Source organism: Cygnus atratus, chromosome Z (assembly GCF_013377495.2).
Source record: "Cygnus atratus isolate AKBS03 ecotype Queensland, Australia chromosome Z, CAtr_DNAZoo_HiC_assembly, whole genome shotgun sequence".
Lineage (NCBI taxonomy): Eukaryota > Metazoa > Chordata > Aves > Anseriformes > Anatidae > Cygnus > Cygnus atratus.
This window is the reverse complement of record NC_066396.1, coordinates 62,900,865-62,972,953: the sequence shown is the minus strand read 5'-3', so window position 1 is coordinate 62,972,953 and position 72,089 is coordinate 62,900,865. Positions and strand designations below refer to the sequence as shown.

At 39.8% G+C, this 72,089-nt stretch overlaps 2 protein-coding genes across 2 annotated transcripts; both read left to right on the top strand.

Annotated features, from left to right (window-relative positions):
- The first annotated feature begins 16,901 nt into the window (after positions 1–16,901).
- On the top strand, positions 16,902–26,723 carry CCDC112 (coiled-coil domain containing 112). The gene is made up of 9 exons (XM_035562583.2): positions 16,902–17,013; positions 17,644–17,759; positions 19,590–19,711; positions 21,467–21,556; positions 22,934–23,009; positions 23,589–23,979; positions 24,830–25,246; positions 25,953–26,048; positions 26,232–26,723. The coding sequence occupies exons 1-9, from the start codon at positions 16,963–16,965 to the stop codon at positions 26,397–26,399; spliced, it is 1,527 nt and encodes a 508-aa protein (XP_035418476.2). The 5' UTR covers positions 16,902–16,962; the 3' UTR covers positions 26,400–26,723.
- On the top strand, positions 26,590–64,979 carry PGGT1B (protein geranylgeranyltransferase type I subunit beta). The gene is given in 10 exon segments (XM_035562585.2): positions 26,590–26,723; positions 32,123–32,241; positions 40,407–40,474; positions 47,887–48,038; positions 50,832–50,964; positions 56,858–56,903; positions 58,445–58,629; positions 58,911–59,019; positions 64,258–64,389; positions 64,392–64,979. Coding segments are annotated over 10 exon segments (1,119 nt in total). The 5' UTR covers positions 26,590–26,595; the 3' UTR covers positions 64,439–64,979.
- Positions 64,980–72,089: the final 7,110 nt, after the last annotated feature.

The window sequence follows — 72,089 nt, the reverse complement described above, 5'->3', positions numbered from 1 at the left end:
GTGCTGATTAAATCAGACAAGCCCACTGAGTGCCCAGGAAATGCATGCTGTGAGACTAGGGAAGTGTCATATATACCTAAAAGTTAAAACTCTGTTATTGGCTCTTCGGTCAAGCTAGAGGAAGATACTCAGCGCATTTACAGCCTCCTAAGCCAGCAGAAAAATTGAGCTGAAGTGTATCATTATACACATGCCACAAACTGCATTCAGTTTTGAGGGAATCAAAACAGCCCATATTCAAGTATTTAGCCTAAGTAATTTTTTTGTTTTACTAAGGAAAGCTAGGTTTGGCCTCCAACTTCTTGCTCTGCTGGAGCTCAAGTTCTGAGCTTAAAGAGATGTCTTAGGCTGTTCCCTGTAGCAGTCAATAGAACCTGTCTATAGAGGTTCACCTTGATATAGAAATTCATTTCCCAGCCATTTTTCTTCAGAAATTGAATTGCTTCTTGATTTAATTTTTTTTTTTTTTTTAGAGAAGAAAGACAGGATGTCTGTCCCCTCTTTTCCTTTTCTCCCAGCAATTTGAAAAAGCCAACAAGTTGTCACAAATTCAGGCTTTCATTGTTCCTTTGGAAATTATGTAAGTTGCATAGAAACGAGAGAAACAAGTGTTCCTGTTGCTGCCATTATAACCGTTTGAAATTCAGCAGACCTCTTGCTCCTGTGGAGGTGCCACAAGCCGCTTATTAGCCACTTCATTAAACCCTTATAGAAACTGAGAACAAAAATTCTTTGCTGTTTGGTGTAGAGTAGAGAAAGATAAATATTTTAAAAAAATAATAATTTCCCACAGAAACACTGGCAAACTGAACATTCTTGCAAGTCCAAAGTGTTTATTCTGGGAAGCTCTGCTCTCTTTAAAATTTCAGAGCTCCAGTTTCCCTCGGGGAACTTTTGCAGATTAATTGACCTAATGGTAAAGGACTGGCATACATTATCTACAAGCTCAATTCAACCCTCATTGGAGTTAATGGATTTATTACTGATGTTAAAGAATGCAGGATGGAGTCTGCAAGGCCACCTCTCATGGCACACAGGACTACAGACAGCGCCATGGGACACAGCTGCCTGGGCTGGAGTCAGGTGAGAACTGCCTGAACATCTACCTGGGCTTTCTGCTGTGTTTCTTGAGAGCCCTACCCGCCCATCGTGCCTAACTTCCAGGTTACTTCATGTTCGACCTAAGCTCTGAAAGCCGAAAATGTACCCTCGCTTGGTCCGTGCCTGTGCCTTGTCTGTCTCAGGAAACATTACCATCCAAATGTTTGCTGGTCTACAAGCCCAAGCCAGAAAAAGCATACTTCTGCTGGCAAGACTTCCAGTGTAGACCAGCTCTAACAAATAGTGCCCCGATCTTTGCCAGGGCCTCTGCTCATTGCTGCAGTGCTGACAAAAGCAAGAGGAAGAACGTGGAGCTAAAACTGCTGACATTTGTCTCTCCCCTCATTTGCCCAGCTGAAGAGGGCTGACAACACCTCATCAGCAAAAATCCTCTGAACAGTTGAGGATAATTCGAATAGGGTCTTGTTTGAAGAACGCCTATTATAACTACACATCTGACTACTTTTATTATTTTGTGCCCAGAAAATGAAATGCTGAAAGGATATGAGGGCATTGACATGTTTACCCATTTGGAAGAAAATATCTCCCAGAAGGAAAAAAGCTTAAAGGGCTCCAGATGGTAAAATAAAAGCTTTTTCTTTTTTTTTTTTTTTTTTCCCTGTTAAAGAGATCAATAAGTGAAATTAACAGATGCCATTCATAGCAGAAGTTACGTGATGGAGCGGACAAGAGTGGAGCCCTTTTCTGCAAACATCTGCTAGATGTATAGGCCAGTAAGAAGGAGATACCTGGCACATGTGTGTACTTAGCATGTTTTCAGTCCGTTCCTCTGGTCTTGTCCTGGTGCAAGCTTCCAGGCAAAGACAGGCACTGTCCTGTATGGTGGTCATTTTCCTGTCAGCTCTGACTGTGTTTTACCAGCTACCCTTCCCTTTCCTATTTCCCTCTCTGCTTTTCCCTTCAGAGGCTCAGTCAGTACCTGTAAAGGATTTGCAACATGCAAGGGCAGAGGGTGAGTCTTGTCTCCTACAACTGCCTCACATGACATAAATATTATCATCTTACTGGGACAATAACTTCTGTAATTGACTAATTTAGCACATTTACTATTTTAGTGTATATTTAAATTTATGGTAGTGTATTTTTAAACTGCATCAGTAAAAACAAATAAAAAGTAAGAAAGCAAAGGCCCATGTATTTATTTAGACAATATAAGCAGCTGTTTAAGCATTGTAATATTTGATGTATTTTAGAGCAGATATTGTAGCTTCACTTTGATTTTGTTTAGATATCATGGAAGAACAATTAAGTATCCTAATATTCTTCTTTAATAAAAATTTCTGGAAGACATTTAATATATTCACAAAAGCCAAGAAAATGATAACGCTTCCAAGACTAATGAAACATATTATTTGGACTGAAGATTTTAATTTTCCTCTTCCTGACCCACATCAATACTAATTTAAGGTGTTATATTCTTACTTTTATACAGCCAGAACTTTAAAAAGTATCCAGAAACCAATCTTTTGCTAGTACCAGTGAGACTTAGAGGCCTGTACATTTCAGGACTGGGCATAAAATTTTCATTAGGCAAAAATGCAAGCTATCATTCCCAGTCAAATTAGATAATTTAATTAAATGTTGTATCAATATCAGATTATTTCTTACTTTTATTTTCCAAAAGAGAACTAAGATTTTTTGCAGCTTTAATTTTTTTATATTGATCTTTATATTGGTTGGTATTTTATTGAAAATATAAATACTGTTATGCTCTAGTCTGTTTAGAATCTAGGCAATTACAATGACAACAGCAGTTAAACTCCCTAATTCTGTGTGCACCAAGTGTTTTTGGTCTGGTTTATTTAGACTAGCTGGGATATGGCTATGTCATTAATATTTTTGGAGTGCACAGTGTTCTGGAGAAGTTCTGCAAGCAATGCATAAAATCTGTAATACTGATCCATCCCTGGCTTTTCAACAACTGGCTTTTGCTCAGTCATTTCAAATTAAAATGTAACATTAACTGCTTAAAATCAACTTTTCAACTATATTCACTACTAGTAGTGGTGCAGATGTAGGGAAATACACAATTATTCCTGTTACTAGTCTTGGTAATCAGGGGAAGATTTATTTTAGTTTAAGCAAGAAGCAATTGAATTTGGAGCACGAGAGGCCAAGTTGGTTATACCACCCACAGTGCAGATTTGAATAGGAATAGGAACACAGCCCTTTAGAAGTCTTGTGCACAATAACATGCCCAAACTCATTTTTAAAGTGTATTTTTCTACTTGTTACAGATATTAAAAAATGTGATCCTCATATGCTCTTAGCACAGGCATCTGAGACTCAGTGGGTGTTGCCTATATTTTTAAGTAAAAAGTCAACAATTCTTTTGACATAAAGTCCACAATTGTATTTCCCAAATAGATCTTACACACAATAAAAGGTGCTTTAATTATATCTTGCTTCCCATAGCAGACCAGTTCTACAAAATTATGTAACACACTGAAATGCATTGGGCATAATACACTCCCAGGTTTCTAAGGAAAGATGTTGCTTCCATTATATAGGTTCCCATACAAAGCTCTCCCTGCATGAGGAAGGCTTAGGTGACTGCATGTGTCACATAAGGCAGCTATGACACAGGTCATCTAACACAATTTTGTATAACATTTACTTGCAGACCACCTTTTGGGTCAGATGGAGGCTATTTCAGAAGAACTGTGTGTTGCGAAGGATCATCTGATTCACTGGGAAGCACATTATGACTGAAACTTTCATAATTTTGCTGCTGTGGATGAAAAGCACTGAGAAGAACCGGATGTTCATGTTTTGGATTACTGTTAGTTCCTTTGCATTGTGACTCAGGAGATGCACTGGGGAGGCACACAAGCATCTGTAGATTACCTTACCATTGTTCTTTCTTCTTTGCTGATCATCACCCAAGCAAATGTCTTTTTTTTTTTCTTTTTTTTTTTCTTTTTTTTTTTTTTTCCCCTTTCTCCTTTGGAATCATTTTTGAGAGGATTTCAATTTTTCCTTCCTGCAGAAGGTAAGTCTAAGTCTGTAAGAAGACTAAATGCATATCTGAACTTCTAATTCATATTCCTGATATACAAAAATAAAACTGAAATATTCTAATCACTCTTTAAAAATAGATTTACAAATACAATTCTCCCTTCTGACTGGACTCTCAAAGTTCAGTAGCAGGTTAGGTATGTAAGAAGAAAGAAAAGGTAGACCACAGCTTTCTTGAATTTATTCTTGCACACTAGATATAGCAACACAAGGAAAGAACCTTGATATTGCACAACAAAGAGAGATAAGATAGAGCTGTTAGATAAGGAATGATAGGCAAGGTTATTTTCAGGAGTGTTTGAAACCATATTTATGTATCAGTAGGCTCCTGAAAGAATATGTCTTGAGGATAGCTATCAGCCCTGGGATAGGGATTGTGTAACATTCTCCTCAATATCTTGCAGTCTGAGACTACAAATATTTGCTTTATGGGGGACCTGCTCAACCTTGTCAAGTTATCTATGCGTGTACTTGGTTATGGGATTTGGCACTTGGACTAGGATTTACTTCTGAGACAGATTGCCTGTGACATGATACAGCAGACAGGAACAGGCTCAGTCTGAGCAGCTCTCTCCATGGCCATCAAGCAGTTCTTCTCACACAAGTGGTCCAGCAGCAGTGGTAGGACGTCGTTAGCATCTGCTGCTTCATCTACAAAGTAAAATCTCATCTGATAAAAGCAAAGCAATATAAAAGCTGTACAAAATGAAAGGGTTAAAATAAATTTTGATAACTTATTATTTGGATATTTCTAAGACTAACTTCTGAGGTGACAATTAAAGACAGATTTGAAAGGCCTAGCATTTCATTTTGACTTTATGGCTGTGGACACAGCACTCTGCCTGTCCCTTTAGGCTTGCAGGAATCTGAGCTAGTGTAAACATGACAGGAGCAATTGGCATGTGAAAAATAACTGAGCATCTAGACATACATATCACATTCAGCGCACCCAAAAAGAGACTGAAGGCAGAATAGAAAGGAAAACCACAGATGCTGAGCTGTAGATAAACCATGCTCCCCAAGGGGGTAACTCATCAAGCCAGATCCCCATCAAACTCAGCTGTTCCCAGGTGCCTGGACTCCTACACTTCCACACATCCTTCTCCCACAGCCACGTGCCCTACGCCCGCAGCTGGGGAACGTGATACATAACTGATACAGATACAAAAACTGATACATAGAGAAAGTCCTTCAGGGTAATTTTAGCCAGCTTTGGGAGAAGACACAAGGTGACCTCATGCATAGTAAGATCTAATGCTGCAGACAAAAAGTAGAGTGTTAGAAGGATTGCTTTTGTACTGAAGGAGGTACTGGAATGCTAATATGTACATGTAGATGTGTTAATATGTGCCTCCAACATAAAATCAGAAATAAGCATAAAGTAATGTGACTTTCTGCCCCACTATGTGTCCTTTGAGCCACTCAGGGCATACAGAGATAATGGAGAAGCCATGCATCTCTGGGCAGTAGTGTTCTCCAGGTGGGTGAACTTCTACTATTACCTCACACCAGCATCGTCAGAGAGCCCATGTGCCTAATGACATGCTCTTTTGCCACACGAGTTATCCCTGGGTACTATCAAATGGTGCACTCATTTGAATGCTTACTGTATTGCTCTCACAGAAAAACAAACAAACAAACAAGCAAACAAAAGGTTAATAGAGGGACTATAATCTAAAAAAAATTAAAAAGGGGGATGAGGGTGGGGATTAAACAACTCCTAGTACTCTGTCAAGTACATTAACTATGATCAACACTTCAATTAGGATACTAAAGGTTCTCAGTAGGGTGGCACACCTTAATAAATCGTATGATGCACCTGACTTAGAGGAATAGTCAGGATCCAGATTTTCTCTCCCTGAAAGAAAACATCATTAATGGGAATACCTCTTGAAAGATGTCAGAGGTAAGATGATGGAAAAGAGGGAGCATATCAGTCCTATTGGAGTTCTACAATAAAATAGCAAAATGACACTAGGAAAACAATAAATACCTTAGCTTGGAAATGGAGAAGGTTGCCTGAGAAGGTCTCTCAGCGCATATAACAGTTTGTTTAGTGGTGTGGTTGCACAGTGAAATTATTTCCAAGGAGAATATTGATCTTGAGGGATGTGTTCCAGCCTTACCACAGGCCAATCCGGAACACATTACCAAATAGACTTTTCTATCCTCTGTGGTTTAATGCCTCTCTCTGCATAGATTCAGCTAAACATCTGAAAAGGCTGACAATCTGCATTTTGTTTTGCCTGACTAATAACTACTATTTATTTATTTATAGGACACTGACAGTGTGTGTTCATTGCCATACAGACATATGCCTTCTGACAAGAGCAAATCCCTGGAGTGCTGCAGCTTACTGTGGGTTCCCTCTCTGGTGGGTATGGAAGAGATCAGCCAGGAAGCAAGGAAGAGAGCAGCATGGGCAAAAACAGCTTTAAGCAATCTTCAGTGCTCCCTCAGCGCTGGGGATTGCTGATGTGAATGGAGTTCAGAAGTATCACGTAAATATTTATGTGTGAAGTGGATGCTGCTTGGAACTGGTACCCATGGGAAATACACCAAAAAAGTAGAAAGCTGTGGTTGTTATTAGCAGCAGCAGCGCTACGGAACAGCCTGCACTGTCACACATCTGTTTGGCAGCTGGCTTTGTGAACATATTACTCTCACCACATTTAAACCACTTATAACATGGCCTTGACCTTTACATTTTAGTCTGTATTCATACACAGCTAAAAACATATAATTGTCCTGGGCTGTCTCGTCATGAATCATCCTTGCAAATTTCACTATTAACAGTCCCACCTGCTTGTATTATTCTGAAACTTTGCAGTTTACTGCTCAATGTAGTTTTTTCCCCAGACTGCCAGAGAGCTCTGTAAGTTATGACCAGGCTTCTCCCCTTCCTCACACCTCTCATTTACGAAGAGTATGTAAGGCAGATTAATTTGTGTCACACGTGTAATCAACAATGTTACCCTTACTTACACATTTCACTGAGGAAAAAAGCCCATTTTATGGATTCCTGCATTTCCTTATCAGTTGCCCAAAGTGTGCTTCAGCCTGGTACAAGATACTGTTTGTGAGGGCTAAGAACACCTCAGTTTCTCTATTCTACCCCACAGTATTTGTTTGTTTTTCAGCCGAACATATTTCTGCTGATCGTCTAACTAAGGACTGCTGTGACCTCCAGGCTTGCAGTCTATGTTACCTAGCAAGGACAGGGTACTTATACGTGAACTCTACATATGTTTGTGTATTTTTTTTCTAAATCACATATTTTATAGGTGTGATTAACAGCAGTTCATACACAAATACAGATGTGACTACTTACTCAACCTGTGTGCTGCAAAGTGAGTGGTTAGCGGAATGCTGACTCTCAACTCTGTCACTCCTATGGCACTCAGCAATTACCCGGCACTACCCACCCAACCTCTCCAAGCACTGCGCACACACGATGAGTGTATGTTCCCAGTGCAGGGAAGGGAAATGCCTTTGTGACTTACCACAGGTCCCCCAGCAAATCGATGGCTGTGCTGGAGGCAGCAGTGACGTCCTCTGAACCCCCACTGCAGTTCCAGGTCTGCTGCATTGTCCTGCCTCCACCATGAGCTATTCCAGTTAGGCCACCTCCAGTGCCTTGCATATTTGATACCACATTATGCATATATATATATATTTGATACCACATTATGCATATATAAGCATTCTGCACCTACATGTAAGTGACTGTGTTTCATACATCCTGATAGCCCATCCCATTTCACTGAAAATAACAGCTTGATATTTCACTGTTCTGCCAATGTGCAGGAACTAATCAAAAGTGCTCTGCATTCATTTTCTGCTTTGAAAGGGACAAGACTGATATCTCAAAAAAAAGCAAGCAAGAAAACAAACAAACCCTACAAATTATCAATCCCAGTTTGACCCTGGGATACTTGCTGATATGGCCTTCACAACTCCAGTTGGCACAATGTTCCTTGGATTCAGTTTCACTTTTGGCTACTTCCAAACTTTGTCTGCTTTCTTTCTACTGCATGTAGAAATCAATAATGCCCATGCTCATACTACTAAGGTAGTTAACAATCTAAGAAAAAGAAATTCTTCTCACTTTATGTTCCTTGTTGGCCAAATATGGAAGCAGTGTCTTCAAACAGACCTGCAAATCATCTATGCAGAGTATTTTTCAGGTTCCCATCACAGTCTCAGCTGCTGGGAACAACAAAACCAGTGTCTTGGAGGCCAAAAGGTACTGCTACAGGCACAGCTTTTTAGGAATGCCAAGCAGGCTGTCAGATCAGTCCCTGCAAATATCAACCAGCAGTATCTCTTTGCCCTGTTGTCTCATCTGCTTCTGCTTGTAAGGTTTTTCCACTGAGGTTCTTCTGGCTCCAGGTATTGCTTTAAAACCCAGGAAAATTAAAAATGAAGCCAATTGTGTAAATGATGGGCTTTGCATCCTCCTGAACTCTCTCTTTCTTCTTGTGGCTTGTGAATTCTGCTTCTGCAGTATTTGTGGTTGAGACCTGACCACAAGTAGTCCTAAAGCCCAGAGGTAGTGTTACAAGCCTGAAAAACCTGTCAAAAACCTAAGTAAAATGCACCATGTTAGACAGAAATGGTGTTTGTGTCAACTTGTTCAGTGACTTCAACTAGTTCTTATCCCAGTGTCACACAACTTAGTACACTCGACATGAGATACCAGGAGAGATCAGTGGAAACATGGCAATGTGTTGAGCATCTCCACCATATCCTTTCCTCTAAAATTGTATCAAGATCACACCTTGCACCCACAAAAACCTACTGTTTATTCTGGCAGAACACTTATTTGAGATGATATGTGTACAGACAGGTACGTTCTTGCACAGATACTGTCATGTGTTAGAGTAAACTGTTCTGAGGCCAGGCGTGAAAATAGACACAATGTTTAATACAGTCTGGAAAGTGTTTCACAAATCAGTACTGATCAAAGAATACTCACTAAATGTGAGTAAAACCTGCTAGTAAACCATTTGTTTTCATTGCAAGAGCAGATCTGTAAAACCCTCAATGTTTCTGTTTTAACTCTGTGTTACTAAAATTTGGAATAATCTGTGAGATTGGCATGGCTTTATGGTGGGCATGCTATATTAACTGTTGTCCCCATTCAAGCAAAAATTGTGGCTGGGATTGGCCTCTGTATGTTGCTGTACTGGTTTGTGTAGTTACAGTCCCAGTTCACACACATGCCCAGCTAGCTGCTTAAGCATGAGGAATTACAAATGAAACAAATATTAGAAATGTAGCTTTTTAACTCTGGTCTCTACTGCTATAATCACTTAACTCCTACAGCTACTGCAGCAAGCTGTAAGGACTAGAAGTGAGAAAAATTAAAGACATCATAACAATTTAGAGCTTTATTGCGTCTGTTATGAAATCAGTGCAAAACTCTAAAAAACTTTGTTGTATCTATGTCGGGCCATAAATTTGTGACAGACTGAGTGATTATCTTTATGGGGGAACATCAGTTTTGCTTTTATACACAAATATCCTGGCACTTGCTCAAGGATATTTGAGCTCAGTGCTGCCAGCCAGCCATTTTCCTTATGCACTCAGGAAACTTTCTCTTTCTGCAGGGCACACTTCCCTAGAGAACCTTCATTATAATGTTAATGCTTTCTCCTTTATCTGCCTCTGACTTATCTGAGGTTTTTGGAGTGCTGCTGACACTGGCTGGAGTTAGTGGATGCTTAGCCTTTATGTGACAGGAGGAAGTAAAGCCCATGACAGCCCAAAGTGCGCAGAGTTTTTCACAGAAGCTGCAGAAAAGGCCAATGAAAGGGAATGCCTAGGAAAATGCATCACAATTGACTGCATTAATAACCGATTACAGAAAAGTAACATAGGAGCCGATAATTTAAAAACTCACGATGAAACAGAAGTGGCAGAGACAGCTGCTGAGTAAGGTCTTGAAGCCCCAGCGTGACTGATGCTGTCAGCAGTGTGACCTATGCAGTGTGCCAGTTTCAAATAGAAGCAGCTGCTAAGGTTGTTGATTGAATATACAAATGTGTACCAGGGAGAGCATTCAATCTCAACATTGCTGTGTTGAGGTTTGGCCAAGCCTAAAACTGTCTGTAATTTTGGCAGAGCACACTTCTATCCTCTGCTTTCCAGATCTAGGATGGAAGATGTTTTGGAAGATGGAGCTGAACTTAGAACTATCAGCTTAATCATGTTCAGAAAGTTTTTAAAAAAGTCTTTGAGAGTAAGAAACAGATTAGGAAGTGCTGCATTTTACTGGCCTGCCTGCTATTTCTTGTTGTGTGTTTGCTTCAAGTATGGTTGTGGGAAACATTTTCTTCTTCCTTTCATAACAAGTGAGGGAGAAGTACAATGAAAGAATCACAGAAGAGTGGGGAACTGAGAGAAGATGTGAAAATACATGAGTAAATTCTAAAGAATGGAAAAAAAAAAAAAACACATGAAAGAATTGGAGGGGAAAAAAGGAAAGAATAAGATGAATTATTAAGGGGTCAGTACTCCTGTTCATTTGGGAACCTTGCATTTGCCAAGTTTATTTGTTCGGTTTTTCATTTCCCTTTTGATCTTCCATTTTTACTGTGAAGTCTAGACTATAATCAGGGTTCAAGTAAAGGTTTATTTTCTTAAAAGATAAAGTCTATATTTCACAGAAGGTAAAGGAAATGGTAGTTTAGATGAGCACATATTAATGGGGATGAAATGAAGACGGCTCTTTTATCTTTCCTTTCCTTTCCTTTCCTTTCCTTTCCTTTCCTTTCCTTTCCTTTCCTTTCCTTTCCTTTCCTTTCCTTTCCTTTCCCTTCCTTTCCCTTCCTTCCCTTTCCCTTCCTTTCCCTTCCTTTCCTTTCCTTTCCTTTCCTTTCCTTTCCTTTCCTTTCCTTTCCTTTCCTTTCCTTTCCTTTCCTTTCCTTTCCTTTCCTTTCCTTTCCTTTCCTTTCCTTTCCTTTCCTTTCCTTTCCTTTCCTTTCCTTTCCTTTCCTTTCCTTTCCTTTCCTTTCCTTTCCTTTCCTTTCCTTTCCTTTCCTTTCCTTCCCTTCCCTTCCCTTCCCTTCCCTTCCCTTCCCTTCCCTTCCCTTCCCTTCCCTTCCCTTCCCTTCCCTTTCCTTTCCTTTCCTTTCCTTTCCTTTCCTTTCCTTTCCTTTCCTTTCCTTTCCTTTCCTTTCCTTTCCTTTCCTTTCCTTTCCTTTCCTTTCCTTTCCTTTCCTTTCCTTTCCTTTCCTTTCCTTTCCTTTCCTTTCCTTTCCTTTCCTTTCCTTTCCTTTCATCCCTACCATCTATATTCTATATCTAGAAACATTTACTAAAACTAACCTATTGACCAGGCCCCTCTCTGCATCCTGTTCTCTTTGGAGAGTCCTTCTGCACAGAATGAAATGTGAAAGCCAAGCTACCACTGCTTACCGTTGTGCTACCACACAAAGTCTCTTCTACCTAAAACACAGATTTACACAAAAATGAGTTAGGATGAGTAGAATATGTACTTGTCTGGGGATCAAAAATGGGGATCTTCTATACAGCTGTATCTGTACAACTGTCCAGCCTGGTGCTCCTCCACTTCTGGCAGGAGAAGGCAAGCTTGGATGGGGCCTTGAGCAACATGGTCCAGTGGGACATGTCCCTGCCCATGGCAGGGGTGTTGGAATTTGATGTCTTGAAGATCCTTTCCAACCCAAGCCATGCTATGAGTCTATGATTCTACGGTACTACAGGACAGCAACACTGAGCTGCAGCTACAGAGCAGCAAGCACCTGTGTGCCTGGGCCGCCTTGCTGCTAGCACTCCAGAACAGCTCTCAAAAGGAGAGATGATGACTGCTCTGTGCCCAACAGATGAAGGGGAGCGGATGGCACCAGTACAGGGACAGGTCAGATCATTCTGTTAAAAGGGATACAGACAGCCACAGGGCTGTCTATGTTACAGACACTGAAGAGTTGCTGTTGGTTTCTGGAAAGAAAATACTACGGCCATGCCTTTAGCAGCTATCAGGTGCTTCTCACATGACACCTGGTGGACAAAAGCAAAAGCGATGAAACGCAGCCTGAAAGCAGACTGTACTGTGCAGAACTGCACCATCCTAGCTGATATCTGCACTGTTACACTTACTGCTGGTGTCCTCGGTACCCTGGTTATCCCCTCACAGGCAGCATTATTACAGCCCCTCAGAATAAGCGAATATGCACATATCGTCTCTGTAACTGCATCTGCTTTCTTTTATTCATGTTTGCATTTTTTCATATTTTGTCTGATGCTTAGAGTTGCTTTAATTCTGACCACTGAGTACGAGGGTATGCTATCAGATTAGGCTAGAATGAACATGTTGTTTTTATGAATAAAAATACAATGAAAGCCCATGCTGTTACCAGTGACTTGGTGCTTTTCTAGTTCAGGACACCTAGACAATTTTATGGACACTTATACAAGTGGATATTTGTACCCACAAGGCTAGAGGCTTTCATTTCCTCTGATCATTAATGTACTCTTTCCTTTTTAAATTACTTCCAGTTTTGCTATTACTTGTCTAAAAAAACTGTCTTTTCTGCTTGGTGCTTTACAACTGCCCTACAGCATTCTTGTTGAGGACCTGGGGGAACCAATAAAATAAGATAAAATAAAAACAGTCTGAGTTCACCTGGAAAGAAACATCTGCACAGGCAAGTCTTTTTTTCCGGGGGTCCACACCTAGTGAGTGCATGTTGATGCCTCCTGGTAAGACAGGTGGTTTCCCCAAGGATCGCATAGATGGGAATATACTGTTATTGTGCTCTCCTTTTTCTCTATTTGGTTTGAAGGATTTCAGGGAAATAGGAGATATTGGTCAATTAACACTGTGAGAGATGAAGCTCCTTCCACACACCCATGGGGCTGTGATCAATGCTTTGATGGCCAGCACTGCATCTTCCAGATTAACATGTGTTTTTTTCAGTTGTTTGGACTTTTTTTGTTCTATGTGTAGCCAGTTCCTTTAAATGTTAACAGTTATATTTTTTCTCTGTGTACTTCCATGTCCTCCCTCACTAAATCAAGTGTCCGTTCTGGGGGCTGCAGCAAGTTAAAAGTCCCCTCAGATGCTCTCAGGTCTCATGACACCAACGTCAGAGACCGTGTAGTTAGTGATATCAAAGTTGTCACCAGTGCTAGAAATAACTGAGGGTGAAGTGGGGTCTGTCTGTGAAAGGGAAGATTGCAGCCCTTTTCAGACCAAATCCAGGCCAGGATACCTCTACTTTTTGAAGTGGCAAGGTAGCAAGGCCTGTTATGGCCTTTTTTTTTCTTTTTCTCAGAACATGCCTGCCCAAGCTCACACAGGAAATATGTGGCAAAGCGAGGAAGCGAACCCAATTCTCTGAAATCCTAATCTCAGTTCAGATGCCTTCTGCTTACAGTTATGAGAGTGACAGCATTCAAGCTCTCTCTGCAGACTTTTCTGTATGCGAGAGTGAGGTCTGTCACTGCTATCCACAGCTGCCAGAGCAATGCAAACATTTTCTGCTAACAGGATGTTGTATGTCCAAATTCAGAAACAGTTATGTGGTTTTCAATCAGATTTTGCCCAGAGAGAGGCCGTGTGAAAAATCTCAGGATGTGGCCTATTCTGCTGAGATGTGAAATGTTATCGTATTGTGTACACTAAGAGATGTACATTCCAGCATATACAGAGGATTCAGATAACCACATTAAAACACTGGCAGCTGCATAAACCCTGTTTACACTTGTGTTTCAGCCTCTACAACAGTTGCATCAGTGACAGAAACTCTGCACTGGACAGATAACCAAAGCAGCTTGTAATTTCATGAGAATTCTTCTCGGCTGAACACAATTTATTACTTACTGGTAGAAAGTATGGTTTTCAGTACTGTTTAACTCCTATGCATTTACTAAGAGAATTGTCTGGGTTCAAAGTAGTTTTATTTTCTATTAATTTTTACTAGATTTTTACCTTAATCAGCTGCCAGTCCCGCCTAAGCAGTTCCTGACTTTTCTAAAGATCCCTTCACCAGATTTGCCATCAGGTTTAGCTGGGCACAGACAAGGTTTGGAAGAGACAGAAACAATGCACAGCTTGCTTTGGATTCCCTCGATCTGACCATTGCCTTGCCCAGACCCTAACCCTCTGTCAAGTGTAGGCCAGCCAAAAGTTCTTCAGAAGTGCTGAGCATGTACAGCTTTGCGGGATTTCAGCAAGAGAAACAATTGCTTAGCCACACGGAAAAGTACAAGCAAGGCATCTCATGCCAGCAGCCACAACACTGAAGCATTGTACATCCAAAAGTTTTGGCCCGAATACCTCCACCACTCAAATCTTCTTCTCCACTGCAGGTATTGCATCTCACTCACCCTTAAGAGAGAGCATGAAACTGCACTATTCCTTCCATGTATTTTTCCTGCTTAATAACTAATAGGAGGGCAGTAAACAAAACTATTTGCCTCCTTCTTGTCAAAAAGGGGCTGGAGGGGTGTGCAAAATCTTGAAAGCTTTTATCAAGCAAAGCTGTCACAGAAATCAAGGGTTTCCCATAGTACTTCAAACACCAAACTAAGTGGAGAAATAGAGAATGTGAAAGAGATCAGGATATAATTACATCATGTAATTGCCTAGCAGTTTTCTTTTGGATACAGATTAATAGTTAACAAAAAGTACACAGATGTCACCCTCTGTTGTGCCACATTTTGACTTGGATGAGTCCTGTCCCAAACAGGGAATGAAGTAAGGTCCTGGTTCAGCTGAAAGCCAGGGTTTATCCCTATACCAGCTTCACAGCTTGAGGCCTGACACCTCCAATGCTTAGAGAGAGAACCAGCAAAGTCTAGCTCTGTTCAGACACCTAAAATACCTCTGTACAGGCATCTCCTACAAAGTCCTCAGGATTCTGAGTTACTCATGAGTAGTATGTGTGGCAAACAGTAATAATATGGATTCACATCTTGGAAACTGGTAATCTACTGAAGTTGTTGAATTACACTACGACTAAAGCCATTTTAACAAAACTGCTTGCAGAATACTGTAGCATAATCCCTAAGCAGTTATCAGTTTGCTGATCCTAATATCAGATACTTTAATAGGATTCACCAAAGAAAAACAAATACAAACAAGTTCTAGAAGATACGCTTCCTTCTCTTACATCAGATAATAGAGGGCAAGACAAAGAAGAGTTTGAAACACTGCTGTGGAAAGAAGAGTTCTGTAAGCCATTTCAGGTAGCAATCTGTGAGAACAATCCTCTTTAATTTATGCTGATGAATATTTTCAGGTTTTGAAATGTTCTACATTACTTGCTAATTTCTATTCATCAAATACAAAGTCAAATGTAAGCACGGTCATAAAATATAAAAAGGAAAAATATATCAGGAAAGTGCTTTTAAAAACATCAATTAGGCAATAAAATGTCTTCAGCTTAGGCCATTTGGTTAGCATCTGTGAATGCTTTTGTGTTCTACAGCTGGGAAAACACCAGATCATAAAATCTTTTTAGCTAGCAAAGCCACTGCATGAATAGATTATTTCTGTTCTGCAGAAATGTTAATTAGCAACTCCTTAAAAGTTTGATTGGTATATGTGTGTGAAAAACAAAATCTTGAGATTTCAAAAATGTATTGAATAATATGAAGCTCTTTATTTCCTGTCAGGATAATGAGGATGTAGTCTGGTCTTCCTGAAGGAAGTAATCAATACAAAACCCTAAATCCTGACATAAATAAAACCTGAGCCAGTCATAAGCATGCTCCATGAGTTTGAAAGAGTAAGAAAGAGACTGTGTTTAATCAAACATCCAAGACGGTGAATCAGTCGTAGCCAAACTGCAACCACACACAGCTCTTCCCAGTTAAAACCAGCCCTTGAGGGAAAAGCAGGATATGGTGACACCATACAGCAAGCATCACTTGCTGCTCTGCATTTGATAGATCTGCATCCACACATCCATAGATGTGTACACACCTCAGGTCAGCTTTGGCTACTGGAGTACATTGCTCTGAAGAGACTTCTGCTTGTGACATTAGGTCTGTGGCTTCAGCTCTTCAAACGCGCTCAGGGGAGTTAAATGGCATTGGTCAGATAGTCTGGAGCCTTTGGAGCCTGTTATCTTTTCCACATGGTCATCACCTTGAGTACATGCCTGCAAGCCTTGGAAGGTCATGGGCACTCTGGATTACAACTTTCTCACCCAAAAGCAAGGGTGGCTGGGAGCCTAACGTAGTCACTGTCTGCCTCTCACAAGGTGGTGAAAGCCTTTTGAACATACCCCACCTGCTTCTTTTGAAATGCCAGGATTTCAGGACTCGGGCTTATTTTTCAGGTCAGATTTCCCTTGCAGATCACTGTAGGCTTTGGGGCTTTGTGTGACCACCGTTCCCTAAGGAGCCAGCAGGTCTTTGTCAGAACCACTGAGTCCTTTGTCCTGTTATACCGCTTCCTATAAAGCAACAGAGAAGTGGCCAAGCTTGAAAGATGGCCACTGTAGAACCGTGTAAACAGACCAGGGGGTTCTGGTCCAAATTATTATTATTTATTGTTGTTGTTGCTGTTATTGTTTTGAGTTAACTGAACTCCTTTCACTGTCCCCTCAGGCAGCGTGGGTAGAAACGACTCCAGGGACGCCCTGCCGCGGCCAGCGTTTATTACTACGGTAACTAGCAACGCCAGGCACTCCTATCCCGGCGGAGCCCGGACAGAGGGACACACACCCTCGCAAACAGACAGACAGACAGTCAGACAGACAGATATACGCGGGAGCTCCGGGCCTCCCCGCCCGCCTCCATCTCCCGGCGGGGCGGGGCGGGTGGCGGCGGCTGCCCGCGGCCAAGATGGCTGCGCTGGCAACGGCCGTAGCGGCGGCGGCCGGCCGGCGGGAGCAGGTAAAGGCCTGGCCGCGGAGCCGGCCTCGCCGGGCGGCCCTGGGGAGAGGGCTGAAGCAGGAACTGCTGGTTTGCTGGGCTGACCTGAGATAGTAGGCTCACAACATCCAGTTTCATAGCCCGTGTTTGTCAGTAGTCCCAGCATGTGGTGTCTTCAGACTGCTTGGGTTTGCTGTGAGTAAGAGTTAACAGTTTGCAGGGCATTTTGAGCAGATTTCACAAGTTAAGCGAGTGCTTTCCTTTAACGAGATGAAATGGGGTAATCTGCCTAATGTAGATAACATAAGATTATATAGTCAGGTAGCGAGTTACCTCCAAATCTTCAGATACTGACTATCTTGATGTAGGGTGGTATGTAGTGTGATCAGCAGCATCTGTGAAAGCATGTTGACATTGCATTCTTTCCGTTTTTCCTTTGAAGAATGGATTTTTATATACACTCATCAGCTTATCATCACTTCAATTTTATGCCTGTGTTACTTAAAATTATTTGAATTACTGTAGTGTAAAACAGAAGTAGTGCTTTTATTTGTTATCTCTGCACTGTGGTATTGTCTGCTTAGAAATAACCTATGAGTATTTAAAAATAAAATACTGTTTTTGAATAATACTCCATTTTGTTATGTACAGAATGACAGCTGTTTCAGTACTGCAGGTTCTGGTCAACAGTGTCAGAATTGGAAGATGAAAGCAGAACAAACTAAGAAAGCAGAATTCATAAGAACAGCAGAAAAGTTAAGAACTCAGTAAGTAAAAGACAATCATAACTGTATTTTCATGCTGTTCTGGAGATAATATAACTCAAAGTTCCAGGTAAGAATTCACGGTAATGAAATTTTAGACAAAGTTTTCATTTTTTTCAGGACTTCAGGAAGATTATTACAGTTGTAGTTGTTTAGCATAGGGTCATGAGCTTCAAGATGACTTGTTTTTCTAATTGCTACCAGGACTTGAGTCAGTTATTTTCTTTAGTTCACTGTTGCACCATGTTGATAACCCAAGAATGAAAGTGTGTGTGGCATTACTTAGTTCCCAGTTTTCCTACTCAGCTGTGCAGTGCATGTGGCATTATTGAGTTCTTAGTTTTCCTACTCAGCTGTGCTTACCTTTCTAAAGAACTAAAGCCTATAAAAGATATCAACAAAATGAAAATTGTGGCAGCATTACAACAGCTTCCTTAGAGCAGACTGAGAGCACTTCTAGATTATCTAGGCCATTGCTTTGGAATATGGGAGTTCAAGACAGCTCAAGCACAGTGTGTGTTAAATGTGTTTCCCCACATCTTGAGTAATGGCTTTAATAACTATACAGGTAGTTGAAAGAACAGTGAGGTTTCTGCATGCACAAATGAGCTTTCAGAGGAAGAGCTGGCTTAGCCAGCGGGCTCAAGGAGACAGGTTTGTAGTTATGAATCCTGAATGAACTGTGATACTGAAGTCTCATAGCAGCATTTTACTCTGACTGAATTAGCTCCTCTTAGTTGTTCTGGATCCTGTGTAATGGCTCAAAAGTCGACTGCTGGGTAATGTAGAGATTCCTGAGCTTTAAATGAGGCAGTTTGGATGCCATTTAACTATGGCAAATTGTCCTTCTGTAGTTGTGCTCTTAAGGCTTCTAGTGCACTGTCTGAGATTTTGTTACTCAGGTTGGTTCTGTGATCTCCAGTGAACAGCAAAGCATTTAAGTTATGAAGGCATCTTCATGTAGAGGATTGAACTATATAGCAGCAATAGCCTACTGTAGAACCAACCTCCTACTGAGAGACAGAGTATTATGGGTTGTCAGTAGTGCTGCTTAACATTGGGAATCCCCACACGTCTCTGTTCTGGATGGCACCAGTGTTGTACTGCTCTGATCTTTTAGCATGGTGGCACTGATCTACACAGATATGCTCAAGGCTGCAGTATTGGCAGTCCTTTTGCATCTATGGTTCTCTAGGTCAGACTCTAGTAGACTGCCTAGCTGCAGTAAGGCAAAGCAAATCCTACTGTGAGTTGTATTCTAAGGCTTCTGACCTTAGTGAGGAAGCAAAAGTCACCTGTAGATCTGTGTATTTATACATAAACTATAGTCAGTAAGGTAGCAGTGTTAATATCTTGGGATATGCCGATAGTAATGAACTTGAATTCATATCTTCAGTTGCAGTAGTACTACTGTCATTGTAACCCTGAGGGAATGTACTTGATTTGTCTGTGCTGGAGCTCCATCTGTGTGTGCAATTGCAGTAATACAGCCTGTGTCCCCTCAGTGCTTTCCAATGAAAATTCTCATAAGGCTGCTTGGTAAGTGAGCATCATACAGATAAAATTTCATGCTGTTTCAGTGTGTAAAGCACTGCTTGTCTGTGAGATAATTTCTTCTTTTAACATCTTGTTCAAGTTCTTGAGTTACTTTGGTGCATAGTCCTGTAACTACAGAAAGGTTTTCCTTGAAATCAGCTATAGTAGCAAACCAGTGACTTGTATAATATCTAAGATTGTCCTGCTGACACGGCATGAGCTGGATACTAACCATGGAAAATCTTGTGCTTTGATAAGTATTTGCAGCTTGCTCAGTGTGGCAGCCTTGTTTTCCAGGCTTGCAAATATCGAAAAGGACAAAAATGGACATCTTTACAATAGGAAGAGTGATTCCAGGGTAGAATACAGCATGCTAGAAGAACTGGAACATAAAATGACTGTCAACAGGAAAACTGAAAGTAAGTGGGTTTCCCTTTTTTCATTTTTTTCCCCTCCTGTTTGTTTACTTATTTTTACTCTACAGTTTTTTGCTTAAATGGTTTATCAGTCAGCAATACAGAGAGATTAGTGTGGATGGGAGGTAGATTCTGATAAAAGTATAGCATTTCACTATGTGTACTGCTTATAAGGAAGAATTCCCCAATTCACTTGCAAAATTCAGAAGCATAAGTATTTTGGGTCTTTTGTGTTACCAACTGTTTTCTTTTAATCTTGAATGTAGTGGGTACTACTCACAAAAAAAACTTTGGTGGAAATTTTCTGTTTTAGAAACTTAGAAGCAATTTTGTATTTGTACTGCAAAATGTAATGTCGTCTACCTAGGTATTATGAATAGGTGCTTAGCATAAAACAAGTTTTTCCTACACTGATTACTGCCTGTAAATAGGTTTTTTGAACACTTCAGTTCTGTGCCTGCATTTTTGAACTTCTGAGATAATGGATATTCATAGTGCAAATGGTGCAGTGAGATAATACACAGTCCGTCTTCTATTATCTGTTCTACTGCCAGACCAATTAAACAGGACAAAAGTGACTGCCTCGATACGGTACCTAACTAATAAAATAATCATGCTATGCCTTTTGATACAGAACATGAAAAAGTAAGTTGAAGGAAGGCAAAAGGACTCAGGAAGACAACTAAAAATACCTTAGAAATGTGTGTGTTTTAATGTGGGTCTTTTAATTGAGGAATCCTAGCATATTTTTTACATCTTAAAATCATTAAAAAGTGTAAATATTTCCGAAAAATGACCAAGCTAAAAAGTCCAGAGAGTTTTCCAGGTGTACAGAGGAAGCACAAAAGTATGGGTGGATGTACTGGGATATACTGTTGCAAGAATAAAAAAAAAAAAAAAAAAAAAGAGAGGTGTAAGGTACTAAATGTGAGATGTGAAAGAATGTTAGAGTCTTGTAGGATGTGTACTAGAACCCCCACGCTCCTCATTTTCTGTGCTGCTGTGTTCAGGTCTTTGAGCACAATCTGTAAGTTTTTGTGTTTTAGTCTTAGTTTGAACTAACAGGGTCATGTCATGGCTCTGTTTTGTTACGTTTAGGTCATGGTCTCTCTTACTTCTTCCTTAAACCAATCCTGTTAAAAAGACAGAGTCTCTAGACTCCCTAGTACCTTAGATGTACCCAGAACTTCATTCAAATCAATATTTATAAACTTGTGAGGAACCAAGTAGTAACAAAGCAAATAAGCATATGCATGCTTGGAGTTCCTGAAGACATTAATTCTACTTCAGTTAACATGACAAATATATAAATCATGTTGAAGTAGTAAATTCATAAGTGCTTCTCAAGTCTGTTTTTTCTCCATTGCTGAGTGTTTTGAAGCCTAGGTCAAAGCCCTTTCAAAACTCTAGAGCTGTTATTTGTACAGACAGTATTGTTCTCCAAACTCCAGTTACCTCATAAAAGGTTTGAGAAAACTGAATTAATCTCGATGTGACTATACTGTTGAAACCTTTTGAAATGGGAACTACTAATTTTAAAATCTGATGCTATGTGGGAAGATATACAGCACATGCACTCAGCTACTTGCAGTTAGATATGTTAAGATGCTTTGTATTAGAGCAGTTTCATATGATTAAACAGAATTTCTGTTTCTTATCAGATGAAATCCCGAGTTTAGACACTTCATTGCGTGTTGTTTTCTATTGAATTAAATGCACAAAGATACTGTTAGAACTATAATCACCTTATTTTAACAGAAACTAAAATCCTGCAGCAGCTATCAAAAATACGTAATAAAGTGAAGAAACTTAAGCAACAATTGAAAGATGTGAAGCATACATTAGAATGTAAGTCATGCTGACAGATTTTAAAACAGTTTTGTTTATAGACAGGTTTCTTGGATAGTTGTGCTTGTGATTCTCCTGCAGACTTGGGATACTCTAGTCTGCCTGCCCTTCCAGGAATCTGGGAAGGGGATTGTAAGAAGGGAGAAATATAAGAAAGGGTAAAACCTCTTGCAGTTCTCTGTGGGAACAGATACACTTCTTCTCTATTAGAAGTGACGTGGGTTTGTTTCTTTGGGCTATTGAGAGTCAAGTATTTTCTACATGCAACTCTTTACCTTATGCAAAACAAAGTCAGTATTGTACTGTAGTGTGTAGATAGAGCTCCCTTTCATTCAATAAGCAGTCACAGAATACGGTCTACATGGAATTGATTCCTAGTCACCCACAAGTCACCTAGCTTGAAGTGTAAGTTGGAATATTCCATGCAAGATGCTGAGACAACTTGTTCAGTTTGGTTGTTTTGAACCTCTTGGGAAATAGTGTCACAGAAGAATGGCTCCTTTAGTACCTACCATCTGGAGCTCAAGCTTAAGCTCTGCTACTAGCTGAGGACTTTATGATGCTAGACAAAATGCATGTCATTTCATGTATTCATTGTCTATTCTATAAAAGATGTATTATCTTCTTTCTTAAGCTGTAAATGTATTATCTTCTTTCTTAAACTGTTAGCAAAGGTGACATGAATGAGACATGAAAGCTGAGCCAAAAGTTTTAGATGATATAACAGCATCAATTTATTATTTGTTTTTAGAGCCAGGTTAGTTAAACTGTGTGTTCAGTATGTGTTTGTAGAGATGTTGTACTGGTTTAAAACACTCAAGTTCTAAAACATCTTTCCACCGTTACAAAATAGCTGTCTTTCTCTCTCTCCTTCTCCAATTGAGGATTAAAGCATTTAAAGTACAGGATATGAAGTCTCACTTCGAAGTTTCTTTGTAAGCCCAATTTTGTAGAAAGTAGTGAGATGTAGGCTACGCATGGTTAGTACAGCCTGGTAAAAAACAAAGATTTGATTGTGCTTCTTAAGTCATTAACTCCATTGTTAGAAAAGACAAAAGTGGAAGCCCTTTACTTTAAGATAAGGCTGTCTCATTCTGTGAATCAGTTAAAGATTACCAGAATGAGACTTTTTGTTCAATTGAAATAAACATTTATACTGGGATTTGCATCCAGTTAGCTAAACCACTGTGAAATCACACCTTTTGAATAAATGAGTCTTCCTTGTAAGAGTGTTTGAGATGGAAATGTAGCCTTTTTTGTACACTGAAATAAAAGCATCCCAGAATTCTCTGCAAGTGCCTACATTTCTGAATAGTGCTGAATTACTGGTAAATACTCTAACCTTCTTAGGAGATACGTTCTTCTTTTCGTTTTTAGTTGTTGACAAGCTCAAGGAAATGATGGAAGAAATTGAAAATGCAATCAATGCTTTTAAAGAAGAACAGAGGCAAACGTATGTTTATACATGCTTCAGCTACAAAAAAAGTGCTTTCATAATACACAATGATAATTTTGCATCAATCAAGTAAACTATTCTCTTGATTTTTCTCTTTTGCCCATGATTCCTGTTGTATGTCAATCAAAACTCAAACTATAGATTCTAATCTTGATATACAACCTTTTAGAGAGGCTGTTTATATAGCTGCTTCACTGATTCAATGTAACAATTGTTTGCCTATGAAGAGGCTTTTCCAAGAAAAGCTGCAGAACACATTATATTGTTCTCATGTTTTTTTTTTTAAGTGGGTGGATTTTTTTTTCCTCTTCTCTCTAGTGGTGTCAGGAGGGGACTGAGTTAATTGTTCGTGTGCCATAAATGTGTGCTTCCACTAAAAGGGTAACAATTCCAGTTGTGTAGTGCTTTATTATGGGATCATTAAAACTATGCTGTCATCTGTGTTAGCTACCATTTCAGTTCTTAATCTTTTAAGAATAGCTTTTGTGTGGCATTGAACAATTCCAAAACTCATTTTCACTGAGCAATGAATGCTGGATCTCTTTTCTTACACTCCAGTGTTTGTTCCCTTTTTAGATATGAACAGCTTTTGAAGGATGAAAAAACTGCCGTTAATGAGCTCAGTGTCTTTGAGAAAAAAGTGGAACTGTGGGTGTTAAGCAGCAGCTCAACGAAAGAAAAAGTTTTGAAGTTGCCATCAGCTAGGATCTCAGTTGATAAAACACTGGAAAATCATCTACCTGAAGTAGTAGAGTTTGAAAGATTTCTGCAGCGAACGGGGGGGAGGCAAGGAGGCTGGGATGATTATGATCATCAAAATTTTCTGAAAGTGTGGACAAAGCACAAAGGAAGGCTGTCCTACATGGATGAAGCCCTTGAGTATCTCTGTGGAAGGACAAAAGAAGAAGTTGAACAACATGACAAATGGTATCGAAAATATCTAATTTTACAGGAAAGAAAAAAAGAGGTAAAATGAACAAAAAAGCCCCCCTCCTAGGACTATTGTAGCTTTAAGAAAACATATTTGTTTTTAAAACACACACACTTATTTTTGTATTTGCCTGTCTGGTGGTAGTGCTAGGTAGATTTCTTTTACAGTTGGTGATACGTAACTGAAGTCTTTTTTAGCATCCTTAACTTACCAAAATATTTGTCTTTTAAATGAATTATCAGTAAGCATAGACCTAGTAATACACTGATATGGCCTGTGTATTGTCAGCATATTTTACAAATGCTTATAAATGGAAGCTGTCCAGCAAGTTAGATGTAGATCCCAGAGTGGTAAGTGATCCTGTTTGAAAAATGCAACTTTGTTACACATCCTGGAGAATGTCTGTCCCACTGTATAAGCAATATACCTATCAATTTCTGGTGTAGATAATTATGGCTCCTTGTAAAGAATTGATGCCTTCAAGAACTATCCATCTGCATATAAAAGATGTACTGACACAAAAATTGGGGAATAAAATAGTGGGTGGAATTGTATTTCAGGTCTTTGCTTTTTCTTCAAAATAGCATTTTCACTGAGAAAAATATTTTACACTAATATCTGTAACTGTTTCAAGATAATATGCCATAACCTAAAAAATTTCAACTCATAATTCTTAAACCTTTCTGTATGATGCATAAAATAGAAAGAAAATTTGATTATGACAAAGCGGACAAGTGGTCTTTTGCCTTAAGTTTTCCCTTAAGTAGATTTCCAATTCCCATCTTCAGTTTGTATCCTTAGAACATATCTCTTTATCAGATGCAATCAACAGGACCGTGTAAGATTTTTATGAAGACCTTGTTTATCTCCTGCTGTTCTCTTGCAGTCAATTAAGAAATGGAAGGAAAAGCAGCAGCAAGAGAGAGAAGGAAATTTGAAGAAGAAAGAGAAATCAGAAAGAATGCTCAAGAAAGAATGGCTTCAGCATGAAGAAGCTCAGAAACAAAAAGCAGAGGAAGAAAGAAAAAGACGACAAGCTGCAATTGAAGCATGGAAAAAACAGAAAGCAATAGCATTTGCAATGGAACAAGCATCACAACTAAAAGTAGAAGAAGAGAAGGAGAAAAAGCAACTAAAAGAACGCCAGCGCCAATGCCACGTGAAGTTACTGTTGGAAAGGTATACCTTGCAGAAGAAAGAAAAGGAGCAACTTGAAAAGCTTGAAAAGGAGAAGAGAGATGAAGCTGAAAAGGAGGAGAGGAAGAGAATTGCTGCAGTAGAAATTACTAAATTTCAAGAGCGAGTACGTAATTACCTCTACTCATGCATATGATTTTTTTTTAAATTTACCTACTTCTTTCTGTAACATAATCTGCTAAACACTTTTTAAAAACACTTTAAAACACTTTAAAAATCTAGATACCCTAGTTCTACTCAAAATCTGTTAAATCTGGTTTTGATTCACTGTGTATAACAGCATCTGTCTACACCAAAGAAACAGTATGAGGCTTTATTCCAGACCATGATATTCTTTTCCTCAACATTTAAGTTCTGTAGGATTATTCAGGCCTGTATTTCCTTGTAAATATAAGATGGTTTTGTTTATTTCCATGTGAAAATGGTTTGGGCTTGACTGTATTGCTCTCCATTGCTGAAGTTGAGACCTGATTATTGTATGATAGTATAAAGAAAAAAAGCTGTTTGAAGATCCTGAAGGCTTCATTAGGTGTTAGGTCCCATCTCAATGTAAACAGGAGGACCAGTACTATTGTCAGTATTCACACTAAATTTCAGTTCTCTAAACAGGTTGAATGACTGCCATTTTTTCTATACTGTGTAATTTTAGTTTGGACAGGAGAAGCTTGTAGCAAGTAGCTATCTAGTGTTACTCAGTACTATGACAAAAGAAATAAAAAAAAAACCTAACAAACTGCTGCATATGTACATATTTCAAAGCATTTCAGAATAAATTGAAATAAAATAGGCTTTTTCTCTTTTACATGTTTCAGGATCTACATAAACTTCAGCTAAAGATTCAACAAAAACAAGTTAAAGAAGCCGAGAAACAAGAAAAAGAACAAAGACTGGCGAAATTAAGACAGAAGGTAATGTATGGTATTTTTTTTTTGATCTCAGGTGTGCGCAGCTCGGTCATTCAAACGACTTCCAAACAGGCCGGCCCCCAGCCTGCCCCTACGGTAAGCTGCAACGCACGGCTCCTCGGCGGCCACATAAAAACACTTTTCTTTTTCTTTCCACCCCCTCCCCGTGTGTGTTTCCCCCGCAAGGTCCACGTCCGTGCGGCCCGGGACCCGTCCCGCCTGCGCCGGCCGACGCGGGGCTGGGAGGAGCGCATGAAGGAAGCCGGCCCCGCAGCGCCGCCGCCTCTCCGCCTTCCCCGGAGGTACGGAGGGGGAGCAGCGGGCAGCGGGCCGCCAGCAGGGCGCATCCGCTGAGCGGCTCCCCGCTCTTTCCCGTGCCTGTAGGGCCGTGCCCGCCTGGCGGCGGGGGCTGTAGCGCGGCGGCGCCGCACCGGGCGCGCCACCAGCGGGCGCGCCGGTGCCACCGAGGCCACGCCCCCCAGGCCACGCCCTGTGACGCGTTCGTCGCGCGCCAGCGGCGGCAGCAGCGGTGGTGGTGGTCGTCGTCAAGATGGCGGCGGCGTCGCCGTGCTGGGTGGAGGCGGAGCGGCTGGATTTCCTGAAGGAGCGGCACGTGCGCTTCTTCCAGCGCTGTCTGCAGGTCCTGCCCGAGCGCTACTCCTCCCTCGAGACCAGCAGGTAGCCGCACCGCCACCCCTCCCCTGCCCCTTCCCCTCCGCCTCTCCCTTCCCGAGGGTGCTCGGCAGGCCAGAGGCTGCCCCGGGGGGCCGCCCACCTCCGCGGGTCGTCCTGAGGAGGTTTGCACCGTGCTTACCCGAACACCCCCTGTCCGCGAGGGAAGGCGCGCTGATCTTTTTTTTAATCTATTTTTAGGCTTGTGCTTTGTTCTTTTAATCCTTCCCCGAAAGCCGATTTCAGAATAAATGAGTTAAGCCTTCTGTAGCTCCAAGTTGGTGCTCTTGTTAATGTGAGAGGAATCGTTTAAATTTTCATTAGCTAGTACAAATATTAAAGCAGTACTGAAATATATTACGCGCTGTAATGCAGAGCCCCATTCATGGCTCTGGAATGCATTCATTTCACAAGGCCAAGTGCAAGGTGCTGCACCTGGGTCGGGGCAACCCCAGACACCAGCACAGACCAGGAGAAGAACTTACTGAGAGCAGCCCTGCAGAGAAGGACTTGGCGGTTCTGGTGGACAAAAACCTCGACATGAGCCAGCAGGGTGTGTTTGCAGCCCAGAAGGCCAACTGTGTCCTGGGCTGCACCAAGGGAGGAGAGGCCAGCAGGTGGAGGGAGGTGATTGTCCCCCTCTGCTCTGCTCTTGTGAGGCCCCAGTTGGAGTGCTGCGTCCAGGTCTGGGGCCCCCAGCACAAGAAGGTTATGGGGCTGTTAGAGCGGGTCCAGAGGAGGGCCATGGAGGTAATCAGAGGGCTGGAGCACCTCTTCTATGAAGAAAGGATGAACATCCCGACCTCTCTCAGCTTTCAGAAGAGAAGGCTCCAGGGAGACCTCATTGCAGCCTTTTAGTACTTAAAGGGGGCTCATAAAAAAGATGGAAAGTGACATTACACAGGCATAGAGTGATACAACAAAGGGGAATGGTTCTGAATTAGAGAGGGGTGATTTAGATTAGAGGTTAGGAGGAAATTCCTCACTCAGAGGGTGGTGAGGCACTGGAACAGGTTGCCCGGAGAAGCTGTGGATGCCCCATCCCTGGAGGTGTTCAAGGCCAGGTTGGACGAGACCCTGAGCAACCTGATCTAGTGTGTGGCATCCATTGTGTGCCCCCCATGGCAGAGGGGTTGGAACTGGATCATCTTTAAGGTCCCTTCCAACCCAAGATGTCTTATCATTCTATGATTCTTAAGCTCTTCACACAAGGTAGTAAGTTGTCTCTGAGGCACAGGAGGATAACTAATTTGATTGTCCAGCTGTCCTTTGTCCAAAAAAAAAAAAAAAAAAGCTTGGGGGAATGTAAAAGATTCAATATGTTATTCAACCAGTAAAATTATCAGATGCTTTTCACTTCGTATTTACTTGGAAGTCATGCTATGAGGAAAGCTCTAAGACTTTGGTCAAGCCTTCCTGTCAGTACAAGCTTTCCTTCAGTTCAGAGCACACTTCACAAAAACATGCATTTTTTTCACCTGTGAGAACTAGTATGAATGTAGTGTTGAACTGTATGTGTAATAACATGTGACTTGATATTTAAAAGGAATGTTACAAATTTTTATCTCGAATGGTTGTGCAATACTGAAAAAGACCTGTTTTTTGAAAATTGGGACTGTCAGTTTGGAACTATTTCATGACATTTTAATTTTTGGCTAATAAGCATTCTCAACTTCAAGCCTTCAATTAGAATAAAAATCAGTCATCTCAACTCGTGCATTTTTTTTCCTAAGTCATGAGTTTTCTACGCAGTCAGAGATTTTTCATTTCTCTTACACCAATTTTTAGATCATTATCCTGGAGATACCTGTGAGCAAAATTTAAGTTAGTGATTGAACCACAAATATGTGGTCCCTGGTTTGACCTTGAGGGTGCCAGGTTCACTATTTTGATGAGTTCAAGGTCACTGAGTTCACCAGACCTGCTGAACTGAACTGGCCTTGCTGCTGGAAGAGATGCTGCTACCCTATCCTTACCTCCTTTGTTCCTGCACTTACATGGTTCCATGGTGAACGAGAATGAGGACTTCAAATATATTAAAGAGCAACTGGTGAAAAACCTTGTGTTTGTCAGTGGGATTGGTTTGAGTTCACTGCACTGCAGCAGAAACAACTGCATTTGTTGTCCAAAGGCAAGGTGGTAGTGGGTGAAGTTTTCCACACAGTGCTGGTCTTAAGCACCTAGGCTGTAGTTTGTCAAATATTAAGGGAGTAGGCACAGCTATAAAGAAATCTGATTTCTCCTTCCTTACTGAAATTATTGGCCCGAAGCCTTCATAATTATTTTTGTCTGCATTTTGTGTTTGCAACATCAACAACAGTAGTTTTTAACTAATCTCATAGTTGGCCAGTCAGTGCCATCAAGTTTGGTGGGAGGAAAAAAAAAAAAATCTCCTAGTCTCTGAAGTCTTTCGTACTGTGATATTTTATGTTGCTCTTTGTACTGTTCAGTTTCTCAGATCAGTCACTTCAAACTGTTTTTGAATTCTGCTGAGAAACTGTGGTCTTTCTCCAGGCCCGAAGACCAGGAACTCTGAATCTGTCATCAGAAGTGTCTTTACTCTTCTGTCTGGAATGGGAACTTAATACACACGATACCTGTTTTGTAAACTTTCAGTAGGTCAATTAACAAATACATTTCAGCTGTCAAACTTTGATGCTTCACTTTCTAAATTGATATGCACACAGTAACTGAAGTGGTAGAAGACAAGAAGAAAAGATACAGCAAAAGTGATGCCAGACCCGGGGATTGTCTCACAAAGGACTGCCCTCTGTGTGAACTGGTGTATGTGAAGTTTTTAGATTTCATGCCATGTCAGCTGAAATGCTGGTGTCCATTGTCTCTGTTAGTTTTAGAGTGTATGTATGTTAATTCTTCGCGAGGCAGGGTAATGTAGAGTAAGATGTAGTATCCAGATAGCTGTGCCAGGAGCTCGCTGTACCCAGTGGTGCCGGATGTTCCTGGCCATCCCGTATGAATTTCAGCACACTGCATAGGCTGCTCCTTAATGACGGTGGTACTGCTAACACAATCTGCTCTAATTAAATAAACTGAAACCTGTCTGTGTGTATAACCAATTTATACTTTCATTTATTCAATACATTCATATTTTAGTGTAGATGGGGTTAATTTTTTTGTCCTTTACAGCCTTCTGGTTTTGAACCTAGTTTGCAGCAGTTTCTAGTCCTGGAGTTGGCAGGTTCATGCCTCACTGGAAGGAGCTTAGCTTAGCTAAGCTGGGCAACACAGTGTGAAAATGCCATTAAATATTTGCAGATGAAGATGTTCAAACTTCATGATTATGAAAATCAGAAAATTCCATGTGCAGGGTTTCAAAAAAGTAATATACTGTAGCTGAACTGTCTTTTTATTTTTACTTTTTTATTATTATTTTTAATAGGGGTTTTGTTCAAAGTAGTGGGTTAGCCAGGGTCAGATTTTGGGTTACACAGATCTGACCAATGGCAAAATTCATATAAGCCTTGAAGTGTTAATCTTGCACTTTGAAAGATGATTTTGTAGCAATCAGATGGCTACAAAAGGCTGTTCCGTTTAGAAATAACTTGTGCAACATAGTGTTTTTGTCTCTCTGTACTCAAAAAACTTTATTAGTAGTAATAATAGTAGAGAGACTTGTTTTACGATACGGTTATTACAAAGTAAATATACACTTTATTTCTGACGCAAACACTTGAAGTAATGGAGCTGTATGCTATTCTGTGTTTGATGTTTTTCACTACGACCTTGTGTTGCATGAGGGAATTTTCTGAACAGGGAATGTTAGTGCTTAGTACCAAACAGATGACAGGTTTTGTGTGCAAGAGTGATATGAAAAGCAATGCAAAAGCTCAGGGTCGAAGTAAAAGGTACTGTAAAACGATATAACCTTAGCTTAACAAGTCACCATTCTTCAAATAAGTTGTGTCCACAGCTTGTAACATGTAATCCTAGGTGATAACAGTTTTGAAGCAGAAGATGATGGCACTTGCGAATGGCCACATGATGACTATAGCAGCAGGTCAGTCCACTGATGGGAATGTCACCCTTCGAGGGTGTGCCACTATGTTGAGATGAGTGTCTGCTGCATCATCATTTGGTTGCTGTTTTAATTGGAATAATTCCCTTTGAGCTGTGCCTTGAGCTGACTCACATCACCATTTTTTCTCTGGCCTTACTGTTTGGTTCTCATGCAGAATTGCAGGCAGAAATTAAATGGCTGTAGAGGCTTCTGGTCACATCAGTCCTCATCTTCAGAGGTGCCCACTACTGGTGGCCAAGGTGGCACAGCAGCCTGTGAGGTCACTTCAAATTACAATTAGTCTCCTAAGGAAAGCCAGCATTCAACTGTCGGTTTTCCTTACTGTGCTAAGCAGCAGTTTTTGTCTGTTTAGCAGCTGTTTCACAAACCATCAGCATATCTGGTAAAAGGAGAGCAAGAATTTCCGGAAGTTTAGGCAGATGCAACCATGAATGGCAAAATAGACATCCAGCCAATTTTAATCTGAGACAGAACTTCCAGGGTACCATTACATGAACGTTTTCTCTGTCTCAAGATACAAGCTATCTTGAGTTCCTACCCAGTGCTGTTCCCTTGGTGCCCTGTCAGCACAACTCATGCAGGCTCATGTTCGAGGGGCTGTTCTAGGTCGCTGAAATGGTTTGAGGCAAAAACAAACCCCCCAAATAAATTGTCAGTTAACAGAGAAGCCTTATGAAACAGCTATGATAGCACGCGTTTATGGAAGGAGATGAGTTATGGGCAAGAGAGAGCTTCAGCATGCTTACTATCCAGACTTTACTACTGTGTTGGATACTTGGATGCTTAATTTTAGATGCTCAATTAAGTTAGTCATCTAGGGTCTTCTGTACCAAAGGAGAAGAGTTAAGTACCTCTAGATGGTAATTAATCCTGTCTCCCTGTTTGTACGTTGATGGGTTACATAGGAAGCCTTGCTGTTTGACAGCTAGCTTCTGAAATTGGGTTTAGGACACAGTGAGAATCAGCTTGCTTCAGTTCAGGGTTACCTTGCGTTTACTGCAGATTTGTAGGATTGTTTGTGTAAGAATTCATCACAGAGAACTAGTGCTTAATAAGTTAATGACTTGGTTTACTTTGATAGTGTCTTTTTCAGGTAAGCAGGCCTTTAGGTTAACATCTGAATTGTCATATCATTACTGTATAACAGGAGGGTTGGCTCATACAAAATCTCTTGTTGAGACAGTGAAATGATTACAGCGCAAAAAACATGATTTTGTCCAGTAGATAAATTTCATGCTTTCTGAGCTAGGCTCTGTGTGTCACGCCACTCTCAAAAGCCTGAGAATTCATAGATGTTCCGCAACCGTTTGTTAATCTCCCCATGATATTTATGGTGGGAAGTGTAAGTCTTATCTTTTTCTTTTAGGTTGACAATTGCATTTTTCGCACTCTCTGGTCTGGATATGTTGGATTCCTTAGATGTGGTGAACAAAGATGATATAATAGAATGGATTTATTCCCTTCAGGTCCTTCCCACAGAAGACAGTGAGTGAGTTTTTAGTTTTTTTTTTAATTGATATTAACTTCTTTACTTTTGCTTTTCACCTGGGGGAATAGTGTATGGCTTTTGTTCTTTTGTAAATACAAGCTTGACCTTCCAGAAGTGCTGTCCTGATAATTTCAGGTAGTGATGTCTAGCAATTCCTAGAAATAGAACAGAAATTCCCTCTACAGAAATGAAAGTAAAAGTTAAACTTTTTTTTTGTATTCAAGGTAAAGCTATGAAAAAGACAGTATAAAATAATAATGAAGTTGCACCTTTAAACATCTCAGAGAAATGTTTGACCTGTTTCTAAAAGAAATGCATGCTATATAAGCCTTATGGGTCTATTAATGATTATGTTGACATCAACAAATTGTAGCTATGCCAGGAGCTATAAGCACAGGTGTGTTTATTTGGAACAGCTTTTGGAAAAGGGAGGTGTAGCATTAAGAAACAAAAAGGGTAAACACAGTTCCAGCTTCAAAATGAACAATCTGTTCTTTAGATCAGTGACTTTAATTTACCTGACATTTTTAGAAGTAATGCTGTTGCTGTGACCCAGCTGTCCTCAGGCTGGAAGGTGCACAATAGATCCAAGCAGGGGAGGGACCACGCAGGACCTGGCTCTTTCCAGGTGACCGACTGAACAGGAGCGCAGGGAGGTGCTGTTCCTGTGGGCTCCTTGGTATTCACATATTTTCAGTGGCACTGCAGGTGAATGGCTAATAGCAGTGGAGGGAACAGAAGGGAGGGAGCTGCAGGCATGACACTGCTATTTTATGACAATAGGTGTTGGCATGTTGATTGCTGGAGTGGGGATAGCTTCAGGCTGGTCTTAGAGCAGAGGTAATTACAGATGCCTGTCTAAGCTGTTCCATCAATGAAAAGCATTTTTATGAAGTGAGTGTATGGAAGTCCAGCTTGCTGATGCTTGATTTTTACAGTAATGAAGAGATCCATTTTCTTGTTCTGGTAGCTTAGAAACCACCAGATCCACTCTAGGCATTAGCTCTAATGGATTTGTTTTTTCTTGTGTTGTATTCCAGGACTAATTAGAAAAAAAAATAAAAAAAAGAGCTTTTGGATCACATAATTGTCCCCACCGTGGTTTTAATCATGAGAAGGTACTTACCCTTTGGTGTTAGATTTTTTTTCTTCGAGGGTGTGCATGCTTTGTTATAGGAGTTGCACACTTTCTGATCTCTATCCCAGTCTTCAGGAGTATATCTTTAAAACAAAAGTGAAGTCTACAAGTTTGCAAGAAGGGAGATTAGAATAGCAATTTTTTGTTTGTCTTTGATACAGTATACAGTAATTCTTAATAATTTTTTTTTTTCATACCTAGCCAATATTTGGGATAGTCCCATTGTCAGGAGCCTTGTAGGGAGGGCAGTATAACTCTCAACATGCAGATGCAGAGTCTAATAATCCAGGAAATAGATAAGACGTTCTTTTTTTCTTACCCATCATAAAATTACAGGACAGTAGTTCTGGGGAGGATGCTTTTGGCAGAGCATTCTGTGCTTTTAAATATGTCTCTTTCTCAAGAAAGAAGACCAAACTTCCTTCAAGTCATCTATCTTTGTATCCCTTTATAAGGAGTCTGTTCTTCTTACGTTCTCTTGTGTTTACAAATAACAATACTCTGTGTGGTTGCTTGACTCCTTTAAAACTTCAGCATTATTTTTATTCCATTTCTATGTCATCTAATAGATGCTGTACAATATAAACGATATCGAGCAACAAATTGGATACTGGGCGATTAAATGTTTAGAAGGGAATGTGTAGCCTCCTTTAGCATCTCCTTTCCATAAAATGTATTGACTTTTTATTTTTTTAGTCTTGGGTGTATGCAGCATTTGTTAGTGGGCAGCCTTCCAGCAGTAGAGCTCTGACTCCCTCTTTTGGCTTCTTTGAAGAAGTAGCTAAACTCTGGTAGGCTGCAGCACTGAAGTTTTTGGTTTCAAAGTGTTTTTACATCTCCAGTTAAATAGAATGATGCATCAGAATCTTTCCTGGTTAAAAAACAAAAATAATTATTCTGCTTTTAAAGAGATACTCTATTCCACCTTTTTAGTTGTGCATGCTGATAGATCTCTCTTTCTGGGGAAGGTTGTTTTTCAAACATTTAAATTATAACATAGCGTAGTTTTATAATTTCTGGAGTTGCAAATTCCAATAACCTTGCCTTAAGTAACTAACTGTATTTCACTTGATGTAAATCTTTATTGCTTTTGGTTGTACTGCAACCTAACAACCATTTTCCAATGGATGGCATACAGAAAAATTGTTACTCTACAAACTTAATATCTGTTTACTGCTATCAGTAGGTATTATAGTAGGGGTACTGACGCTGGCTGGGATGGTGTTCATTTTCATCACAGCAGCCCAAACAGTGCCGTGTTTTGGGTTTGTGACTAAAACACTGCTGGTGACACAGCAGTGTCTTAGCTATTGCTGAGCACAGCCTGCACAGCATCCAGCCTTTGTCTTTTTCCCACTCTGCCCCCCAAGCTGTGGCAGGCAGGGGAAACAACCACAACAGCTGACCCCAGCTGACCGAAGGGATATTCCCTGCCATCTGAGATTGTGTTCAGCAACAAGCTTGGGAAAAAGAAGAGAAAAGCGATGATGATTGTGTGGCTGTGCCTTTTGTCTTCCTGAGTACCAATGGCATGTGCTGAGACCTTAGTTTATATGACGTGACTAACCATCTGCCTGCTGATGGGAAGTAGTGAATAAATTCCTTCCTTGCTTTGCTTGCACACACAGCTTTTGCTTCACCTAATAACCTATCTCTGCCTCCATCCACTAGTCTTCTCACCTTCTTCCCGTTTTCTCCCCATCGCACAGAAAGGGGGAGTGAGTTAGTGAGTGGCTGGGAGAGTGCTTAGCTGCTGGGCAGGGTCAACTCACCACGGCCAGGTATTACAGAACTTGGTAGAAGATTCAGCATTTGGTGTTTTAGAAGGCTGAGTTCAAGTCTCACAATATGTTGTGAAAGTTCTAAGTAGTATGTTTGTTTACTGGTATGTGACATATCTGGTGGCAAAGGAAAACTTCGGTTCACTGGTTAGTAGCTGTTGAAATTTTTTGCACAAAACTAAAGCTCATTAGTGCAAACTGGTGAGACCTTGATCTTGCCGACTAAGAAATCAAATGTGGACTTTGTCAACCAAACTGAAATGCACAATGGAAAGCTAAAGGTTAAGTTCCAACAGGACAGGCTATATTCTCCAGTGGCTTTACTGTAACTGCAAAACATAGGAGTTTAAAACAAATAATGTCCTTTTAGGTACCATAACTAATTTCAGCTCAAATGTTTTTGAGTCAGAAACTGACTCATTACCAGTTATATGGAGGAGAAAATGGTATGTCACACATCATAGCTGTCCCTCACACAGAAACTTATATTCTTAGCTGAATGCTTGGTCTCATTGCCATCTTCTGCTTATTCGAAGGGCCCCTGTCTTCTATAACTCTAGCAAAACTGATTGACTTTGTCTTTTGTAGATTTTGGCTGTTGTTACTTTTTCTTCGCATTTAGCAAATGCTCTGCTTAGGTGCATGTCAAATACATGTGCTTGTTTTGTTTCTGTGTTCACTTTTCTTGTTGCATTTTAAGGGAGGGTGGTGCTCCTTTACAAGCCTTATTAGAAATGATGTATTTAGACTAAGCCATACTTTTCAAAGTCTTAGTAAAGTTGGAAAAGGATTGACAAAAGACCTGTTTCAACTGCTTGTTCTTTAGATTCTTCTCATGTCAGAGCTTTGTCACTTTCCCTCTCATAAAGCAGGTCGTAGGCAAAATTTAAAATTTATTTTGACTGTCTTAAAGTGCAACTCTTAGCAATGTGAGAAGGATGTAACCCAGTATATTGCAGATCACATAAAATCCGTTCTGCACTTTTGAAAGACCGTGAATCCAGAGCTCCGGACTGAAGAAGTGTTAATTATGGACAGACAGTGGAGGAACATTCCTTGGCCATACTCATCCACCGTCCTCCCCCATAGCAACACAGACATTTGTTTGAGCCTCCTTGGGAGCTGGTTTAGCTCGTTGAAGTGGCAGAAAAGCATGTATTTATTTATCTAACAGAGGGTTAGCTCTGTGTTGTGTTGGTGAACCTAGTTGGCGGGGAGTGCTAGCGCCAGCCCAGCAGTGGAGAGGGAGCAAGATTGTACACTTCGACACTTGGATGTGTCACTGGCTTTGCTGTCCTAAGAAACTGTACCCTAAGGAGAGCTGAAATATCTTTCATCTGCAGCTTTGAACCCCCAGGATCCATGTGTAACAGGCTGAAAACTGTCACAATACGTCAGGAACCTAAAAAGTTCCTTATGTCAGGGTCTGAATTTAGTTTAGCAATAATGCTTCTTTCTTCTTTATATGCGTATCAGTACTGAAAAAACAGGGAAAGTGCCACTGACTATTTTTGACATCATTGTTACGTGTAGGCTTTTCAGGTCATGAGTTTCTTGAGTAGAAATACTAATTTTCCTCCAAAATAGCCCTATTTAACGGTTACATTTGAAGTATATATCTGGATATATCATTGGACTGCCATTGGAGAGAATGCAGCTTTGCATTTTATAACACATTCTATTGCTTTGATTTGTAAGAATAATTACTTTTAGATCTAGTTCAGTAAGAATTGCTTATGTTCACCTTTCTCTAGGTATACTGACTGTGTTGGCCAGTGTTAGAGCTGTATTTTTTTTAATTTTATTTTTTTGCATTTTAAGAATTTAAAGGTGTGTAAAATTGCTACTGTACTTAGCAAAAGGAGAAAAGAAAGCCTTAGAACAAGAGAAATGCATAGATAATGCAAATGGGAAGGAATAGTGGTAAAATTTACCACTGTTCTCACCCAAGGCTAATCATAGATGAAACAGACAACAGAAATGTCCCTTCTGTAACATAAAAGCTCCTAGCTTCTAGAATAAGTCGCCTGTGGTCATCACTGGTAGCTCTGGTACACGTTGTAAGGGCTTCCTGGCCTATGCACACTTAAGTGATGTGATCTTCAAGGTAGTCTCGGCTCTTGATGTAAGTGTGGAATTATTTGGTTTGGGGAGAAGGTCAAATTTGCTTACTTCTGAAACATTTTTCTAGGCTTTTTTCTTTGAATCAGCTTGCAGCAACCATGCACTGATTGATGTAAAGTTTGTTATTTGTTTGTCTCTCTTAGGCTATTTCAGAAAGTAATGTGTGCTTAACTCTGAAAGTGAACACTAGGTGGTACCATTTCATAACTGCAGTTTTCCTCAGTGCTTGAACTGGTCACTCCAGCAATTTTTTACAAGGGACATAATTTATGATTCATATACTTTTAATGAGGGTACATTTAATTTTCAGATCTGATTCTGGCTTTTTGCAGTTCAGGAAAGTAGGCAAGAGTTTGATAAGTGCTACTAAGCTATTTTGAAAGATAAGAAATTTGAGCAGCTTGCAGTGAGATGGTAAAACCAACTTCACAGAAAGTGAGATTATGAGCTTAAACTCAAGGACTGTTTTTTCCCTTGTTCCCCTTTAGTTCAGAACCCGTATGTGCAACAGGAAACTAGAAAAAAAGTTGAGACGTGACGTCAGTGTGGCAGAGTCATCTGTTTAGAAATGGGCTGTTCTCACTTCCCGTTTAACACTTCCTTTATCAGCTCAGCACTCATACTGTAGTTCAAGAATTGCAACCATAAATTTAGCAATTCGCTTGCAATCCTGAAGCTCTTGGAAGAATCTGTTGTGTCCACATTAATGACAAGTTTTTGTTGTGTTTTTTTTATTATTTGGAGGAGATAAAACTTCACTCTGGAGACTATGCAGTAGTGGGGGCACTGAAAACACAAACTGTTCTTGTGTTTCTTCTAAGAGCCATTGTGTAAAGCCTAGGACTGGAGACCAGAAGTCACTGAAATAAGTAGTCAAATTTTTAAATCAATGACAGCAATACATACAGTTAAAAATCCAGCATTTGAAAACTACCCGTGGTAGTTTTTGGTTGGTAACAGTTTAGTGGTGTAAGAAAATTTTAAAACACTGCCTCAGAATTGAACAGCTGAAGGGAATAATAGATTCTGATTTCCTTCAAGCAGTTCATTTTTGGTTTCTTTTTCATAGTACCTGCCATGTAAAAGCCAGTCGAGGTAACCCACCAATAGCACAATGCACTTGGGATTCATGTTGCCATTTCTGCCTTGACAGTGCATCATCACTCATGGTGGGGATGTCCTGTGATGGGGATCAGTCTTGTCAGGTTGAATCCTTCCATCCAGCAACTAGAAACTGCATTCTGTTTGATGCAAAGCTGTCCTATTAGTAGCACAACTTTTTTTTGCAGCAGGTCAGACTAGCTAGTGGTGTCAGTAGGCTAAAAATTGTCTTCTGGAAGAAGGGTTTCCATATTTATACCATTTCAAAGTGTATTTTGTAGTTTACTTAAGCACATTCAACACAGGTTATTTTTTAATGAAAATGGGACAAGTGATTGGTTATTGTTTCTGCTATGCCATCTAGGAAGTTTGTTATTTAAGAAATAGGAATTCTAGTTCTCTTACGGATTCATTCGTTCCATATCGTTTTTGAAATGGTGATGCTTTTTGGGTAGCGTCCTTCAGGACTTTAGGTTAGCCCTACAGAGTAATATTTATTGTACTTTCTGGAACCTGTTGCAACACAAAACATAAATCTTTGACTCCAGGAACTAAAAGGCAAAAACTGCCTGCTGATAATATTTAGATGATAACAAAATGTAATGGTTATGCTTTTTTTTTTTTTTGTCTACAGATACAGATACTCTCTTTTTTTCTTTGTTAAGTAGGACTGTAGCATATGGATTTCTTATTGCAGGCTGAACTGACATTACAGCTTCATTACACCTATAGAATCATTAAAAAGTACTTTTGGTTGAAAGGTGAAAGAACTGGAGAATTGCAAGTATTTTCTTCCTGTTGAATCATAATTCATTCCATGTAAATTATATCCAAAGATCAAATATTAGATAAATTAAATCCTACTGGTCTTCCAGAGGAACTCAGATACTGCATAGAAGTACTTAGACTGACATAAGCTTCTAATTTAAATGTTACATACAGGCATTTATGGCATTTACAATTTGAAGTTAACGTGTCAAACTATGCCATAGTTGGTAGACCACATTGCATAGTGATAGTTTTAGGACTTTAGGCTTTATTGTTTTTCAGTTAGTCTGGTGCAAATTTCCCAAATCTCCATGATTTGGGGGGGGAAAAGGAAGGAGAGAGAATTTAAGGACACCTGAGTGCTGTGAAACTCACTAGGCATTCAGAGGATGAGAGGTAAAGCAATAGAGCTTCTGCTCTATTGAAACAGATTTGAGCCCTGAAAACTGTGCTTAGCTCTAAACAGTATATGGGACACAGTTCTGTATACCACATGCTTAGGTATTGTGATACATTTAAAAGAAATCATACCTGAATCACTAACAGAGGTGTTTGATAGTTAAAACATTCTTGTACCTGTGCTTCGGGTAAGAAAGAAGAATGGTTTCAATTAAAAAATTGCTTTTTGCGTTAACTATCTATATCACTCTGACAATATCAAGTTAAATCAGTGCTAGCTGAAAACTGCAAACAGTTTGTCCTTGTGTATGTTGCAAAGTATATTAAAAACAATTCTGCTTGGGAACAGATGGTATTAACAGGCAGGAATCCAGAGAGGGGGAAAAAAAATCTGTTATCTCTGGGCACTTTTCCAGGGGAATAATCTTTTTTTTGTCCTCCTCTTTTTTTTTTTTCCCCTCTTTTTTTTCCTTGACTCTTAGGAGCTTGGAATACAGTTCTGTGCTGATATGAACAGTGTAGTTCCACAAAATTAAAGAAAAAATAATAATCTGTTTCTTTTTTTTTTCATTACAACAGGAATTGAGTTTGCCTATGACTTCCTTTTTTTTGTTTGTTTGTTTGTTTTTTGTTTGGTGGTGGGTTTTTTTGGGTTGTTTTTTTTACTAATCAGAATGATAATAAACTGAGTTTGGGAACATACTGAAAGACACATGCAAATTCTGGTGGTACCAAGAATGATGTTGAACTAGCAGGTCTTGAATTTTACTAGAGATTTATGGTTAATAATTACTGTTTCAGCAAAAGCAAATTAGTTGAATCTTTTTTTTTTCCCTTCTTTCTTTTCCAGGGTCAAACTTGGATCGCTGCGGATTCAGAGGCTCTTCATATTTGGGAATGCCATTCAATCCCTCCAAGGTCAGTTATGCAAGTGTAGGGAGGAACTTTTTCAATTAGGTAGTAAGTGATCTTGTGTCTTTTTTATAACAATAACTAAACAATTGTGGAATGTCTGGAAAACAGCAATTTTTGCACTGCTAATGCATTGAAATGTTTGCAAAGCCTTTAGGAATCAAAAGTACTACTAAAATGGTGGTGCTTGTATTTCAGGGGCAGTGAAGAAAATAAAATACAGATTGTGGTTTGTCTTAGTGTACTCTGCTTTTCTGAGCGTGAGTAGGAGAACTTCTGTAGCTCAAGAACTATCAGCAAACTTGGTAGCGAAGGGCAGAACAGCTCAGCATTAAGCGCTGTTCCTCAGTTTTCCTATGATGACAAATGGATATCTGATTGCACCTGATATCCACTCAAACATAGGCAAGGCTCTGCTCATCCCAGTTTGTCAGTGTCTATAAAAGAAGGATGCTTCATAGCCCATGGAACTGAGGTTCAAGAGAGATGCCGGTCCAATACGTTGTAAGGTCCGATACGGTTATAAGAAGGCTATAGATGCCAGTGTGCAGGAAGGACTGTGAAACAGTATTTTCTACGTTGTGCTTGAGAATGAAGAGTCAAACCTCATTAAAGAGTGGATGAAAAATCTAAAAGAGTACCAAATTATAAATACTCGATTTTTCTGGAGGACAGATAGTAAATTCTTAAATGTGACTGAATGAATCCTGCGATATAAAATTGAGAGCAAAACCGAATATACTTATGACATGCTTATGACTGTAGTAGAGATTAAAACTGTTTGGACTAGCTTGAGTGTGAGGCATGCTTTGGCCTCATTTTTACTTACTTTTAACAGCATAACTTTATGCTTCTGAGTAGCTTGTAGGAATATTAATCTACACTAGATTAGCAACTGCTTAGCCACTTTCTGCACTGCAAGTCAGTCAGGTACTCATGGCAATAATATTCAGAGGTTATGCTTTCTAACAAGGGAAAAATAATTATGAGGAGGTTTTTTTTTACACCTCTACACCAGGTAGTACAGCAGCATGTGATGGATAAGGTCATTTGTCTCTTGGTTTGCTTTGGTATTTATCCCTTTTTACACTACAGATGGCATCTGCAGTGAGCTCCAAATGTAGTAGTAAGATGAATTCATCCTGTGTTTTAATTGGAATTAACCTCAGTGGCAATCGTACCACCCACTGTGCTTGGAGGAAGGAAGTAAGCAAAACCTCTGCTTAAAACCTAAACTAGTTTGGGATCTCTAGTGGTGGTTTACTGTGATACTTTGTTAAAAATAAAGTTTAAAAACAAAATAGTAGACAATCATTTCAATAGTTACATATTAAAAAAAAGACTGGGGGTAGTGAGAGGGAAACTGGTTGTCTTCTTTTTAATAAGACACCTAAATAAGTTTAAAGAATCACAGAACATCCCGAGTAGGAAGGGGCCCACACAGGGATCATCAAGTCCAACTCGTGGCTCCACACAAAAGTCAGACCCTACTTCTGAGAGCATTGTCCAGATGCTTCTTCAAGCTGCTACTCATACATCTTGCCCTCCAGACCCTTCACCATCTTCATAGCTCTCCTTTGAATACTCTCATAGTTTTATGTCCTTCTTAATCTGTGGTGCCCAAACATGCACACAGTGCTCGAGGTGAGGCCACACCAGCACAGAGCAAAGCGGGACAATCCCTTCCCTCGGCCAGCTGGCAGTGCTGGGCCTGATGCACCCCAGGGTGTTGTTGCTCCTTTTGGTATCCAGGGCACACTGCTGGCTCATGTTCAGCTTGCTGTCAACCACAACCCCCAGATCCCTTTCTGTGGGGCTGCTCTCCAGCCTCTCATCCCGCGGTCTGTACACACAGCCAGGGTTGCCCCTTCCCAGGTGCAGAATCCGTCACTTGCTCTTGTTAAACTTCGTATTATTGGTGATTGCCTAGCCCTCTGATTTGCCAAGGTCCCTCTGCAAGGCCTCTTGCCCTCAAGGGTGTCAGCAGCTCCTCCCAATTTAGAGCTGTCTGCAAACTTACTTAGTATACCTTCAAGTCCTGCGTCCAAATCATTTATGAAAACATTGACAAGAACTGGCCCTGGGGAATGCCACAAGTGACTGGCTGCCAGCATGGGGTAACCACATGTGGTCTAATCCTCTGAGCCCAACCCACCAGCCAGTTTTCACCCTTCTTATTATGTACTTGTCTAGCTGTATGATGGACTTTTTGTCCAGAAGGGTAGTCGAGGACAGTAAGTGCCATACAACATTGTGGAATAAAAGCACTACAAAATGAATAAGGACATAACTTTACCAAACTGAGATAATAAAAATGCTCCATCATATTTTGTCAAAGTTTTGGGTCAGTGTCATGCAGTGCAGTAAATGCAACAATCCAACAGCATCTCATAATGAGCTAGCCAGTCTGTAGAGGGAACAAAGCGGTGGAATCATGTAACCTGTGGAAATTAGTTACAAGGTTGTTTATTATATCTGGAAAACCATTTGCAGATGGTTGTGCTTTTTATTCAAGCCTTCTTATACTTTTCATTGCATCTGTGTTAAAGGGAACAGATTTGCTTGATTTGTTGGTATACAGAAGTTTAAAGGACCTCCAGCATTGTTCACTTAAAGTGTTCTGAAATGACAGAGGAAATGAACAACTTGGAAATCAATTGTAATGACCTTGACTTACTTTAAAAGTCTTGTCTTTTTTCTTTATTTGTCATTGTCCCCTGTGCTGTCTTAAGAGTATGTCTGCAGCAGTGTTTTAGTTCATATCATCAGAGAACTTGGTAAGTGCACTTTAATGTGCTTGCACCACAAGAGTGAAGCACGCAAACTGGACTTTCTGAATGAAACTGAACTGGAAGGAGCACACCAAATGCACTTATCCATTAGTGGGCCTACGGACTAAGGATGCAGACTGCCGCAGTCCCAAATTCCGCAGTGCACATGGTATAGGCACTGGGACACCAGCACTGTGTTGCTCTGTATTTATTCCTTTGTGTAGACATAACCTTAGAGGATTAAATGTATTTCTTCTCGTTGTTTAGCTGTGTTTAACAATCGTTACACAGTTTAACAGCTTTCTTGTTGCTAGTTTTTTTGAGAAGAAATGCTGTCATTCTTAAAATAACTCCATTTTGTATCTCTTGGCCCACGAAGCTCACAGTTTCAGGTGATGACAGCAATGTTCTTTTCATGCCTAGGCAGATAGTTTGCTTAGTTGCGGCTGTTGCTTTGGTTTATAGTGTCCAGGGAGCCAAAATAGTTCTATAGCATTAAAAGTAGTCTTTATTCATAGTATAGAACTTAAAAAACCCTCCTTTTTACCAACTCTACAGGTTCCCATTAAAAATCGATTGCTTGGACTATAGTGTCTTTGTTAAACTTAGGACAGGCTTTTACACAGTGTCTGACTGACTGTCCTTTATAGCAGAAACAGTATAACACCACTTCCTCCTAGCCATGCAAATTTTAGAGGTATTAGCAGTTATCTCCTGAAACCTTTGAGGCATGCTGTCATATTTGCTTTTAGAGAAGCTGCAGCAGTCCTGCTTTGTGATGTCGTGGGGCTGGTTTCTACAACTCCAATGAATTCTCAATTTTTGCCTCTTCATATGCAAAAAAGTATTGTTTTGTTTAGTTTAGTGGGTTTGTTTGTTTTCCCTGAAATGTCCCCCCAAAGGCATTCTGTAATCTGGGCTCAGGTGTGTCTGTTGCATTAGCATGTGAGCATACTGATGATGGTATATTGGTGTATATAGGTACAAAATAAAATTTGATGAGTAGTATTACAGTGAACTTGAAATAATTACATGGAGTCTTGAAGATATAATGAATTCCAGTACACTTAAAAGTTGGATAACTATGACTAGGGAACATAATTTATTATTCTTCTGGTGAATATCTGTATTTGTTTTATATTAAAAACGAACAAAAAAATCATATTGCAAACAAAGATCTGTTAGTCCATCAAAAGCTCCCAAAATCCTACCATAATTATATGTATAAAACTTCATCTTGGCCTTTGCGAGTATGCCTTGTAAGTGATTCCTGGATGATCTCATATCTGATTTCTTATTCTTCTGTTTATTTTGATTTTATTGGAATATTGGCTATATTTATTGGGATTTGGGACCCTCAGGCAAATGTTCTCGAGTACTGGCTATTGGGCCCTCTATCACTTCGGTTGTTGTTTTTTTTTTTTATTTTTTTAGTAATTGCATACCAAAATATCTATAAGTATACCAATTTATTATGTAAAGAATTGTTTTATTTGTCACAAGATAATCCTTTCCTGAAGGGAACTATTACCAGTAAAGGTAGTTGTGGGACTTGCTAGCAGCTATTCTCGAATGCCAAGACCACCTCCCTAACTCCCTATATAATGACGTTTGGAAATCATGCACCTGAACAATATTTTATGTGTTACTTGTACCTAAGTGTTTGTGTGATCTTCAAAGATAGAAGGAGGTAGCAGGACTAATTTAGCTGTGAACTTCATGATTGTATGTACAGCTGACAGACTACTATTTGCTTTATATGCATCAGGCAAGGATAATTTTTGCTCCTTTTTAAAACTACCTCACTTGCAGAAGTTAACAACTCTGGCATTGCTAAAACCCTGTATTTGGAAAATCAGTGCAATACTGCTACATGTCGAAATGTTTGCAAGGAAAAGGAAGTGGAGATAAAATTTGTACATTGTCCAGATGTTGAAGTGATTGATACAGTTTCAGGGGGAGGATGGTATTATTTAATTTAATGACCATACAGTATATATGCTTATAACACTTTTTTTGCAGCCTGTTTTTATTGCAGTGAGTAATATTAGAAATACCTGGATTCGATAAAAAATAAGGACCCAATTATTTTAAAATGTTCATAGGCTACCAGAGCTTTAAAAGCAGTATGGAACTAGTGTGTATATAGAACAGTAAAAGAAAATCTTGTGAACCAGGAGTTTTTAGTTACTTTATGTAAATACTGTGTGGAAAAATTGCCACTTAAAGGAGAGTGTTGATAACTACAGATGCCTTAGAAAATTTCCTGAATATCCAAGCACGCTTGTATTAGAAGATTTTGGTAGAATTTTCATAAATACGGTTTTTAAAAGTCAAGTCTAAATATCCTTAGAGTAAAACTTGTTTAGTAAATACAGTATTCCTCTAGAAGTAATATTTTCAGAAGTAAAGTTGAACTGTTTCACTATATCTGCTACTCTTCAATTATTCCTGATGTCAACATTGCTGTGGAGATGGGCTAGCTATAAGAACATGTAAACAGAGCAGTGGTGCACAGTTAATATTGATTTGCAGGCTCTTCATGCTCCACTGTGTGAAATCAACAGAGGCATCTTCCGTTTCCAGGTTATTCCAAGTAGGGAGAAATTAATTGTTCCTCTCATTCCAGTTCAACTTCAATTATACAGATATTTGGAGTCTTTGTTCATAGTTGCTGGCTGGACCTGCTGGGACATTTTGTAGGCAGTTGGTCCAAACAACAGAGAATCTTTCCAAATACATTTCAGCTGCTAATGTGTGTCTCATATTTCACTTGATAAAACACGTGAGCAGTTTTAACTACAGGCCTGGAACATTGAGAATCCTTTCAGGGCCAGAACTGGTAAAAGTTTGTGTTTTCAGAATAGATACCTCCTTTCCTCAGAAGTAAATTTATCAGCTACATTAAACTGAATAGTTTTTGTGTGTCAGAACAAGTTTGTGTCACCCTATATGCCTGGGTTTCTGGGGCAGAATTTTACAGCTGAAATATGTTGGTGCATCACAAGCATTAAGCTGCTATAATTACAATTTTTAAGGGGAAGGTACTCTGAGAAGCAGATTTGGAGTTCTGTTAGATTTATAATGCCTAAATTGGTATGATAGGCCAAATTGTTCCTTCTGGGATTAGGTCCTGGCATACACTGAAGGTAGAAAAATATGTTTCATGACTACAGTAGTTCTCAAACTACTACGGCTGTATGAGTACATGGCTGTCATCCATTTGTGGAGTGCCCCATGGGGAAGCCTGTCTGGGACTGGAGCATCTGTTCTGGGGAGAGGCTGAGAGAGCTGGGGCTGTTCAGCAAGGAGAGGCTCAAGGGGGTCTCACCAAAATACACACAAAAGTGAAGGCAGGTGCAAAGGAGATGTGCCCCACCTTTCAACAGAGATGTCAGGGCTGGAAATCAGGGAGTGAAAGGTACAGCGCTCGGCATTCCCTTCTTCCCCTTCTCTGTTGCTTAGCCAGAGCTTTTTTGGTGCTGTTGCAGCCACTTGCACTTTGCTTTGTGCCTCCCTTTCCCAATCGTGCTTGATTCCCTAGTGTGAGAACAGTCCCTTGCTGTCTAGTAGATAATACTCATTTTTCTCCCAGCTTCTTATTTCGTAGAATCGTAGAGTCTTTTATGTTGGGAAAGACCTCTAAGATCATCTAGTCCAACCTTTATTTGAAGTAAAGCTTCCTGGCTTTGGAAATAAGCATGATTAGGCCTAAAAAATACCATGTACCTGTAACAGCAACTTATTTATCTTGTTTTATACTGCTTTTTGCATGTGTTTTTAGGATGAAATGAAAATAAAAAATTGCAATTAACATAATCCTTGTAAAGTGTGTTTCAAAAGCTTGCTTGGCATGGATGCTCAGCATGGAAATAGCTTTTATTATGCTTAAAAACAAAGAAAAAGTCATCTTCCTTTTTCTACAAACTGGGCCGTCCTAAGTACCCAAAGCCATCTTGTTATGCGTGTTTTGTGTTGTAATGCAGTGTACAATCCAGGATGTACCTACACCACAGGGAAAAATAATAAATTTGGTACAGCTGCATTAATGTCCCCTGACACCCATTTTGTGATTTGTACCATGTGACTACTCATCACTTAACTCTAATTGAAGCTTCTCCCTTGACTTTATTTGCTGTATGAATACTTTGTTTAAGCTCTGGTTATTGTTTTAAAGCAGAGATGAAAGTAGCTGAGGTGCTAAGCTGTTATTGCTTCCATTTACAAGAGAGATTACTAGTAATCCCTCACACTGCTTTCTGCTTGTAGGTCATTAGATTCTAAAATGTCTGTGGAAAGGACTTCTGGAGGCTTGGCTGTTTATTAGACTGCTTCCTCAACTCTCAGGAAGCTCATGTCCAGTGGTGTGCCAGAATAAGCTTTGATGTAGATGACGTACTTAAAGCTTGCATAAATACTGGTCTTTGCAAAGCCTTATTCCAAACCTTGCTATTGACCAGCTGTTTACAAGGGTTGCAAACTGTGCATTAGCTTGGTTTGACTCAGAAAAGTTGAGTGGCCTGCCTTCAGTTTAACCATAATTAGTGAACAGAAATGAACTTTGTTCACCTATTTATTTATTAGAATTCCTGACTGTAATATAAGGTCTTACGGTGTGTAAATATTTTGTTTCTCCTTTTTTTCTAGGGTCCAGGTATATCTCATCCCTATGATAGTGGGCACATAGCAATGACTTACACAGGTCTGTCATGTCTGGTTATTCTCGGAGATGATTTAAGTCGAGTAAATAAAGATGCCTTACTGGCAGGACTGAGAGCTCTCCAGCTGGAGGATGGAAGGTAAAAAATACTTTATATTTTACAACACTTTGGAAGATTAATATAAAATGCAGGTGTGGAATGAAACATAGTAAACATGTTTTTTGTGAAAACGATCTTACAATATCTTCTTTCTGTCAGTAAATATTTTGGCGGGTGTTAGTAAGAGAACACATGCTAGTGTACAAGACCAAACACTACTTTGTGTCTAGGTTTGTTTTCATATGTAGAATGATGATGTTTGCTTACAGCTGTGGGCATGTATGATTGGAATGTTAATGGATTGGTCTTAGTTTCTTTTGTGCTGTGTCATTCAGGTAAGTGAGGTGTTTATATTCTCTGTTTTTTTTGTAATTCCCCGGAGTACTGTTAAGATGATGTTTGCTCTGCTTTGTGGGACAACGACCTCCATTCAGGTATGAAGATTTCACAGATTCAAGATATCTATATACAGGGTGAATTAACCTATATTACTTATAATAGGAACATGGTATTACTAAACTTCCTTGTGAGATTCATTTACACACATTTTTTAATAGATGGTATATACCACTTGATCTACTTCATGTTCTTTTTCATGAGTGGTGGTGGGCGTTAATGCAAACCGAAGCAGGTAGCTAATGAAAGCTTCTGCTAGGGCCCATGATCTGTCTGTTTTGAAATTTTACTGAATATAATTTTTGAAAAAATACTTTAAGAAATGCCAAATTACAGAAATTATTGTTCTTGAAGTAATTATATTTCACTTCACTAGGAAATTGCTGTCATCATTTACTAGTTATGGAGCTGTTTTGGTCAAAAGACTTTGTATTGTATAGATGTTTTCTATAATTAAAACTTTTTTTTTTTTAATGGAACGTAACTATTAAAATGTAGTGTAATGTGTGCACAAACTTCTAAAATGTTCGGAATGTAAGTGGTGAATAATGAGCTGTATGATGTACCACAACCTGTTATTCGCACCGTCAGACTGACCTTAATGGGCCACGTGTATATATGTAGGGATATATATATTTACACATACATATATATGTATGTATGTATACATGCAAATATTTGTTACTCTGCCTTAGTTTAAAGTTTCTTCAAGCACATGGAGGTGCCTGTTGCATTCTTCTAAGCATTCATTTTAGATATTGGACCGTTTTTGCTGTTAAAGCATATCCAAAAGGAGGACAAGGGGATGAGGTGCTCCCAACACACCATCATTTTGAAGCAGTTGCTTGCTGTCTTGCCTGATCACAGCAATAAGCAGTATGCAGTTAACCTCTTCTACGTGTTTGTGTCACAAATGGTTTTAATGTGCAGACTTGCACTCACGTTTGATTCTGTGTTTTGTATTCCCTGCTGAAGATAGCCAGCTAGACCCTAGAGGTAAAGGAGAGTGCTTTGCTTCTCTCTGGTGTAGAATTGTTGGGCAGGAGTCAACTTTTTGTATGACACACTTTCCTGCCTATGAAAACCACTTTTACTACACCAGAATGAAAGGATGTGCGAAGGCATTTGCTTACATCTTGTCCAGGTAGAAACATCAAATAACCCAAATGAGGGAAACAAATTTTCCTGATGTTACTCTAGTATAAGTATTCTAGTCTTTGGATTTGTTTCATGTATTTTATTAACTAAAAAAATGGGGTTTTAAGTGTTAGAGTACACATTTAAATAAAGGTGTGTGTTTGCGTTTCTACCTTACCTTGGCTGAATGTGATTTAAGCATCTGGATAACCCACAATGCGGTGTCACCTAGGGATGGAGAAAAGTTGTAAACCACAATGCTGGCACATAGTAAGAAGTGTCCTGGTTCCCAGAATGTCCTTTGCCGTATCCAAAGAGCAGTCGTTTTCATCCACCATCCGAGCTGCAGAGAGTAGGGCCTGGCATCGCTGGGGTTAAGAGAAGTGAAAATATCTTCCAGTAGATGTTGGAGGCTATTGTATGCAAAAAGATAATAAGGTACATGCTGGAATCCCAGTGCCAAAGTGGGAGTGTCATAGTGACAATAGTGGTACTTGAAATTCACCTTTCTGTCTTTGAAGTCAGAAGTACCTTTTTTTTTTTTGAGAAGAGATATGACAGGAGGACTGATCAAAATATTCTTTTTATTGTTCTGGCTTCTTGCAGCTGTTTAATTCTTAAAAAAATACTCTAACACCTTTGAGTGAAACAGACTTGTCACACAGCAAATCACAGCATACATCCTTTTAGGGATCTCAGTACGGGATCATACAGGAGAGCACAGGGTAGCATAGGTGCAACAAAATGTTCTTTGGAAAGAATGTAGCCATAAGAAATCAAAACCTGTATTGCAGGTAATTTTCAGTATTTGTATTAGAAATAGTGATAGGAGTACTATTTATACATACGTGGGAATCTGATCCTGAGGTTTGAGTCAGAAAAGCTATGCAGGCTATGAAGATTACTAGGAAGACAAAAAAATCTGCCAAGAACAGCAAGTGCTACAATAGTAACTCATATGTCAGTATATCGTGTGATAGGTGAAAGAATGTAAGCGTTAACATCTTTGGATAAATAAAGACATTTTGATAAATAAAGTCATTGCATTTCTGGAAACAGAGTTTTGCAAGCACCTAGTTGTTAATAGCTCTGTTTATTTTGTTTGACTTACTTAGAAACACATCTTCTGAAAAGCAAATCTAGTGTACCTTTGGGTTATAGTTGTATGAATACTGTAAACAGAAGTAGGTAACTTGTTTTGAAAGGAAAGGCCTTAAATGCAATTCCTTAAAAGGCAATTCACATCTTCTAATATGAAAAGCTATACAAGATATGTAATGAGAGAAACGTTTCTTTCAGTTTCTGTGCAGTGCTGGAAGGAAGTGAGAATGATATGAGGTTTGTGTACTGTGCTTCCTGCATCTGCTACATGCTTGATAACTGGTCAGGCATGGATATGAAGAAAGCAATAGACTACATTAGAAGAAGCATGGTAAGTATTCTAAAAGTGTTACTTCTTATTACATTTTAAAGTTATTAGTTCTATTTCTTTATCATGACTAAAAATCTGGCAATCCAAATTGAAATATTAAGCTAATGTTTCTTTTCTGTTCCTACTTCAGTGAGTTGAAAATGGAAAAGTACTTTCCTTTTTGCATTTTTATTTTCACTGTAATATGTATACTAACAAATTAATTTTACTTGTTGTTTATGAGCACCTCAAGTTAAATTAAATCTGACCTTTTTTCTTTAAAACTTGAAGTTGAAAGCAAGATTTAAAAAATGGGGGTCTCAAGCTCCTACAGCTGACAAAAAGTGCATAAAACATCAGTAAAATCCTCAAATATAAATGAGCTGTAGTCCTGCATTTTTAAATGATATACAGAATCAAAGCAAAAACTAATTATTGCCATCTCTTCAAGCTTAATAAGTGTTTCCAGTCATGCACTTTTTTTAATTATTTATTAGATATTTGGAATGAAGGAAAATACTAGTATGTGACTTTTTTTTTCTGTGTCTGTGCAAGCTGTTTTTGTTTGCAGCAAGAGAGCTTTTAGTTATGTTTCGTGTCAATTTGGCTAGTAGGTATTAAAAGACCACATAGCCTGAGTTTATTGTTATGATGAGAGGCTGCACATGCAGAAAAGCTGAAGAACTAGTGTTCTCTTAGCATACAAATGATGTGAGACATGATCTGTGTGGATTGTAAAGAAAAAAACACACCTCAAACACAAGGTGAAACTTTTGAAGATACTTGACAGTAAACTAATGCTTAAATTCATTAATTCTGGATATATGGTCGGTTCATCTAAATTACTGTGTAACTTTGTTTAAATATGAAAATTACATAATACCTCTAAATACATACATCCAGCAGACTTTTGGTATATTAGTTAATGAGTAAAAATAATTTTTAAATGATGTTTTTGTTGGTTTAATTTTATTTTCCAAGATCAGAATAAAAGATTTTCAAAGAAGTTGAAAACTTCCTCCCTCATCCACTTCGATCTTTCTCAGCTGTGTTCCTTTCCCTAACCATCCCGTAATAAGTTTGCACACCCCTGCATTCTCATTAAAGCACCCCATAATAAGTTTTATACAGACACAGAATTCTCTTCCCCTGCATCCCATGTGAAGCCATGTAACCCCAACTTAGTTAGCATTGGTTTCCAGGCTGAGGATATCCCTGCAGACTCCGCTCAGTGGGTTTCCCACCAGGGACAACAATTTTTCTGTTCTCCTTTGACAGCGTGTGTCCTGGTTTCAGTTAGGACAGAGTTAATTTTCCTCCTAGTAGCTGGCAGGGTGCTATGTTTTGGATTAGGATGAGAAGAGCGCTGATAACATGCTGATGTTTTAATTGTTGCAGAGCAGTGCTTACACCAAGCCAGGACTTTTCAGCTTCTCGCTCTGTCCTGCTAGCGAGCAGGCTGGGGGTGCAGCAGGAGCTGGGAGGGGACAGACCCAGGACAGCTGACCCAAACTGGCCAAAGGGGTATTCCATACCATCTGACGTCATGCTGAACAATATATAGGGGTGGCTAGCCGGGGTGGGGGGCCGGCTGCTCGGGGATAGGCTGGGCATCAGTCAACGGGTGGTGAGCAATTGCATTGTGCATCACTTATTTCGTACACATTATTATTATTATTATTATTATTATTATTATTATTATTGTTATTATTTTTCCTGTCTTAATAAACTGTCTTTATCTCAACTCACAGGCTTCACTTTCCCGTTTCTCTCCCCCATCCCGGAGAGGGAGGGGGGAGGGTGAGCGAACAGCTGTGTGGTGTTTAGCTGCCAGCCGGGCTAAACCACAACAGCGTGACAGATCAGCCAAGTCAGGGTGCTCACTTAAGAGCAAAATCTTTACCATGTTGCTCCGTACATCACATCAGTTGTAAGTTACTATCTCTCTTTTACACCTGAGTGTGATTTTGGTCCCAAAGGATAGTTCTATAAAGGGTGAAAAGAAAGCTTAGTTGAATTGCCAGAGGTATGAGGTAGCTTTTGTGTGAGGAGCATTTAATATACTATTACATGGGTTATTATGTTAGTATATATTACTAGTACTCTTCGTTCTAGAAATGACATGATTATATGGATTTGGACAGAAATATGTAAAGTAAAAAATGGCACTGAAAAACAAAGTAAGTACGGAACAACTGTATATTTTTAAGATGAGAACCTAAGGGGCAACATACAGGGCTACTGATACAGCAGGCGAGTGGACGTTTTTTGCATTTGGAGCTTTGAAACATCTGGAGATTCTCTGTCTACAGTGATCTTGAAATGAATTGACAGACTGCTTCTAGACTCTGGACATCAATTCTTTAACCTGAAAATTGCAACTTCTGTGATTCTACTGGGAAAATTGACCCCACTTTTATATGTATATATAATATATATATAAAAAAATTGAAGCCTGAACTGAACAGAGCAAGACCTCTTGGAAACACACATATTAATACTTCAGTCAACCAGTGAAGTAAAACTGGAGTCTAAGCATGGTCAAAGTCCAGAAGATGCTGTGGAAAACACTAGATCTTTTCAAGGCTAGCTCAGAGTAACTCCAGGAGATTTTGTCAGGCAGTGTTCTATAGGTAGTAGTCTCCTTAGGGCATACTAATGTGTGACAAGAGATAATATATTTCTGTCCGCGTTTACTGTAAACTGGTAAATTGACTATGCACTGTGTTTAGTAGGACTTAATGCTTTTTAAAAGTGTTGATTTATTGTGAATGTACAGCAGAGTTGGTATACACATGCACAGTAGTCTTGTTTGGGTTTTCTGGGTATGCTGCTGAGTCGCCAGACCAGTATGTATTTCAGTGCACTAACTGGGTGACAAGGCTCTTCTAGGCAAATAAGCAAAATCTTGGCTTCATGCTTAGTCACGTGGCAGAGCTGAAAATGTGTCCAAAGAACTCTCAGGTGTATGGAGAGGGGCCCTTTGTGAAAATCCTTTTACAGTGGTTGTTCCACCTTCCTCTCATTCATCTATTTCCATGACCTGCTTTGAGATGTGCTCAAATTCAATTCAATCATATGAACCAAGTACCACAATGTATTTAACAGATAGATTTATTATTCTTTATGTAACTAAATATTACTGTAGACCCTCTTGAAAATACTTATTCCTGTTTTCCTACAATGTTACCTTGTCTTGATGCATCTATTAATAATAAAAACAAATGAGAGTGCATTGCTTGCCAGTAAGCTGCTAAAGGTGTGGTTTTGTTTGACTATCCTATGTCATTGGCAAATAGATGAAACAAGTGTAGTTTACAAACTTTGTTCAGTTATTCAAATTTGCATGTAAGTGAATTACAGCTAATTTGGATGGAGAGTAACACGACTGCTTAGACAGTAATCTTTAAAAAAAACCCTTTGGATTCCTCTTTAATGGTGTGGTATCAGAATCCTGACATACATAATACAGCTGAAGGACAGGGAATTTATATAGATAGGTGCATCAAGTAGAGCAGCAGACTGGAACGTGAAATGATGGTGTTGCTTTACTCTGGAAAGTAACTGTTAAAAAGAATTGCATCTTCATACAGAAGATTATTATCAATTGACTAAAAAGTGCTTATACAGTACTGATCACAAAACAATAGTTCGGTTTTATTGTCATCAGAATTGTCAGGTTCTAATCTCACAGTTTTTATCAGTGAGTCGATTTTGGCTTACATATTCAAAGGTCAGATGTATCACTAACTAAAAAAGAGCAGGCATTCAGTTGCTGAAATTTTGAATGACTTCAGCAAACATGCACTCTTAAATGCTGCAGTTTTCAACATTTCTTGGTTTACCTCAAATTTGGCCTTAAGTAGAGATATTGCAAGAATTAAGTGTAGCATCTGTTTTTCCTGGTACACTAGAGTCCTCTGCAAATGCAGATATATAAGTCTGTTGATTAATTGTGATATAATAGCTGGTTGTGAAACTTTTGGAGTGAAGGTTTAGAGTGTGAAGTAGAGATTGTACTAACTGGATTTACACATTTCCTGAGGATAGTATTTTATTATGTAGTGTTCAAGTAGCAGAAACCTCAGGTTTTTTTTGCATATATTTTCCTAGGCCTGTTCAAAAGGACAAAGAACTAAAAATATTTCTCTAGTTCTTTAACACACACAAGTCCCCAAAGAGGAGCTGCTACCTGTAAATACATTGGCACCAATCAGCCGAAGGTCCACTATTACCTATTAAAATTTCCAGCTAATTTTACAGCCCAACAAGTGTGCATCCCAACAGCTGTCTGGGATGCACACTTAACAGCTTTTCTGCAGAGCTAATTACTTTGTCATACATGAAGTAAACCACCTCCTTTTACAATTACTGTTTGTAGAGTTAATTAGCTTACTCAGTTTAGCTTTGCTAATCAGTTTGCCTTTGCTTAGCAATTAATGGACCCATGGAGTGAGGTAGCACGTTCGGATTGCCTTTGCAAAAGGTACTGCAGAGTTTAAAGTAAATTTGCACTGTGTTTTAACACTCAGATGTTGACGGTCATTACTTAAAATTGGTTTGTACTTTGGAATTTCAAGCTGCAGTTTGAAGTTTGTGTGTTGCTTCTAGTTGCTTCAACTTGCAGGAACAACTCAAAAACAGAAATACAGTTTTTGTGTTGCTTCCACATCTGCTTTTGTTTCCTTTTTTTTTCTCCCCAACGTGAGCCTTAAAAACAGACCTACAAAGTAATATAATTCTTAGGTAATACCTAAGGACGTGACAGCTGCTGTAGCCATTGTTTGGTTAGGACTATGGGAGTCATTAGTGGTCTTTCAAGATGACCTGTATCTTCTAGCCACTATTAAATGTTTTGAAGAAAACATGAGAAATTCATAGTCAGGGGAAAAAAAAATTGTTCTCTATCTAATCAGAACGTGAACCAATCATTAATTGAACTGCTGATACGGAAGGAATAGGATCTGTGTAATTTAACTTTGAAAGTTAAACATAAAAGGTTGAATTATTTTTCTTCCCACTAAACAGTTTGGTATTTGTCCAGTGATAATGTATTGGTTATTAAGTGTTCTGTGAACACTTGTAAAATAAGCATGTTCCATTTTATGAATAACTTACTCTGTTCTCTTGTTCCTTATCATGCAGAATGCTTTAGTGAATTTGTAGTCAAGAGAGATTGTTATTTCTACATTTACAATATTACCCATTCTTAGATTCTTGCTCGTAACAAATCTGTACTATAGTACTTCTGCTGCTTTGTTTGTCAGAGTGAAGCTCCTAATTATTCTTTCACTTAACAAAGTAATTTTAGAGCATTGTGAATTATTTTTTAACAGTCGTATTTTACAGGACAGATTAAGTTTGGTAAAATAGTGTGCCTTATTATATTGTTGCTTCTGGTCTCCCCTCATTTCAGGCTTCAGTTTATTTAAAGCCTGATGGTATTGCTCCTAACTAAAACATTTCTTGTACTTCAGTGTTGTATATACAATATCAACCTGCATTTTGTCTTTTAGTATATTAATGAGGTTTTGAGATAGATTTCATTTATGTGTTTAATTTTGTTTGGAATTACGTAACCATTAAAGAAAAAATGAAACTTTTTCATTATAAGAAAGGAAAACGGATATCTGCATCATATGCTTTCCCTTTTGGGCAAAGAAATGTTTAGCTATTTCCAGACATTTAACTAAAATGAACTAAAAAGTCATAAAAGCTGTTTTTATTGTACTGAAACAAAGCTGATCAGTTAACAATTTTGTGCCAAGAATTTTCTTGAGGCATAGGTTCAGAATTTAACTATTTTTAAATGATCATTATAGTCTGATAATTTTGCTAGTAAACTGAGAAATTGCAATGTCTGTAAAAGTGATTTGGCTCTGAAGTAACTGGTTTGTGCATTTTTTTTCTTCAGTCCTATGATAATGGCCTGGCACAAGGAGCTGGACTGGAATCTCATGGTAAGAATGTTAAAATATTCTACAACTATTTTGACTGGAATGGTGAAATGCTGTAAGAAGTTCAGGGTATGTCAAGCCTTTCCTTCTTTCTCTAATTTTAAGGAAGTGGGATGAGGAGGAGCAAATCTAAAACATGCCTCACAATATTATCTTCATTCTTCCCTTAGTTCCTGCTTAATATCAGACCAGATGATGGATACTTGATATACCAACTCCAATATTTTTACCTTATGAATGTTTTGTTGAAAGGTGTTGGCTGTAGTTATCATGTCTTGCTGACAGAGCAAACCTTTTCATCGTGTGCCATCGCTACTCTGTGGATTTATCTGCGTGAGATTTTATCCAATGCACCTGATAATCCCCAGTTTCAGCACCTTTTATTTAAACCTGGAAGTATTTCCTCTGACAGATTACACCACCCGTTGGGGGCTCAAATCTTTAAGACATATTTTTATAAACAGGTGGTAGCTTCAAATATTGGAATTCCTAAGAAACTGATATTTTTAAGCAAAGTATTTTTCTATGCTATGAAGTAGTTGGTCTCTTCCTGACAGAGAAAGTTCTTACTTTTATGCGACTGATACTAAATCTCTCAGATTTTTGTTAGTTTTATTCTTGGAGTCGAAATTCTGAAGTATTCCAACTGCATTCTTCCTGCAGGAAGGAAAACGTTGAAAAACTTAAGCTATACCCCTACATACTTAACTAAATTACTGTGGAGTCCTTATAACACATAGCATTACTTCAGTTACCCTTCCTGCATTTCAGCATCAGAAAGAAGATAACCTTATAGTTGCCTGTGGTCTTCTAGCACCTGAGCAGTATAAAGAACTTTGAGCCCTAAGTCATATATCAACATCTCTCCTACTTTCTTTCCCAGGCTGTAACTTTATCATTGCAGATAATAGGCTCAGAATGAGTTTTAATGGGTTTTAAAAAGTGATGGCAATGGTACACAAACAACGTGAATTTCTCTTCTAATTGCTTACAGATTCCTTGACAACAAAAAATTTCATAGAAACATAATTTGTGTTGGTGACAATCATGAGAATCCAGCAGTCTTTTCATCATATTAACCATGTCTTAATTTTTTCCTAATACTTTTGGGGCTTTCTGATCATCAGACACTTCTGGTTTTCTTCTCTTGGGCATTGTATCTGAAACTGCATTTGGCATCTCTGCTTCAGTTCAATTGCTAGCTTCTCAATAGCTTTCTTGTGTAAGTTTAATATGAAGAAATGTTTTCTGCTGCATTTACTCATTCCCAGGCTGCTGTGTAGTGTAAATTACGCAGCACTGAGAGACCCTCCAACTTGAGTAAAATGAATTCAGGTTTATTTGTGCAAGAATTGTTTATTCATTTGTTTGTTTCCTTGATATATGTACTGAAGTATTTTTATTTGTTTGGGTATTAGATGTAAAAGATGCTTTCAAACTTGTAGAAATCTATTGATGAAATTGTCACTACTTTAATTGAAGTTCTGACTGATGTCCTACAGGCTTCCCTGAAAATGTGCTCATTAACAACCATTTCTTCACAGGTGGCTCTACATTTTGTGGTATTGCATCCCTGTGTTTGATGGGTAAATTGGAAGAAGTTTTTTCAGAAAAAGAACTGAACAGAATAAGAAGGTGGTGTATAATGAGACAACAGAATGGCTACCATGGACGACCCAACAAACCTGTAGACACTTGCTATTCCTTTTGGGTGGGCGCCACATTGAAGGTAGTGTATAAAACAGCCACAGGATAGTTACTGATTTGTTTTGGTTTCCTTAAACATTATACCATTTCTTTGCATGGAAGAGTTACATCTTTGGCATCAGTATGTAAATATGCACAGATAACTGTAAAGGTTTTTCATCTTGCAAGAATGCAGGATTTGGAGGTTTACCAGCTTAGTGCTCTATTGCACTGCTTATCTACATAGATAGGCACTGTATTTTAGTATTAAAAATACACTAAGGTTTAGTATATTACTGTAACAGTCTACCTTCTTCTTTTCAGCTCTTGAACATATTCCAATACACAAATTTTGAGAAAAACCGAAATTACATTCTGTCAACTCAAGATCGCCTTGTTGGTGGATTTGCCAAGTGGCCAGATAGCCATCCAGGTACATTTACTTTTCAAAATCATGCAAGTGTGTTAAAAGCTAGAAGTATGTTTCCAGCAGTCAGATGTTTGAGAGGTGTAAGGGAAGTTTTTTCCCCAGTCTCTTTCAAAAAGTAAATTAAAAAAATATATAGTGAAATTTTCATGATTTAAAAGGAAGTCAGGGGGTGTATTTTTTTCTTGTTGATCCATTGAGCAAGTGAGCTATTGTTGTTTAGACCATCACTGAAAGAGTATCACTATCTGTTTAGAGCTGGACAAGCCTTTCTGAATGTGTTTAACTGTTCCAATTAAGGAACGCGTTGTACAGTGGATATCTTCATAAATGTTCCGATTAAAATACTTCAGACCATTTGCTTTCTTAATAAGGGAATCCTCTAAGCTCATGCAGAAGTCATTGATGTATTTAATCAACTCGAAGCATAGATAGTTATGATTTACAGATTATAGTTACTCACAGAAAGAAGAACTAGTATATCTGAAAGTCAATTATTGTTATCATCTTGCAAATGTATAATTTGAAGTAACAAAAAGCTTGAAAAGACGCTAAAATCTTTCCATTTGAAATAATTTCACAAGATGTTAGAATTCAGCAAAGGTATTGCAAAGTTGTAGAAGTTGGGCCAGTAATGTTGCTCAGTGGCGTTTTGTACAGGAAAGATAAACAGTCTGTAAAATCAATAAACGAGAAAAATGTAGACTTAATAAAGGACAAGACCGTTTTGAATCTGTGCAGATACTTCATCCTTTCATCACTTCATTTTGAGCAACAGTTGAGAATTTGTTGAGGTAGACCAAGACTGAAAGCAATGTATGTGATGGATATGTTCCCCCTGTTTCCCTGAAAACCTGCTTAGGTTTCCTGAGGACTAGCTATATTTTTCCTACGGTAGGTAGACCAGTCAGTATCACTTGGAGAAAATTTCTGTTTATCTTGATGAATCATTTACTTAGCAGGCTAGGAAGAAAATACCTGCTTAAAATGCCAGTCAAGTGCAAAGTTCTTTAACCTAGCTTTTAACATAGCTGTGACTGAGATTTTTGAAAAAGGCAAGACTTATAAAGTTGTTTTGCTTTGATTTGTGTGATGTTCCTGCCTGAACACTGCTGTTTCCTATATAACAAGCTTTTGCTATCTCTTACATTTTCTCATGAGAGTAAGCTACTTTTTGAACTTGAATGTCCCGGCTGGCCACAGAAGTGGAACAGGAGGGTTAAAGTAAAGTACTGATTTACTAGGTTGTTCTATGAACATACAGAAACTTTGCTGGTATTCCAGATTTTTTTTCTAGCTTGCTCTGACAATTCATACAGCACATGTCTTATGTCTGTCTTCTGGGATTTTTTTTTGGTGTTATGTTTGGTACTACTGAATTTAAGTGCTCTAGGAATTTTTCAGGGGCAGGGGAAGATTTGTACTTTTGTGATAGGTGGGCTTATTACAGGATTCTTTCCTCAGGCAACTAGTGACTGTAAGTCTGTGTTCAAGTTTTGAAGGAAAGAATAAAAAGCTCAGTACATCTTCAATCTGAAGAATGACTATAAATGCAGCATTGCAAAATTTTTTTCTATGGATCTGAAATTTCAGTGTCATATATGCACAGTTAACTTTCCTACAAGTTCAGTCTAGAAACTGGAAGGGAAGCTGTCTTCTTGAATGTCATATGTCTCCCACAATTAAGATTCCACACTTTGCTAACATGAAGCACCCGTGCAGCTCTGTTGTTGTCAAAAGCCTGCTGGTGGTTAAGTGTACACACTCATGTTGACTTAGTGTAAATGCAAATTGAGAAGGTAATGAGAATGGTATGAATTATCTTGCAAACGAGTTAATAGATCTGTTGAGGGTCAATATGAAATAATTCACTCACCTTGAAGTATTTAGAGTTTTTAAATACTTGATAATAGTGGCCTCAATTTGTTTTTGTTACAAAACTCAGATGTGATAGAACATTCCAGAGAAAGTTTGCAAAATAAGAGTATGCCAAAGAAAGGTTTTTATCTAATGAATCTTCTGGATATCACTGTAGTAGTATTATTACTGTTGTATAAAGGGGATATGGACACTGGCTTTCTAGAGAGATTCATACTTCAAAACAGAATTGAATACATACTGTATTTGTTCAGTTCTTTATTTACAACTGTCTGATAAACTTATTTGAATATGTCCATATGAGGCAGATGAAAGTGGCATTTTCTTTTTTCAAAGTTTCATTCTTAGTAATTAGATTTGCTCTCTGAGGTTAATGCCACCTGTAACAAACTTTAAACCCCTAAGTCCTACAGTTCTACTGAACTTTTCCTTTTTTGTACTGGGTCTGGTGGCTGTGATAAAGTTAATTTTCTTAGCAGTAGCCCATATGGTGCTGTGCTTTGGATTTGTGACCAAAACAGTCCTGATAAGACATCAGTGTTTTAGATATTGCCAGACAGTGTTTACACAGCAGCAACAAGGTCTTCTCTGTTTCTCACACTATCCCTTACCATATGGCATCATAGCAATAAAAGCTGGGGGAATGAGGAAAGGAAGACTATGGCATTTAAGGTGTTTGTCTTCACAAGCAACCCTTATGTATGATGAGGTCTGCTTCACTGGAAGTGGCTGAACACCTGCCTGCTGATGGGAAGTACTAAATGAGTGCCTTGTTTTGCTTTACAGGCACATGCACCTTTGCATTACCAGTTGAAATCTTTATATTAGCCAGGGAGTTTTCTCACTTTTGATCTTCTTTTCCTCTTCCCCCGTTCTGCTGGAGGTGGAGGAGGGAAAGAGAGGGAGAAGCTGTGTGGTGCTTAGCTGCCTACCCAGGTTATACTGCAACATTTTGTTAGAACATATACATAAACATTTTTTTTAACTTGAGCATAAATCACTACTAGATTTAATAAACTTTTCTTTTAAGTTGTTAGTTGCACTGCTGTGTGCCCCAGGAAGTCATGCAGCAACTGTTACGCATCTCATTTGTTATCTGTAAGTGATATGCAGTAGAAGAGAATTGGAAGCATGGGTGAATTACACGTGTCGCAAGAGAAGGATGTAAAGATTTAACATGAATAAAAAAGAAAGCAAAAAGATGAAAATGAATGTGTGCAATTACTAAATGTAAAACACTAAAGTGAGTTTTTGCTCTCATAGTACATACACTTTACTTTGTTGTTTTCTATGCTTGTGAATTGCTCATGAAACAAAACATTTGGACTAACATATTTCAGCACTGAAAAAAATTGGTCTTTTGTAGCTTGAAGCAGAGTAGTACATAGACCCCAGAAATGTGTTTTTTCTAGAACGTGAGTATTAAGTTGGTATGGATTTGCAGAACAGTTGAACTTCATAGTTAAACTCACCATATACAGGTAATTAGGTTTGTATATGATTTTTAGTGCATTTAGTACTTCCTGAAGCTGAGTTCGCCTTGCCTAACTGTGGTGGTTTTACTCAGCTGGTCAGCCAAGCTCCACCACAAATGCTCTCTCACTACCCCTCCACAAAGGGAAAGGGGAAGAAAATACGATGCAAAGGGGTTGAGATTAGGACAGGGAGATCACTCAACAATTATCATCGCAGGCAAAACAGACTCAGCATGGGCAGATTAATAACATTTATTACCTATAATTAACAAGCTAGAGACGTGAAAAAAAAGGGAGAGAAACTAAAAACAACCCCCCCCGGCCTTTCACCCTCTCCCATATCCTTCCCCCGAGCAGCTCAGGGGAATGCGAGCTGCAGTCAGTCCCTGACACTTCGTCTCCACCGCTCCTTCACAGTCACTCTGTGACCCTGCTCCACGTGGGGTCCCTCCCACGGGATGCCGTCCTGCCCGAACTGAGCCTGCGGGGGCTGCCCACAAGCAGCTCTTCAAGAACTGCTCCCACATGGCTCCGTACCACGGGGTCTATCCATCCCCCAGGGGCAAACTGCTCCAGCACGGGTCCCCCACGGGTGGGCGGCAGCTCCCCCCAGACCCCCTGCTCCTGCGTGGGCTCCTCTCCACGGGCTGCAGCTCCGGCCCGGGGTCTGCTCCTGCGGGGGCTCTCCATGGGCCGCAGCCTCCTCCAGGCCACATCCACCTGCTCCACCGGGGGCTCCTCCATGGGGGGGCTGCAGCGTGGAGATCTGCTCCATGTGGGACCCATGGGCTGCAGGGGGACAGCCTGCTCCACCAGGGGCCTCCACAGGCCGCAGGGGAACTGCTGCTGCCTGCCTGGAGCACCTCCTGCTGCACTCACCTGGGGGGCTGCAGGGCTGGCTCTCACCCCTCTCTCCCAGCTGCTGTTGTGCAGCAGTTTTTTTTCCCCTTTCTTAAATCTGTTCTCTCAGAGGCCCCCCCTATCATTTTAGTCAGATATGACTTTACTGACACGTTAGTAAAAGATTACTGCATGTTGAGAATTTGTAAGGTACACATTAATTTGTTAATACTCTCCAAATTTAGTCTGTGATTTCTTGGTTGGATATTCCAATCTAATGACTTGCTGTTGCCCAGGGCGGGGAAGTTCACTTCTCTTCTTCCCAGCTGGCCCAAGTACAGGTGCATTCTCCTTTCCTGTTTTTGCACTAACGCTGGTGTATATTGAACCCTTCTGCAAAACAGTTTCATTCACTAAAATGTCAGAAAACTGTCCATTTACACTTGCTTATACGTTTCCTGAGTTGGTGTATGTCATGGAGGGTGTTCAGCAAGCTTTAGTCCCTGTATAAGGTAGGCATCAGGAGCAGAGTGGGGCAGGGAAGTAAGAGCTGGTAGTCATCTGTTACAGCTGATCAAGCCACTTAATGAATTCCTGTTCTTAGGGTATTTGCTCAGGAAGCGGGGAAGATAGGTAAGTCTATACTTCTAAATCTTGCTGTCTGTCAGCTGTTAGTATTTCTTTAGTCATCAGTCCAACACATAGCCAAAAAATTCCTTCATATTTGGGGAAAAAACACTTGCTGTTTGAAGGAAGTTATTTCCAGCTCCTGAAATTCTTTGCTGTTTGGCCTGAGCACTAGGAAGTTGAGTAGTGGGCAAGAATTGTTATAAAATAAAAGTGATTCTAGTCTTAGAGATTGTAGACCGTCAGTTCGTGCTGGCACGTTTGAGCAGAAATCGTTTTCTTGTGGAAAATCTCAAATTTAAAATGTTAACAGCTGTGTTTTCGTTGGCTGTGATTATCCAGGGGTGCTGAAACCCAGGAATACTTGACTGCTACAACTTAAAAGACACACAATTCTGTTTTTCATATTCTGTCCTCCTTTCAGATGCTTTACATGCCTACTTTGGGATCTGTGGCTTGTCGTTAATCGGAGAATCTGGTATCTGCAAAGTTCATCCTGCCCTGAATGTAAGCACAAGAACCTCAGAGCGCCTTCACCATCTTCACCAGATCTGGAAAACAAGGACTCTAAACAGTGTTCAGATGACACACACATCTCTACATGACTGATTTAGACTTGAATTTAGTTCTGGTAGCATAATTGTAGCCCAAGGTTAAAAGCCATGTATAACCAATGTGCTCTTTTAAGTGCTGGAGTCATGCAATCAGATCTGTGTTGCTGGCATCACTTTGATAGGGGATTGTCTTCAGCAGGTTATTCTGCATTGTGAAAAAAAGGGGATATTTTGATTATATAGAAGCTTGTCACCACAGACTGTAAATGGCTCTTCAAATGGCTTTATGTCTAAGAAATCCCTTGAGGCAATTAAACTTCATTTTTATTTTATTTTTTTAAATTTGTGCATACTGTGTCAAAATATATAATGGGGAAGTATTTTCAAAATCTGTTTACATATCATACAGTATAGCACAGAACCTTGGAGTTCTTTATGATCTTGACGTCTGACATATTTTTGGGTAGAGAATATTCCCATATTAAATCTCAGTTAAAAGTTACCTTTTATCGTCTACTTTCAGATTCCATAAACTTTGTTAAAGAAATAAAATCAAGTAAATACAAATAAAATTATTTTATTCAATATACTGGACTTTTAAAGTTGTGTGGCATCACTAAATGAATTTCATAGTTCTCCTGGGTACCTTCTATACATATGTGGTGGATTGTTAGCCAAAGTATTTTTGTCTGAAATACTATCTTCATGGGATATTAATGAGAGTGTGGTGTTTTGATATATGGCACTATGCTCAAAATAAGCTGCTCTAAGTAAGTCTCTGCTGGCAAACAGACCCAGTATTGATACTTTCTGGCTGCGTGAGGAATGCTGCATTTGATTATCTTGGAGCAAATCCATACTTGCAAAATCTTGAGTTGTGGCTCCTGAGTTTCACTACCTGTTACTGTGTTCTCAACTCTAAAGGGTATCAGGGTAGAGAAGCAGAAGTCTTGACACAACAGTGAAAAATCATATTCTGTGGAAAAACTAGTTGATTTCTCAGTGCAAGTAATTTAACCATGCTCTATGGGGCAAAAGCAGCTAATTCTTGTGTGTGGGTGTTTTTGTTTTTTTGGTGGTGGTGGTGGTTTTTTTTTATATCTGTAAGCTTCTATGGCTTGTTAATATGTGTTTTCCATTTCCCCTTGCGCCCCAGTTCTTCTACAGCTTTTTTTTCCCCCAGCTAAATAACAGCATCCTTTTCAGACTGAATGTTGACAGCAGAGTTTCTCTTTCCTAAAAACTGCAGAAGGCATATTTGTTTCCCACTAACTCCCACAGTTTTTTCTGAACCCAGCAAACAGCTTACACCTTTATGGCATAATCAGAATTTTTTGATTGTTTTGGAATCTTTAATCTTTTTTAAGTTGACAAAAATATGTGTTAATAACCAACTCTGCGTGCATGATTTACCATTCTTAACATCCCACTCAACACCAAACAAGCAGGTGATGGCCATTGAGTGTGCCTGTGGAGTGGCTGTTTTGATTCTGACTGACTTCTGTGGTTAACACTAGACTGCATTGCCTTTCACATTTTTGCAGTTATCATGTCTTCTGACTAGAAAATAATGAATGATAAGTTGATAGACAAAAATTTCATAGGTAATGAGCCCATAACTTAAAATCCCTTTAAAAGCTGAAGTTCAAATGCATCTAAACTTACATGTGAAATGTAGAGTATAAGTATAGCTACAAAAGCTATCCATCAGATTACTTCCCACCTGTACCAATTTTGCATTAACCACAGCTTTACATTGCTGAGGCTGAACCTAAATAAGAAATTAATTACTTCAGTGACTTTAACATGTCCTTCAGGGTGTAAAATGTCTTGGCTATAAGGGCTTGCATTAATTATGTGGAACAGCTACATTGCCACAACCTTTTGATGTTCCAGCAATGGTGTGGTACAACAGACCCACTCTTTTATTCTGCCTGCCTGTCAAGACTGTATTTATAAAATTAATGCCTTATGTAATCCTCATCAGCACTCAAAGCTTGGTGATGTTGGCTCAGCTGACAAATATGTGTCAGCTGGATGCCCCTATCTCTGACTGCTCACAATGTCATTAACTCCTGTTCTAGAAGAACAGCTTTGAAGTAGCTTGTTGAATGAGGGAAGTTAAATGCATCCTTTCAATAGGATCTGAGGACTGAGGTTTTAAACATCATCATTAAGGCTTTCACAGCAACTTTAATCTTTTGTATGTAGCTGCTGGCAGACATGATAGAACCACTTTGGAGAACTGTTGCTAAGTATGTACATATTTATTTACGGGCTTTTCATCTGGAGGAAATTTGGTTCTAAATGGAACAATTACGTGCTATGAAAAAAAATGACTAACAAGTAAATTGGACATTGGAGGAACATCTGAAGTATGTATGTGAAATGTAATAACAGGCTTTCTTGCTCCATGTTCAGTGCCCCATAGCAAAGTAAAAGACAACCTAAGAGGAGCTGAAGAAGTTAAATTAAATACTCTGCTCTCACTGGAAGCCAGTATCAAAAATGAAATATCCCTTTGAAACAGTAGTGTTCCCAGAAAAACACATTTCAGCTTTGTAGTGAGTCCTTAGCCATTCTGTTAGGGGTTACCTTGTGGTAGAGGGTGAAGGAACAAGGATTTCCAAAGTAAGAGCTATTGTGGACAGCTCAGGAAGAACTCTGATATTGGTAACTGATACTGGTGCCACTGATGAGGTAGAAGATATGTTGCTGGGACATGAAAAAGAGAGAGACCCCCCCAGGTAAGCAGATCCTACTGGAGCATCTAAAACACAAAATGTCTCTGAAATTCATCTGTTGAATGAGAATATTGGTCTGTTTCGGTTGGCGTTAAATACTGGAAAGTTCTTGGTTTGCTATTGCAAGTAGTCACCATTTAAGCAGTTCCTCTCACTTTCAGCAACCACAGGGTGAAACAGAACAAGTGTCACTATCCCTATGCTAAACGCCTACTAAATCAATCTACCGAGTGACAGCAGTACACTATAGAATTACACTTTCAACGCACTGTTCTAAAGTTTGTCTTACTTGTCTCTGTTTGTCCAATTAGTTTCTGAATTTAATAAAAATCAATGACCTGTTGCTTTGTGAAACAGGAAAAACTAATTTCTGGTGAGCTGTGTCTCATGTTGGTGGGTTTTTGCAAACCAGTCACATGTTCTGAGTGAAGAACTGCCCACACAGCACCTTCTCTGGGCACTGAATGTGAAAATGTCTAGAGGCTTTCAAGTTGCACCACCAAGGGCAGCAAAAATCCCACACCAGCACTTGGTTTCTGAAGTACTGGCAAAATGCCTTGTTTGACAACTGAAGTGTGTGACCACCCTTTAAAATGTACTTATTTAGGTACAGACCCTGTACTTACAAATAGGACTGGACAAAAATAATTACTATCGCTGTAGAATGAGCAGGATCCCAAGGAACGAAAAAGCTCTGTCTCAACAAAAGTGAGAAGTTCGTCAAGGAAGAGAAAATCTATATGAGAACCATCTGCAGCAACAATCTGAGAATTTCAAAATGTGCCTGGGAGGGGAAAGGTTTGTGGTGAGGACAGAGCGCTCAACTTGCCAGATTAGGCTGTTTATGTTAAGTTCACAAGTGAAAGGAAGGAGATGTGTCTATATAGAGAAGTTTGTGTTTTGACAGCCATGTATTCATGCAAAGGTGGTTTCTGTGTTAACTCGTAGCAGTGATGATAATCGGTCTCTGCTTATCAAGGACCAGGAGGCTGCCCTGTGTCCTGTTAAACCAATCACTTCGTGAGCTAGCAGTGACAGAGTTCAAATACCCTTGTGAGATAGCCTGGAGGCCTTCATGAAGCTAATTCTGCAAGAGCCATTGCGGAGTTTCCATCCGAATCTCTCCCCTTATCCCCTTTGATACAGCACGTGTTACACAGGCTCTGCCTTACCCCTGTGACCATTTTATGGTGAATCAGCAAAAGTGACGACTTGGCAGGAAAATGACAGAACAGAAGTCAAGACACAGCTTTTCACTGTTCATCACCTTGGTGTTTGTGGGAAAGGAGTGGTGCTCATGCTGCCTGGAAAGCTAAATATGCTGGAATGCTGCTGAAATTGCATGCTGCTTTTGGGTAATTTGAAGGTTTTCCTAAGCACAGAGCTATATTTGGTGTTGTGCTGTTTATTTAGCAACTTTCTTTAAATCATGACCATGCCTTACAAAAACACGCTCACTTTACGAAACTACATTTTAATCTTGAGCCCAGCCTTTTTACTGCTTATTATAACATTTCTATAAAAGCCTTCTTCACCTTCAGACTTATTTTGGAGGAGCATTGCCCTGAAAGGCATCTCTGTAAACCTACTGCCCTGGGGAAGCTATGGAGTTTTCACCGCGGCTGTCCTTTCACATCAGGTCAGACTAAGCCAAGAATGACATGGGGAGAGCTTATTCTGCCTCAGGACAGTTTGGTGGACTCTTAACGACCCTCCTGGCCTATTTTTTTACCAAAACAAGTCATTCAGTGCTGCTTCAACACACTAATTTTTTCCTGGTAAGACTTAAAATGCTGAACTGCAAGGTATATAGATAGAAGTGGGGGCAGTTTCCGTAAATAGAAGATAATCTAAAGAAAATCAGAAGTTTTGGAAGGACTGAGCATATTTGCACACCAGCCTTTGTGCTCATACGTTACAGATCAGCTGTCCCCGGGTAGTGCTGGCTGCCCAATATCCTTCTGATGGTGCAGCCAAGGGCAAGATCCTGCTAGAGATGTGTCTGGATGAGGCTTTCCAACACAATCACTGGACTTTTCTGTATTTTTGTGTATGTGTCTCTATGTAACTTGAAGTGTATGGCCAGGCAGCACACATCCTGCAGAGTGTTGATAAAAAATGCCCTCTGTGGCTCCCCAGTTGCTATAGATAGCTTCCTACGCAGGCCGTGGAAACTGTTACTGCTACCAAACTTTTCTGATGGCTCCATGCCTTGACTTTTGTTTTCAGTGTACATAGCCCCAGCCTCAACCAACTTCCTCTTGCACAGTTGGGCGCTGCTGGTAGTAGTAGGGGCTGTGACAGCAGGCATAAACCTCGTTAACGAGGTGAGCTCCTCACGTCCTGCCCCCTTCCACTGTGCAGCCCCGGCCTCACCTGGGTTTTTATGAGACCCAGACAGGAGGGAACAGCAGCAGCATGTGTTTAACCATGCTCTGCCTGAGTGGTGCACCCATCCCAGGAGGGGTGTTCGGCTCTGGGGATGGGCTGAGAACGGCAGCTCTTGGTGGGAAGGCTGCTGCCACCACCAGCTGTGTAGGTGGTGACCCCAGCAGGCACCAGAGCCTGCCCCATGCCCTGTGGTGTGTGCTCTTAGCACGCTTCTCCTCCTGTTCCTGGTTGCCCCTCGTCCTGCATCTCCTGGCTGTAACCCTCAGTATTGCAGGCTTTCTCACCTTGTGTGACTCCAAGTCACGGTTCCCAAGCCCCAGAACAGGGAGGGTTCACGGGTCGCCGTGCAAAGCAAAGGAAAACATGCGGCTTTTGGCTGTGGCAGAAACCCGAGCAGACGCACAGGCTGGCATTTGGGATGTTACGCCGCATATGGTCCCCAGGGAGGGCAGCTTTTTAAGCCAAAGACTCTGCAGGCTATGAGGAGCAAGCGTTCCCACGATCTCCCTGCTATAAAAGGATATTAAATTCTGCAGCAGCTGCTGATCTGGTAGCCCGTCTGGGCTGGACCCCACTCCTGTCCCCTTCCTGGCTGGCCAGCCTGCTGCAGCTACCCATGGGCAGGCTTCTACCCCCAGACAAGCTGAGCCTCGAGGTGAGTTTTGATGCCAGACAGATTTAGATTTGGAGCGAGCAGGAACACAGTGAAGGAAGTATTTTATTTTTTGCCTGTCAGAAATAAATGCTCTGATGTCAGCCACTCTGGTGGCGGTCAGTGCACTGCAAACACCAGTAAGGGAAGACCTCGATCAGGAGCAGATTATTCTTGATTAATTTAAACAAGGGGGGGCAGGAATCAAACCAGACAAAGATGTCCTTTTTACCAACATAGTTTATTTTGCCTGTCACAGCTCTACATGAAAACAGTAAAAAGGTAACAAATAATGCAATATTTCTAACTAGTGGGAGAAAGGTTTTTCTGGTCTTCAACCATTTTGAAATCCTGGGCTGGGCGCTGTCTGGGGAGGACTCTGGGGGAGCCACCCCTGGCAGAGCAAAGTGCTTTTGACTTTCCTCTATTCACAGCACGGCAAAGCAAGTGTGGCAACGTGGAAGGTGTGCCTTACAACTGAACCAGAGGGAAACCCACTCCGCTCGGTCAGGCTGCTGCAGTACAGAGGCCTCTTTAAACATGCCATGGAGAACTGCTGAAATTGTTAAGTCAAAGGAACAAACCTGTAGGAGCTATAAGGTAGCACGTAAGTGGCTGTCTGCCCATGGTTGGGCCCAGAGTTGGGGCTGCAGAGCATGCGGCCCACATAGTTCACTCCCAGCCCTGGCGTCCATCTCGCACCTGGGGCTGGTGCTGCTCTCCCCTGTCCCCCTGTGCTCCTCACAGCAGGACCAGGGAGCAGGAGAGCTGCTGTTCTTCAGTGCTGACTCTTGTCTTTCCATCAATACAACCAACAACAATGTGCGCTGTTGTGACTTCAGACAACCTCCCAACAGTGGTGTTTTAGGCCTTTAGCTCAGCGCTGCCCATCCCTTTATATACACAAGCAAACTACGCTGGTGCTGTAAGTGGGTGGCACGGCCTGGCCAGTAGGACCTCATGTGACTGTGGGATGGGTGAGCAGAGGGACACGCCAACCCTGGTGCAAGGCGGAGACAGGCAGCAGGTGTCCAGCAGGCCTCAGGGCCTGCACAGATGTGCAAAGCCACTCCACAGTGAGACTGAACCCACTTTCAGGGGGGTTTAAAGACTGGTAAATGCACAGTGCAGCGGCATTGAATGAACATAGGGCACGCTACTCTGTGAAAGGAAAGTTAGCTCCAACCCAACCCTGGCATAGTTAAGTGTCAGAGCGCAGCTTTTGCCTTCAAACCCTGGACACACAAATTGGACAAGCTCTGTGAGATGTGATATGCTTTGAAGGCCAGCTGAGTCTGAAAAGCTTTCAGGGCTCTGCTGCCTTCCTCGGTGCCTGTACTGTTTCAGACATATCCCCTCTGTATCACATGCAAAATTACTGAAATATGCATCGCTGCATTCGTATGCAGAGGTTGGTAGGGCTCATCTTTCCCATATCTTCACCCAATTTCCATGTCTTTGATTTAATTAGACAACTTCTTTTAAGTAAATCAATAGGCTCAGTAAATTAGTAGACTCAAGCCTGCTATGTTTTACTCAATATTTGTTAAAACTCCACATATACATGAAATTCTCTTTACATTGTCAAACTTGATTAACTGTAGTTGTAGCAAAAAATGGCAATTGCATTATATATTCATGGTATGCATCATTATGTACTTTAGCTTATTCCTTATAAATATATAATAACATACTCAATACATTAAATATTAATAGTAGTCTACATACTTAACCCATATTTCTTAAATAAGCTTTTTCCCAGGGGTGTGTGATATTGTGTTAGAGTCATATGGGACAGTCTAGGCGAAATCATACATAAAAATAATTTTTCATGTAGCATGGATGCAGTCTTAGCTCTGTGCTTTATTTTGTGTCTTTGTACCTCAAAACTATTGGATAGAGATGTTCATGTTAT

Bases quoted from the DNA above. Each gene is read 5' to 3' on its own strand.
- CCDC112 (XM_035562583.2), top strand. From the start codon at position 16,963: ATGGCTGCGCTGGCAACGGCCGTAGCGGCGGCGGCCGGCCGGCGGGAG. The intron at 17,760-19,589 runs GTAAGTAAAAGA...CTTGTTTTCCAG, and splicing joins GCAGAAAAGTTAAGAACTCA to GCTTGCAAATATCGAAAAGG. The intron at 23,980-24,829 runs GTAAAATGAACA...GTTCTCTTGCAG, and splicing joins TACAGGAAAGAAAAAAAGAG to TCAATTAAGAAATGGAAGGA.